The 71,491-nt window shown below is 38.5% G+C and overlaps 4 protein-coding genes across 6 annotated transcripts in view; 2 read left to right on the top strand and 2 right to left on the bottom strand.

Annotated features, from left to right (window-relative positions):
- Window positions 1–15,811: 15,811 nt before the first annotated feature.
- Window positions 15,812–33,222, bottom strand: gpr176 (G protein-coupled receptor 176). Of its 2 annotated transcripts, XM_041976618.1 has the most exons (4): window positions 31,745–33,222; window positions 26,285–26,302; window positions 21,590–21,842; window positions 15,812–17,846 (listed from the first exon to the last, which is right to left on the bottom strand). In XM_041976618.1, exons 1-4 carry the CDS (start codon window positions 31,971–31,973, stop codon window positions 16,637–16,639), a joined length of 1,710 nt encoding a protein of 569 aa, XP_041832552.1. In that variant the 5' UTR covers window positions 31,974–33,222; the 3' UTR covers window positions 15,812–16,636. The 2 variants fall into 2 exon arrangements, with proteins under 2 accessions (XP_041832552.1, XP_041832553.1); XM_041976619.1 differs by lacking the exon at window positions 26,285–26,302.
- Window positions 33,223–33,233: 11 nt separating this feature from the next.
- On the bottom strand, window positions 33,234–38,459 carry LOC121634128 (acyl-coenzyme A thioesterase 1-like). 2 transcript variants are annotated; one of them, XM_041976621.1, is made up of 5 exons: window positions 38,373–38,459; window positions 37,104–37,665; window positions 36,820–37,022; window positions 34,438–35,203; window positions 33,234–34,405 (listed from the first exon to the last, which is right to left on the bottom strand). In XM_041976621.1, the coding sequence occupies exons 2-4, from the start codon at window positions 37,558–37,560 to the stop codon at window positions 34,613–34,615; spliced, it is 1,251 nt and encodes a 416-aa protein (XP_041832555.1). In that variant the 5' UTR covers window positions 37,561–37,665; window positions 38,373–38,459; the 3' UTR covers window positions 33,234–34,405; window positions 34,438–34,612. The 2 variants fall into 2 exon arrangements, with proteins under 2 accessions (XP_041832555.1, XP_041832554.1); XM_041976620.1 differs by lacking the exon at window positions 38,373–38,459 and adding an exon at window positions 38,305–38,366.
- Window positions 38,460–40,324: 1,865 nt separating this feature from the next.
- On the top strand, window positions 40,325–67,825 carry susd6 (sushi domain containing 6). Its single transcript, XM_041975989.1, has 7 exons — window positions 40,325–40,545; window positions 45,794–45,973; window positions 62,923–63,117; window positions 63,536–63,730; window positions 63,841–63,979; window positions 64,468–64,943; window positions 65,480–67,825. The coding sequence occupies exons 2-7, from the start codon at window positions 45,835–45,837 to the stop codon at window positions 65,503–65,505; spliced, it is 1,170 nt and encodes a 389-aa protein (XP_041831923.1). The 5' UTR covers window positions 40,325–40,545; window positions 45,794–45,834; the 3' UTR covers window positions 65,506–67,825.
- Window positions 67,826–68,632: 807 nt separating this feature from the next.
- The window catches only part of srsf5b (serine and arginine rich splicing factor 5b), a 6,603-nt gene continuing 3,744 nt past the window's right edge, over window positions 68,633–71,491 (top strand). The window contains exons 1-5 of the mRNA XM_041976098.1: window positions 68,633–68,748; window positions 68,962–69,109; window positions 69,925–69,995; window positions 71,082–71,195; window positions 71,429–71,491. The exon at window positions 71,429–71,491 is cut by the window's right edge and continues 10 nt beyond it. Coding sequence (XP_041832032.1) covers window positions 68,984–69,109; window positions 69,925–69,995; window positions 71,082–71,195; window positions 71,429–71,491 — 374 coding nt within the window. The 5' untranslated portion in view covers window positions 68,633–68,748; window positions 68,962–68,983. The remainder of the gene's footprint in view (window positions 68,749–68,961; window positions 69,110–69,924; window positions 69,996–71,081; window positions 71,196–71,428) is intronic.

The raw sequence follows: 71,491 nt of genomic DNA, 5'->3' as shown, positions 1-71,491 counted from the left end.
TTATATCAGTCTATTCCCCAAAGCAAAACACGGTATTCTTTTTTATTATTATTATTATTATTTTTAACATGAACATTCAACAATAACATAAATCAGCATCTTGCAAGAGTCAGAGTCCAAAATTAATATTTCTATTGTCTGCGTTGACTTTTTTTTAAACCACAACACACACAGTTTTTCTATTGTTTAGTTTTATTCTCAGTGCAATGGCTCAACTAATTTAATAAATGCAAATGTTTCATTAAATTCCTGACATTCCTGCTGTCCTGGGTGCCTGAAATGGAGGAAATCAGAGTACTTACTCGTGAGAGGAGAGACTGTACCGAGGGCATGCTGATGAGGAAAGGCCTACTTGTGTGTAATTGTGGGCATTTTATTAATAAATATTGCTAAAAATCAAGCTGGACGTGTCCCTGACAGTTGGTTACAAGAGTGCACCATCAGATAAGCTGAATTTGGTCTCTTTGAAGGTGAATGTGATTAAAGATACATTACTGCTGACCTAGCTACTAACAAGCAGCTGTCAGTAAACTGAATATAAATCTAGTGTTGCGCACTCTTTCACCCAGCAGATGGGGTTAAAACTCAAAACAAGCAGGGGTTTATTATCATTAACAATTGTGTGGGATTTGGATTTTTTAATGGATTTATATGTTAGCCTGTAGATTAGAGTTAGAAAGATCGCAACTCTCAGAAAAGGCCTGAAAACTGACAAGAATTTCAAACAGTCTTGCCACACCCAGACAAAGGCCACACATCTTAATTAAACTCAGAAATTATTTTCAGCAACACAATGTCCTCACCAGGTTTCTGAACCCTGAAAGATGTACTGAAGACAAACCAAAGACTGTCATGTCTTTTTAGGATTCATCTGACATGGATTGAATAAAAATGTGTGTGAGGCTGTCTCAGGAGAGGGACATTGTCAAGCAGTTGATGGAGAAAGAAAACTCTGTTATCTGCTTACAGTGTGCGAGCTCTGAAATCCACTTTTTTAATGTGTATATCCAACACTTTATGGTCATTCTAATTTTATTTATCATCTGTGCTCTGCAGATTATTTTGTATGTCTTACTGCCTTAAACTGTGTTTCATAGACCATAGTTCAATGAATGTAAAACTAATTGGTGGAGCTGTGTTGTTCTACTCTGGAGTTTGTCTATTCTTTCCAAATCTGAGTAAAGGGTTTAGTAAAATGCATTATAAGTTGCCATTTCGCAGACATATGCCATTATGTACTCGGCCAACAATCATAAAGTACATAAAAAATCTCGAATTGAGCTGTATTCTCTGACTTTACCCGCTGACTGACAGATCTTAGATCAGTTCAATGAAACGCTTTGTCTGAATGGAGCATTATTCATTTTTACCGAGGAAAACAGCTGTGAAATTCCAAACTCAGCTGTGGACTAGGTTCTAACTTTGTTCAACAAGGAAACTTAAATTCAGCCAACACTCACTGATGCAACATCATGTTGTCCACATTGACAACATTCTGTACACTCACACAATTCATATTCTAGTAGGCATAGATGGTCACACCCACAACTTTCAGGTGAGCATCTAGCCAGGTAAAGTATTGTTATATTCCACATTCTGCATTTTAACTTGTGAAACTTGTACACAAATGTTATTAACGTGTTACTAATCCAGACTTTAGCACACTTATGAAACACCTTTAATGCTAACTTTTACATTTTCCTAATTCTTTTACTTAGAAAATAGAAACACAAGCACATGAGTATGTTACTAAACACTTGCACATTTTTTAGGACCCCTAAGCTGTCTAAAGTACCTGTATACGTTTTCTCATACTCTTAAATGTCCTACTAGAAAACTACTTTTTATGTAAATGAACATACTGAAAGTCAGATATAAATAAACAAATAATCCACTGTTCATTATCCACAGTCCACTTATCTTTATATGTCTAGCATTACTGTGGGTCCCCTACATATATGTTGTAACATAGGGCCAGTGGCAGCTTGACACTTGTTTAATGAGTGTGAAGTGCAGCCATTTTTATGGCTCAGATAGATGTTAGAGGTCTGGCTCTAACCCTTGGACAGCTTCACCTTTAACCTTTCATATCCTCACCTTTTCTTCCCGTTTTTCTTCCCTCTAAGTCAGAGTCTGAGTAATTACAAATGTCTTTGGGTTTCACTATTTAGTTGTAAAAAGTTGTTAAAGAACATTTTCATGAGCTGAAAGTGAATCCAGAGTGGCACACATAGCTAATGAGCCTGTCTAACTAGAATTCATTAGAAGCTTTATCTATTCATTAGCAGGCAGCCCTGAAAAAGGCTGCCTGTAAACAGAGGCGTTTATATTTTGTAATTTATTTAAATGATGCAAGTTAAACTGAATAAATCCAGGAGTATTTGCATAGATGTTGCTCCAGGTGTTAGAAAATATGTAAGCAAGAATCATGGACAACCAGAGTATGAGGGCACCCCTGACCACCTCGGTGGTGCATTTGCATTATTTGTTGTTGGCTTACATCATACATCATGTGTTTTTTATTCTTAATGGGGTAGCAAATTCAGAAAAATGGTTTAGTATTAACTTCTACTTTTTAATATCCAAGGTGAGGTTTGGATGTGGCTTATTGATTTTGTATTCAAAAGTAACAGAAAACATCAGCAGGGAAGACCAAACACATTTAGAGAATACAAGTTTACCAATTAAATTACTTTTCTTAATAAAATTTGGAACTGAGGCATGAATGTATTCAAAATAATGAAAGAGTGATTTTGCATACCTAACCAAACTTGCCCATGCACATCTTCTGCAAGACATTTTGATCCCTTTAAAAGCTTTATTTGGAATTTAAAGTTTTAACTTGGTCATTACATAACTGTCCTTTTGGGCTTCATGAGTCATTCCTCAGCTGAGGATCGTTGTCCCACTGAAAGGTATACTTAGTAGTTTAAATGCATCTTTCAGATATATGGCCTCCCATTATTTTAAGCACTATTTGATATTATGCAGAAGTCATCATTAAAACAGTGATTGCAAGCTGCCCAGTCTCTGAGGCTGCAAAGAAACCTTATCGCTACCACTATACTTGACAGGTTCCTCTCCTATGGTCTGCACCAGATTTTCCTACTTTTCTCTTTCAAAGCAAATTCATCTAAATGGAAAACAAAGTCTTTCTCCTGCCACACCTTTAATGCAATTCACACATGAAGTTTCTTCCTGATTACTGACTTACTTATCAGTCTACTCCGTAGCTGAATTTGCCAGCTGATGTTCTCTTCAATGACTTCCTTTACAGAATGATTTATCACAAATTGTTCAGAGATTTTTTAAATCTCTTGTCATATTCCACACCTTTTTCTTCCATAGCCTTCAAAGAGCTCTTAAGATCCTAATGTGACAGCAAAGAGAACACCAAATGTCAGAGAATTAGATAAGATATGTCCAAGCTGTCACTCCATAAATAAAGCTCGTATAATGGGAAACCCTGATTCTAACTTTATGGATGTGAAGGAGGCAAAATTGTAGAGGTGTACTTTATTCTTGAAGTTATGATGTGTGTCACTTTTGCAATAATCCTATTAATGCTTCAGTATTTGTATGTTTGAATATGTAGGGTTGTCATCTGTATGAACTTACCTTTCAATCTCTGTCACAATCAGCTTTGAACCTGAGTTACCGTCTCATGTCGTGAGTATTTCATGCATGTTTAACTTGATTTAAACCCACATGCCATGTTAACACAGCTTACATCAGCCACCGCCGGCCTGCACACATACATCTGTCAAACTCCTGCTAGCTTGTGTTTGCCTGTGATCGATGGGCATCTGTCAGCTCATCGGTCCGCCTCTGTGTCACGCTGCTCCCGCTCACATTCCAGATAAAAATCTGCTTTAAATCCTTCGGTACGCTAATGCTTTGATGGCAGCTGTCACAAGAACATGAGAAACATGAAAATGTGCCAGCCTCATGTGTGACAGCTGTTCTGCAGTGTGTGTTTAATTGTCAGGAATGAACATAGTGCCTGGAGGAGGGTTAGAGTCTATTATCAAAGCAAGTCATCATCTGGGAGACATCTCTCACATCGTGACCTGGGAATATCACTGGTTCACACTGACCCAACATGAACTCTGACATGTTGTGATTTACAACTCTTTTGTGAAGTAAATCAGCTCTTTTGGCTGTTGTTTCGGTTGTTGAGTCGTTAACTAAATATTTGTAGGTGATGCATGACATCTTTTTCCTGCACAGAGCCTGGATTGATAGTAGTGTGAAAGTAAATGGCCCAACAGTGTTTCCTGTGGGCCATTATTGCCCCCTATTGGTGCTTCAGCAACTCTCGATTTATTTTGGCCTGTAATTGACTTTTTAGTGAGATATTATGAACATTTTCCTCTAAATATTTAACTGTGCCTTACTTTTTCTTTCTTTTTTTTCTTTTTTAGAGAACATATGCATCAAATTTTACAATGTGGGTCACACATGATTGGGTACGCAATCTTATAATAAAGTCTAATCTGTACCAGTTTGAATAAAGGTCAGGTAAATTAAATAATGATGAAATGAAAAATGAAACATCTATGAATTGCACTCTCTGTTCTTGAAGATAAATTTAGAAAATGAAATGTCACAGTCTATCATCCGTGTGGGTTAAATGTCTGAGTTGTGGACTCTCGACATAATTAAGAATTTCAGTCATGTTCACCATTAAATGTCACTTGTGAGCCTGCAAATAAAAAAGAAAAAAAAATGTTAAGCCCTTTGAATTGCTGACTGAAATATAGGTAAAAAGCACTTTTTTTTAAAAATTTTATTAATGTTTGCATGCATTAACAGTGCATCTTTGAATGAAACATGAATGAGATGCATAATCAGCTCTATTGATTATGCAGCACTCAAGGTTAATAGTAGGAAATTGTGGAAACAAATGAAGTGCTTTTAGATCCAACACTGTTTAAAAACACACTTCTTTTATTAAGGAAATACTCCTTTCCATTTATATTAATTCATTTATTTATTATTACCAACAGTACCAATAATGAGAATGTCATTTCTCATTTCTCCTTTACCCAACTTCAGGATTACTAACTCGCCCAGTTCACCTTCAGAAATCACTGCGTTTTACATGGATTAAGGTGACTTTGACTTCTGAGTGTTGTCTGTTAAAAAGCAGATGAACTCTTTTTTCTGTTGACATCATATCCTGTTAAATTATATGCTATTTTGGTTTAAACTGCTTGATAATATCACTGGTGTATTTTCAAATTATGTGACTATAAAAATTGTCCTTTACTTCTCCACTAATGTAGAAACTCTCATGAGAAGTATGTCTCTCTTGTAGCTTGTACAGAAGGTACTTTACAGGATGTAATATGGGTTATATGTAAGGATGTCAACAAACAATCTAAATGCCTGCTCAACAGTAGGAGTGATTGTAACAATATAAAATATGTTACAATATAGGTAAAATATTTGCTCTGATCATTCCCTAAATAAGTTTAACTCTACTAACTTCCCTAAACAGCTCCCTGCTGTACGTTATCTAGTTAGCAAAAGACGTTTGGCCTAAATACATCTTTGACCTTGACTTACGGGGCTGACTTCGTGTGTAGCTGCCAAAACTCAGCCACATGACCACCACATATGGCCCAAAAGAAACTTGCTGTAATTGACCAGTTCAGTCCCTCATATTTGGACCACTTCTGGCTGATACCACACTTATTGTAATCCATGTCCAAGCCAACAATACACACACTTTTTCCTTTTTTTTAATTTGAAATCCTGAAGGTAGTTGTTTTTATGTCTGTCTACTTATAAGAAGGAATACGGATATGTCCCATGACACACATCAACACAATATGTTACATGGAAGTTTTACAGCCTTGCAAGAAAATGTTATTTCAATCATGAGGTTGCAGAGATTTGGATCACAATCATCTATTTTTTATTCCGTTCTTTGAAGGTAAATGTTGGTAAATATATATATATTTTAAAATCAATTGTTAATGTCTTATTTTTTTAATGGATTATTAATTTAGATATGACGTATGATTTAGTGATAGATGTAAAAGTGTGTGAGAGTGGGGATGCACACAGGACACCACAGAAGCCTGAAATGCCACTTCTCTGACAAGACACAATTTGAATGTCAAATTTAACCAGTCATCTCATGGAAAACCAAGATTATGGACAAACGGTAACAAAAGCAGAGTCCTAATTCAAAACCAGCTGTTTTATTTATCATTAAGTACAAATGTTATGAAGGTTTTGTGTTTATATTTTACTATCCAGCATACAGTAAAGCATGAACACAGTCATCCTAAACCCATTTCTTTTTTAGAGCCTGGCATTAAACTACTTCCACTATTGGTTATTGATTGTTTTCACCCTTTAATTTCTGAGCTCATTACCAGAATCAGGTCAGTTGTCTTGCATTGAAACCTCTGCTCCTTCCATAGATCTCTGCACGTTTTCTCTGGTTACGCCTCGACTCTGACACAAACCTGGCATGAGTCCCCGAGAGCAGCAGACACCCCGGGCGATCGCTAACCTCCCACGGAGATGATGCTCTGTCACCTAAATGTCTCTGACAGGCTGAGAAAAGCTTGGGTCAAGTCCTGCGTTGCACTCTCTGCATGTCTGCTTCTAACATTTAATTCCTGGAGGTGAACATTAGGTGTTGTAAAATTTAAAAATATCATGTTTTGTAAGGCTGCGCAGATCCTTAACATTTGATGGGAAGACTTATCAGAATGTAACATGCATGTTTTCTGTACAGTCCTACAGTACAGAATTTTCAAATTACATAAGAGATCGACCCACTTTTTCTTTCTCCATCATCATAATGATTCAGAGAATTGGGGGAGAAGTTGCCATGGGAATATTTGCAGGTTTACCAATACAGGTAATTGTTACTCTCCACAGTCTTTCCTCTTATGTCCACTTTCATTCACCACTTTACTGACTGTCAATTGTGTTTCTGAAAAAAGGAAATTAAAAAAGTGCCAATTATTTACTTAGAATAGAATTAACCAATCAAATGAAGATTTTGTTTATTATTCTGATTTGTTTTTTTCAAGTGTCAGGAAATTAAACCTGGAGAAAAGGAAAAAAACAAGGAAAACAACAAATGAATTAAAAGTATAAAGCCTGGTATGTATTTATACATTCTCCTGATAAGATTTTATTAGTGTCATATCTGCATTTCTGATATAATATCTCCAAATATATAGTTACAAATACTGTACATTAGCATAAATTATACACACGTTTCAATCTAGCCCACAGCTGTATGATCATCTGTCTCCGAGGAGGCTGAGCTGGTGTGGCAGTAGTGTAGAAAGTCAATCACACAATTAAACTTTCAGTACACACAGGGAATGTCAATAAATCATTTGGTTTAATTGAAGATGCAGAATCTCCTTCCAGCATGACATCATGACCCTTTTTTTGAAACAGCACAAACAACACGTTGCTTATGAAAATGTTGCAGTGCCTGGTTAGGACTAAAATACAATAGCACCATAACCTTTATGGATGCTGTTTTTCATGATTATATGTTAACACAACATTTTACATGTTTGGACAATAACATCACTTAGCTGGGATTAGGAAACATCATAGTAAGAACTACAGTACCACCGACAGCTTAATGGACATCATTTTTACACTTAATATGCAGCTGCTCTAACAAAGAGGTGGCATTTATTTATTGCTTTTTTATTTTGTTTTTTATTTTTGTTTGTTTGTTTGTTTGTTTGTTTTTGTTGTTTTGTTTTTTTTTACTTAATTATAGAATAGATCTGCCTGCCTGAACTAACAACCCACTAAGGGTTCATTTTTGGAAGAGGACAGAAAATAAATGAATGAATGAAAAAATAATGAGATTAAGAATAAATATATGAACATAAATGTAACATGAACAAATGCAAATACACAAGTGCAAAATATGTAATATATATATAAAGTCTCCTCCCTGAGCCGCCACCTTATCGTGGTGGAGGAGTTTGTGCGTCCTGACGAGCCTAGCAGCTATGTTGTTGGGGGCTCATGCCCCTGGTAGGGTCACCCATGACAAACAGGTGTCTAGGGGAGGGACCAGACGAAGTGCGGCTCAAATCACCCCTATGATGATGAGAAAGCAAGGACCAAGGTTTCCCTTGCCCGGACGTGGGTCACCGGGGCCCCCCTCTGGAGCCAGGCCTGGAGGTGGGGCACGGAGGCGAGCGCTTGGTGGCCGGGCCTTTGCCCATGGGGCCCAGTCAGGCTCAGCCAGAAAGAGTGACATGGGCCTCCCCTCCCGTGGGCTCACCACCTGCAGGAGGGGCCATAGGGGTCGGGTGCAATGTGAACTGGGCTGCTGACAGAGGCGGGGACCCTGGCGGTCTGATCCTCGGCTGCAAAAGCTAGCTCTAGGGACGTGGAATGTCACCTCTCTGGCGGGGAAGGAGCCTGAGCTGGTGCGCGAGGTTGAGCGGTTCCTGCTAGATATAGTTGGACTCACCTCGACACACAGCTTGGGCTCTGGAACCACTGTCCTTGAGAGGGGCTGGACCCTCCTCCATTCTGGAGTTGCTCCCAGTGAGAGGCGCCGAGCAGGTGTGGGCATGCTCATTGCCCCCCGGCTTGGCGCCTGTACGTTGGGGTTTACCCCGGTGGACGAAAGAGTGGCCTCCCTTCGCCTTCGGGTGGGGGGACGGGTCCTGACTGTTGTTTGTGCTTATGCATCAAATAGCAGTTTAGACTACCCACCCTTTTTGGAGGCACCGGAAAGAGGCCCTGAGTAAGACCTAGGACACGCTGGACAGACTACATCTCTCAGCTTGCCTGGGAATGCCTCGGGATCCCTCCGGATGAACTGGTGAATGTGGCCGGGGAGAGGGAAGTCTGGGTTTCCCTGCTTAGGCAGCTGCCCCCGCAACCCGACTCCAGATAAGCGGCAGAAAATGGATGGATGGATATATATAAAGTTCATTATTTATATTACATTTTGGACCTCCTTGTGTTTGTTGATCAGTGAGGTGAAAGTTGTTGGACTTGCCTTTGTCCTTTTTTAGCTCAACAAATTTTCATCAGCCTTTGGCTCCATACTCACCACATTAGCCACACAGACATGTCCTGTTTTGCTGCACAAAACAAGACATCAGTCATTTACTTGTAACTTGCAACAACCTACAGATAAGCAACCATAACCAAAATAGTGATATTTAATTCTTACATGCTTAAGTTTTTTATGTTTGTTTGGTTTTTTTGTTTTTGTTGTTGTTTTTTGTTTTGTTTTTAAAGCCCTGTGCAGCAGAAGATGCTTTTCCTTATGAGCACAGCTGTGGTTTAGACAGAGGTGGATCAGGGTGTTTCTGAGAAGGAGACAGGAGTCTGGATTATTCTGCATCACCTCTGCAAGAGCCTGGTAGGATTCATCATGACAGGCTTTCATGTCTCCATGAAAACACATTACTGATGAAAGAGAAGAGGGAGAGGTGAGGGAGTATGACTGCTGCAAGCAATGGCGCCAGCTGAGCTCAGGCAATGTCCATGGTATGTAAATTTTGAGTATGTTTAATCCATTTCCTAATAACTAGGGTCATGTTCTAAAAATGTTCTGCAAATGGAGAAAATTGAGCTTGTTGAAAACACTCCCAAATGAATGTCAAGCTTTCTCAGATGAGGTTGAGCACCAGAGTCAAGATGACCTGATGCTAACAGTGATCACACCTGTCACACTCACACCTACACAGCTAGCACTCACACACTGCACCAACTCTTGAATCTGTTATGTTGAATAAGGTTGTTTTTAGCTAATTCAATTTTTTTAAGCTACTTGTTTGGCTTAATGTGTACTGTTTTACCATTTTTACACACTTTATTAGGGAGCCAGGTAAATCCATCCCGTTGATGGGATTCGAACTGAGAATATTGTACAATAAATCCTCCAATCGAAACAAGCACATTTATTCATGCCCTTAAACACAAACCATTACAGCGTCCCACTTCTACGAACAACAAGTGGGAAAAATACTGCAAAAAGGGAAAAGGTTATTATTCTAACATGGTAAGGCTACGTTGCTAATGGCTTTTCTTTGTGCACAGTATGTTTGGGAATTTTTGTTGCTTGTGTGAGTAACAGTGTTTCTAAAAGGCTATAAAAGTAATATATTGATATTATCCACTCCACAAATGAATAAGCACAAAGAACTGTTAGTGTCTTTTCCTTTTCACTCAGTGTACCCTTGATTTTTGTATATATTACCAGGCATAACGCCTGTCACATCCCCAGGCCTGTGGTAGTTTACATTCTGCTGCTCGGTTGCTTCTCTGCAATTGGCTGTGGATGCGGCAGTGACCTCCCTCCTCTTCCGCCTCCCTGGTTGGTCGCCTCCAGTCCAGCTTACTCTTCAGTGGGACCAACCTCCAGAACCCCTGCTCTTCTGTTATTGGACGACTACAGTCCTGCACTTCCAGCCAACCAGAAGGACTCCAGGCCTTTAAGAAGGAGGAAGCGCCAGCACTCAGGGCAGCTGTGTACCATTAGGCCCACAGCTCGCCAAATGGAATTGTGTATAGAAGTGGCTGGTCTGTGTAACCCTTGGGGTTTTTGTAAGAGCATTTAGAATTCCTTTAGTTTAGTACAAGGTTGTGTTTTTGGTTGAGAAAAATGAGGATATACACTCTCATCGTGTGTGAGTAGCTTTTGAGTTAAGTTTTATAGCAGATTTTGGTCTGTAGTTTGAATAGTTTTTGGTTTGTATTGAAGGCTACCGTTTGGTATTGTATTTTGGTTTGGTTTGTATAAAAAAGCTCCATTTTGGTTAAGAGTAAGATTTTGGATTTGTATTAGTAGTAGAACAAGTATTTTGGTTTCGTATCGTATTTGGATATTCGCATAAGTAAAGAGACTTTATCATTTTGTTTAATTGTTAGTTAGTATTATTACCTCAATTGAGGACACCTTTTGTTAATTGGTTTTTCTTTTTACTTTTACCAGACTTGATATACTGACTATTGGACACCTTTTTTTGTTTTTTCTTTTTTGGACCTGGTTTTGTAATAAATTTAATGTGTATATATCTTTAAGTTTTGTCCAGCTCGTTTTTGTTATTGATTTCAATTCCCCTGGATTTGAGACAGGATCGTAACGGTGCCAACACAATGCAAACATGTTTGCATGTTCTCTCCGTGTATGCGTGGGTTCTCCAGCTTCCTCCCACCATCCAAAGACATACACGTCAGGTTAATTGGTCACTCTTCTCCCTGTGCATGTGTGGGCGTGATGACCTGTCCAGGATGTACCCTGCCCCTCACCTGTTAAATGCAGGGATAGGTTCCAGCTTACCCACGAATGGACTAAGCGGTACAGAGAGAATGAATGAGTTCCTTCTACATAAAAATATAAAATGCATAATCAAAGTACTATTTTCCCTTCTTAGTTAATGACATCTTTTGTTTGAAGTTAAAAAATTATCATGGTTAATGCCAAGAGGCCTTCATTTTAAGACTGTCACCCTCACAGATGCCATTTTGCATGCTGCCTTGTTTACATGTAAATACAACATATGACAAAACTTTTGTATTTTCTGTTTGGATTTAGGGAAAACTTTTACAGTATTGAGGTAGAAATCTAAACTACTTGGTTTAAAATTTTTTTTTTTTTTTTTTTTTTTTTTTTTTTTTTTTTTTTTTTTTTTTTATGGGTTTTACTTTCATACAACCATCGGCTTTATGGATGCCGTATTTATAATTCATAGCTGCTCTCGCAACCGTCAGAGGACCATTAGAGGTTTCTGGGGGTGTCTGCTGGAAGAGGAGACTTAGCTTCATGCACTGAGTCACTCTGTGGTAAAACCATGACTCCATATCATGTCCCTGACATGTTCGCACACTCCACAGTGAGGGAAACACTTGAGCTGCCTTCAAAAGGAGCTATTCTACAGCATCTGGGTTACTTGTTGCCTAGCGACCATTCTAATTAAACCAGGCCTTGTTTGCAGTTAAGAAAAATGGCTTCTTAAAAAAAATAAAGGAAACAAGATGTTAAAACTCATAAATTTCATTTAAAAAAAACTTCTGCATAAAAGGGATCATATTAAAGTGTCATTGCCTTTATGCATATGAATGAGCCAATCATGTATAATCCAACAGCAGTGATTGGAGGGATAATAGGAAATCATTTGAATAATTACAGATAATATGATATATTACGGTAATGCATAATGCACAATAGATTTGTTGGTTAATGCATGCTCTTAAACTTCTGTGAAAAGAAGGCAATTACAGTTGAAGTGTTCACATTAAACTGATCAAGATCCCAATTATTGTGTAACTAAAGTCTCTGGGTTATGTTCCTGGACTTTTTTCGGTCATCCGAGTCTAGAACAGCTCATCTGCAATCTTTTACTACTCTTGTTTTGGCTGCCTAAACTTAAACTCCTAACCAGGGAGATGGTAAATCAGATCAGCATTTTTCAAATCAATTAATAAATTAATAAAAGAATAAATTGTTATTTATAATTTTGATTTGCAGAATAGATGTCTTTCTTTCTTTTTTTTACTTCTCTTTGATTCTTACTAACATAGTGTTGCAAGTGTAAAGTCTTTTATGGCTTCTTGATGTGAATTAGAATGGTCTTTAATGGTCCTGCAGGTAATCACTGAGTAAAAATGAAGAGGAGGCTGTTGCAAAAAGGGATCCTAAACTGCTAAAAGCAACAGCACGGATGAGGAGCATCGCCATTGTCAGTGAATTCATTCCAGTTCAAATTTACATCATGCTTCAGGGTAAAAAAAAACCTTCCACTGTAAAAACAGCTCTGGTCTGATGCAGTTCTAGAAATTAAACCAGACAGGGGGAAAAAAAAGAATCTGAATGAAATTTGAATAAAATGCTGAAAAACTGAAGTAGTTCTAGTTAAAATACTTACACAAATGAAATTCACAGTACTATTTGTGCATATTTCTTTGAACTTCCATCTACATCTTTTGTTTGATTGCTTAATAACACCAAATTGGTCGTGCCTTTTGACTGAGACAGCAGCAGAAATAAAATCCTATTTTCCAAAATGGACTTTTCATAGGAGATGGAGATTGAGAGGGAAAATAACACAGTGACAATATCAATGACGACATGAATAATGCCACCTATAGCAATCCCTGCTTAGATTGTAATAATCCAAATCTGATAATAAACACAGACTTTGTTCTTGTGCATCTATTAGTTGAAAGTCCTTCATGTGCTTCTTCTTATGCCGAGTCTAAAGAAGATTAAACTAATTACACAGTCTGGTTTGCAGCTGCTACATTTTCCTGTAATCTACAGTGTTGCAGCCATCCTTTCATCTGATTTCCTCAGCTATTTCTGCAAGATGTGAAGAGATGCTTTCAGGCAAAAAAAAAGAGACAGTGAGAGAGAGAGAGAGAGAGAGAGAGAGAGAGAGAGAGAGAGAGAGAGAGAGAGAGAAAGAGAGTGAGAGATGGGGATTATTAACATGAGAATGCTGTTGGAAGCCTAAATTCAGCAGTAAATTTGTTGCCAGGGATATATTGAAGCTTTTGCCCAGGCAGTAGGCTAATGATCTCCAGACTTTCATAACCTGATCCATCATAACTACAACAATCCTTAAAAAGAGCAGAAAAGCTGCTGCTTTCTCTCTAAAATAAAATAGCTAACACTGAAAAATAAAGCCAAAAACTTAAATATTCATGCCTGTAAAGTTCTTTGCACTTAGTCTTTGTAGATGTCATCTGCCAAAAGACCAGTAAAGGAAATCTAATAAATAATAACCACTCAGTTCCACTCAGGGGTGGATCTAGAACATTTTTTATGGGTGGCAGACAGGGAAAAGAGTGGCACATGAAATGAGACATTTTAAACGAAGGGTCTAGATTTTAGGGGAAAAAATTATTACAGCTAAAGTGGTCATGTAATGTAAAAAGTAAAGCAAAATTAGTAAAAGCCATAGATATATTTTCAATCAACAGTTGTTTACACAGGGTGATCCTACACAGTATGCCTTCAATCACTGCTGCACTGCTGGTCTAACTTTGCTCAGTCATCACATCTAGTAGTTTCATGACTTTTACATCCTCTTCATAAAATGAAAGGGCTTGAAAGGACAAGTATTACCACCCACATAGGGAGTTGATGAGATGATGCTGTATAAATGCTGCATTATAATCAAGAACATTGTAGTATTAATGTAGAACATCATATAGAACAACAAATAGAATTACATCACATGCTGCATTCACTTGCACTTAAACATCAGAGATTTACATAAAGGTCAGTTTACACTAAATATTTGTTAGAATTTAATTATCTACTCTTGGGGTGGCACCTGATGGACCAGTCTGATTTTAGGGGTGGCTCTGAGGCAAATGTAACCCACTTGTGTGAATCCTGCACAAGGACATTCACGTTAAGCTTTTGTAACCCTGAGCATGCTGCTTGGTTAGGTTCAGGAAAAACTACTTTAGTATGAAGAAAATATGTTTCAGCATGAAACAATACAACAATACAACTTGATTTCCGTTCATCTCTCAATGAAATTATCTTCCCAAAAGCCAGTTTCCTCACCACAGCTTAGATTAAAAACATGTTTTAATGTGATTTACATTATCTGCCTCTACAACAAACATGATTGAAAGTTATGCTCAGTTCATGAGCTTCTTTTAAACCTGCCTGCCATTGCAACAAATGCTCCCCCAGACAAAACATGGCGCAGTACATAATAAACTTCTAAACGAAATGACTTTAAAAGTCATGATGGGTTTCACACGCGTGGAAACGTCTATTTTAAAATGTGACTTGTAATGAGGCTACTTACGAAACAGCAATCAAGGATTCAACTTTTTTTTTTTTAATTCCCTTGGAGGTCCTGGATCACGTGTGTTGTATGAAACCATCGCTGCTCGGTTAGGTTTAGGCAACAAACTGCACAGTTAGTACTGGGTCATGATTTGGCTTAAAATGATCACTTAAAACAAGTCACATCAGACTCTGATTTGAATAAAACTGTAATTGGTGTACATTATTAAAATAGTAAGTATTCCAGTTGAGTCTCATTATCTACACAAGTCAGAAAGGAAAGTAAAAAAATGAAAAGCTTTGCGTGAAAAGCTGATTGGGAAAGGCCTTTAATTCCCATAAATGTCACACCACACTACATCTCATTCCTGCTTTGTGATTCCAGCCTGAGATTTACTTAATCGTCAGCTATCTCTGTTTCACCGGCCTGTCTTTTATTCACCACTGTGAAGATGCTTTTTTAAACTCACTAACTTTATTGCAACCACTTTCTTTAACATCAATAGCTCCATCTGTGTTCTCAAGCCCTTTATAGCTGCAGGGATAAAAGGCTGTGTTATTTGAATAAGCTGAGTCAAACCAGATGGGAAATATGAGTCCGAGACTGGAGCGTTACGGTGAAAAATCAATGATTCCCAGGTTTTATATGACACTTTGAAATCACCTACAGCCTCCTAGATCTCTTATATCTACCACAGCATCAACTGTATAGAGTAATAACTGTCCTAGCACAGCAATTACTGCAATAAGCATATCAGAACTTCACATCTCTTTTGTGGTTTTCAATAGTAGCTGTAGAAATTGTGTAAAGACGGGTGTGGCTGCACAATTTAGCCTGATAATGTCAAGCTAGGATGTAGCATTGATTCAGGTTTATTGTGGAAATATCAGGAGATTGTAGATAACGTTGGGGGGGGGGTTACAGACTGTCAAATATTTGAAGTGCAGCCCAGCTCTGTTTACCTCAGTCAAAGGTTCTGGTTGAAGCTGTAACTATTGAATTATGCATCACAAAGACAACAGAGCCAGAGGTGTCAGTCAGAGGGATTTAAACAAAAGCTTCTACTGCTTTTGCATCGCCACTCTTTCTCGTTTTATTTTCAAGTTATCTGAATGAGCAAATGATGGTCAGGAAATGATGCATTTTTAGTTCCAGAAAACAAAGCAAAACCAGTTAAACTCATTTTAAGCATGTATTTGCATGATGTACATTTGCATTCAAAATTTACACTTACAGTACAAACAACATCTATACACTAGAAAGGATGTGAATATTTAAAAAAAAGGAATGTAAGTGGGAGACAAGGCATCAAATCTCAAATATTTAAGTAAAACTTGGTTATTAAAAATAGTCCCATGTAGGGATAAGTGAAAGAACTGAGATGCGGTCATATACAGAGTCCAGTCACAGCATATTCATCTCACATGATGTTTTGTTCAGAGGTCCAGTAATCTCACTTGATTATTTGCAGTGGGAATATATTTAATTAGTGCATCCCTTTGAAAGAGTCTGATTTTGTTATGTTTTTTTTTAACAAGGGATCCTTAAAGATACTTACTTGTTCAGTCATGAAGCCACTGCAGAATTCCTCTTTTATAAAACTGGGTCAGTCAAATCAGCGATGAAGTTAAACAAATGTGCTTCTCACATTATAAATATTTGAAAGCAAATTGATTTTTCTCTTGTATAAAAATGGAATACCTTAGGTAACCGATGTTAGCTTAGGTCCATGGAAAATCTAAACTTCTATAGTTGTAACAAACCCTAGATCTTAATCTTACCAGGCCTGCTGATCCAAGAGGGATACAATGCACTGATTTGTTTACAGTGAGCAGTTCAGAGGCCAGTAGAGTAGATCACGGGTCTACGGTGGGGATTGTGCTAACCTTGTTGTTCCTGCTAATCCGGCGTTCGGGCCGCGGCCTCGGTAGTTTGGTTTGGATCAGCTCCTCAGGTGTGTTACCCAGTGGAGGCAGCAGCCTCTTCTTGCTGTTCCTGGTCTCAGGTAACCACTGAGGAGGCAGTTCAAATGGTCCAAAACCAAACTGTGGGGAGTCTTCTGCGTCAGTCGGTGTCGCAGGTGCCACCTGTGATGAGGAGGCATAAGCACATGTGTGAACCGGAGATGCACGGGGTGCTATGATTGCAGGAGGGACTTCCTTGGTGATGACAAGCCCTCTTTCAGGCTCTTTTTTTGTATTCACATCACCTCTAAGGCTCCCAAGTCTTGATCTACCCTTCTGGTCCTCTTTGGGCCCTTGAGAGGGGATCTCATTCTCATTCTCCACATCCTCCTCTTCTTCCTCCTCAGAGGGTCTGAAGATCTGCTGCTGGCCAATGTTAAACATCTCTAGGAGCTGGCTCCCAGATCGACCAGCTGTTTCCAGCCCCACTGGCTCCCCAATTGCACCCTCTGCCCCTAAAGAAACCAGACCCCCAGTACTAACCACGTTACGGCGACTGTAACGTCTGTGGATCCTGGCTAGCAGGTCCAGCCAGCTGTGACGTGCTGAACGGTTAATGGTGAGAAACAGTAGAGGGTTGGTGAACAGGGACACCTTTGGGAGCCAGAGGGCAGTGAGATACAGTGAGACAGGCAGATCTTGAGTGTCTGCCAAAATGGTACGATAGACCACCAAAGCCCCATAGGGGGTGCTGCAGGCTGAAAAAGCCAACACAGCAGCTAGCAGGGTGGCGTGCAGCTCAGCTTCTCTTTGGGACACGTACGGGATGGAGATGCTATTCTGTGGCGTCCGCAGTGCAGCAATGATCACCTTCTTTTTCTGGCTGGCACTGAGCGCTCGGCGGATCAGAAGCATGAAGAGGAAGACCAGGGCCAAGGGAAGGATCACAGTGGTGACGTTGTAAATCAACACATACACCATGTGACCCAGGGAGAGGGCATGGTCATCGGAGCAGGATGAGGTAACGTAGACATCCGTCACATTGGTCACAGCAAACACAGGGAGGCTGGCAACAGCTGCGTGGACCCAGATGTAGATGACCAGATCTCGAGATCTTGCATCAGAGATTTTCCTCTCTAATGGGAACAGCACCGAGTAATATCTGCAGACAAAAACACAAGTGGGTCAGCTCACATTAAGGCTTGAGAAACTGTGACATGTCACAGTAGGAAAGGAGCGAAGGTGTGAACCTGTGACCTGAAACAAGTTTTAGGATTCTGCTGTTGCTCAGAACTGGTCCTGCTGCATAAAGGGGCCTTTTGTTTGAGTTAAGTGTTGCCTGAATGCAGTCATGCTGCAGCTTATCAAAATCTCTCCTAAGATGCTTTACATAGAAATACAGATAAACAAAGTGGAATTTTTAAATTGAGCGTGTCTAAAATACACACACCAATAACAAGCTGAAGCACCTGGTTCTGATAAAACATTTCCACTATTCATGTGGGCGAATGAAGTTAAGACAGACAAATCTGAAATTTAAATATACTCTTACAAACGTCTGAGCTTCAAGCGATTTTACCGAAAAGGCGGAAGAGGTAAATTATTACATTAAATGCACATTTATCCTGCAGCCTCTTGACACATTCATTACTGCATGAAAAAGGCTTATTGATATTATTCGTCACAGCTAGTTTCTGAGGTATTTTAATATTTTACAAAAAGAAAAACGTTGAAAATTATGGAGGACATAAAGATAAATCTGAATCTGCATATGCTTAGAACTTTAATCATATCACTCTTTTTGGAAAAGGGCTGAAAAATGTTTGTGCAGAGGTTGAAATCACATGGATGCTTTCTTCATGTACAACAGCACCACCACATTTCTTTAATTTTTACACAAAAGAAATACATAAATAAGTTATAACCGTTACGTCAGTACTCAACTATACTACAGTAAGAATGTGTGTACATGAGCTTGAAGCTGTGCTGCAGTCGCTGCTTTAATTACCCTCTTAAAGAATTAATAATTAATTGGTTTGATATCAGTCTCACTGTAGTTGCTATGGAGTCGACAAATGAAACCCGCATTTATTAGCTGTATTTTCAGTGTTTTGCTGGTTTTGTGAGGTCGTATGTGTTCTTTAAATGTTGATAAATGAGATTTTATAATTTACCTTTCCATGTTCTATACTGTAGTCCTCCAGTGTTGATTTTATGCACATAATAAACTAGTGTCTAGAAAAATATCAGGTAATGGCAAGATTATATGCTGACAGCAATATTATCAGTGATATCTAAAAATAATTTAGCTTCTGTGCTTTTTTTCGTAGGCATACAGAAAGAATTCCAGATGCCAATGTAGCTTTTCTGTGCAGGACAGAGCTAAAGTTTTGTAGTCTAGCACACAAACAGTGGTCATACCGCTGTTTCATCCAGTAAAAACTATTTCTTTTAAACAGCAAATGTTGAGGAAAAAATTTCAGAATCACTAAAACTGGCTTGGATTCACTGAATCATGGATTTCACTGATGACCAACCTTCTCCTCTTGTTCCAACTTTTCTGTATAGATTTTGAAAGAGCAGCTTTGCTAAAATTAGATAAAAAAAAAAAAGAAAAAAAAAGCTTAGCTTTAAAAAACTAAAAAGCATACCTAGAGTTTGCACAAAAAAAATAAATAAAAAAAGCACTGGAGATTCTAGAAACATGTAGAATAAGGTACTCTGGTCAGATGAGACTAAAAGTGAGTTTTTTAAAATGTGGTTTAGCTTAACTTGTTGAGCAGCTGTCCAATAGACAGAGGCTACACTCGTTTGATGGATCCCAACCCTGGTTTGAATCCCAACCTTGGGGCGGCGTGGCTCAGCAAGGTAGAGCTGTCGTCTTGTAACCCAAGGGTTGCCGGTTCGGTCCTTAGCCAAGTCGAGTTCATGTCGAGGTGTCCTTGGGCAAGACACCGAACCCCTAATTGCTCCTGATGGGTCGTGGTTGAGCGCCTTGCATGGCAGCTTCTGCCATCAGTGTGTGTGAATGGGTGAATGTAATGTATGATGTAAAGTGCTTTGGGTATCATCCCAGGTACAGTAAAGCGCTATATAAATACAGACCATTTACCATTTCCCTCTACTTTCTATACTATTGTATGTTTTTTCTCATTTTAGTAAACTTTTTGTTTAATTCTTGTTTATGTCAGGAAATAATTGTTTGGCCTCTGCTACTTTAGGTGACTTTTGCTCTCTGCACTTGTTTCACAGCTGTTTTGTGTTTGCTGATGATCCCACTCTTCCACACCTGGTTATAATTAGTCGTTACTTTTTCCCTCATTTTTGTACATGTCAAGGTTTCTTTGATTTTTTATTCCTGTCTATTTTTAGGTTGTTTTTTTTTTTGTTTGTTACCTGTTCTTTGTTTACCATGTTTACCTTGTTTTTCTTTTTTCTTTTATGTTGGACCTCTTTGGTTAGTTTGCTGGATTCTTCTGACTCCTCCCTTTCTTGATTGCTTGCTTTGCACATTGATTTCTGTGTGTAGCCCTACCCTTGTGTTATTAATTTTTGGACTTTGCCTGATGAATCTTTTGTTTTGGTCCTCTATTCCATTAAAAATTGCAGACATGATCTGTAAATCAAACTATGCAAAAACCCTTAAATTTAATATTAATTCCAGGTGATGAGTCTACAAAACAGAAAAAAAACAGAAAAAAAAATTTACATTAACAAAAAAATTTCCAATTGAAAAATGTTGGGTAAAGCCCAGATAGCTGGGAAAAAAAGTAAAAACCCCGGCAGTGGTTGTTTCAAATACTAGCAGGATGAGGATAGGAGGGGGAGATATGACAGTTGAGATAATACATATAAATATATCTGGAAGATACGTTTATATGTATCATTTATATAAATATATCTTCCAGATTAAATAGGGTTCAGTCACCAATACTTTTAAGATTTGGGTGTTTGTCTATGTGACTTTATGTGGGCACCAGCTGCTACCTCCGGCAGCTTTTGGCTGCAGCACTTAGCACTGCAGGGAGGCCTGGGACACATGCTCTATCGATCAAATCTTCCACCCCCTCTTATCCTCACCACAGGGTGTTGATGGCTGTAAAAGACTTTTTCAACAAGATAAACAACAATTTTCTAGAGTTCTGTCCTCATTTGAAGCTGCTCCATAAGTGTTAAGAGAATTGCTTGAGCTGTCTCAGCGGACCAGTGCATTGATGAGGTGATCGCGCAATTGATTTAAGGGATCCATTTTTCTGAAGCACTCATTCTATATTTAGTGAAGTGAGTGGGAGAGGCCCTCTGGCCTTTTCATAACATTAAAAAACAGGAGGCTCTTTTTCTTTATCTGCTTTTTAAAAGGTGAATTTTAGCCATTATGAGTCGCCTTAATTTCTCAATCAACTTTACTTCTAAAAAACTACCAAGAATATAATTAATTTAATTATTTTGACCCTTTAAATGCCAAATTTATTACATTACTGAGTTTTCTAAAAAAAAAAAAAAAAAAAAAAAAAAAAATTGTTATTCCTCATGAAATACAATTTGTACACCTTTTTTGTGTGTTTGTGTGTGTTTTTTATTATGACTGAACTTGATTAAATGATTTAGAAAAAAGCGGAAAAAATAATATTTTTATAGCAGACTTTTTTGCCCTGTAATGGCCAAAAAAAGGTATCAAATTTCTACCAGTTGTCCTATTGAACTTTAAATTAAATTTAAATTTTGAATTTTGAAAGGCCTTCAAATGTCTTTTTTACAAAAAAAGAAAAAAAAAATCCTATTTGCGATAACACAACTGAAATGGTGGCCAAAATTTAAAACTAAAACAGACCAAAAAGTCCCCAATAACCTATAAAGGTTCATTTCAAACTTTTCCAATCATGAAGAATTTTGTTTGGGATTTACCTGTCAAGTGCAATGGCGCTGAAGCTGAGCACGGTGACGGAGCAGAAGAGCTTATGGAGGAATTTAAGGGCCTTGCAGAACAGAAGCGTGTGAAGCCACAGGCAGCAGCGTGGGCTGGCTCCGAGGGCCACGTCGAAGGGTACGCACACCAGACTGGCACAGATACCAGAGCAGGCCAGGTTCTTGATGAATCGATTGGTCACAGACTTAAAGACGCTCGTGCAGCATGTACACCACAACACAGTGGCATTACCTGTGAGGAGGAGGAGGTGGGCAAAAGAGGAAATCAAATTTAAACCTAATGCATAATTTAGTTTAATACGTTTTGTGCAAAATGAGAAAAATTTCAGAAATCAAGTGGCACATGACCCTGGAATGCAACTAAGCGGACCTGATGCTGACATTTTCCAGGGAAGAGCTTAAATACAGTGCATTACTAAACAAAGTTATCCAACCACTAAACAATATTTCAAACAGCTATGGATTTATGCAGCCATGTTTCATTCATAAGTACTAATAATGATCTCAGTCAGGGCTGTGTAGGAGCCATCTGCTGCAGAAAAGAAAACAATTCTTCAAGACTGTGTTTTTAAGCCACTGCAGAAGGACTTTGGTGCCTCCCTGATGGCTTTACATTACAAATATGAATTTAAACAGCTAAAGAGCTTATAAGTTTAGCGCAGTACTGCGTGGCGTTTGAAACCTTTAATGTCCTCACTGAGAAAAAAGCAACGAAAAAATGTGTTCATTTCTTTTGTATTGGATGGATGGATGGATGGATGGATGGATGGATGGATGGATGGATGGATGGATGGATGGATTCCAGAAAAAGAAACCTTTGGCGAGATGTGTGACTATGCCAGGTTGGTGGTGCTTTGGAAGTTTGTTTCAGTTTACTGTTCATTTCAAAATTTTTTAATCCTTCTGTTTTATTTTTATGTTTTATGTTGTTGCCATGGAGACATGTTCTGTACATGATCTACACTGGTAGTATTGGGAATGTTGCACAATATTCCAGTATTAACTGGATTAAGACCTAAATTTAAGAAAAATACTGTCATATACTCTGTCAGAAACGTACATTATTAGTATGTTTCTTTGACTTAGAGCACAGTCTAGACTTTTGTACCCACTGGGGCTCACAACTGAACCTCAAGGTAAGGTAAGGCAAGACAAAAGGTACACTCATGTTCCCAAGTAGTAAATAGTACATATAGGTACTGTTTCTTCTCAATGTTAAGATATTTGGCAGTTGGGAAAAACAAAAAAATAGTTAAACAAGCTTTAATAATAGATAAAGGCTTTAACGTTTCCATATACATTCTAGTCAGATTTTAATAAATGATATTGTGCAGTCTTGAAGAAAAAAAGGTTAATATGTAAATCTACATTTTTGTAGTTTTTGTGTTTTCTTACAACGTACTCTTGATTTAACAAACACCTAAAGTTTTAACTAGTTCACATTATCCTCATTAGTATCATCACCCTAGCTGTAGCTGAGGAGGAAGGGTGGTTTTGGGGTAGCCAGAAGGTTGGAGGTTCCCAGGTTTTCTCTGCCCGCATGTCAAAGTGTCTCTGTGGAAGACACTGAACCCCACTTGCCTCTGATGTGTTCCTTGGCTTATTAAATTATATATGAAAAAGAAAAAGTATTATCTTTTTTCTGGCCTGTGGTGGGAGACAGATGACAATGGTACAAAGGAGTATTCAATGCTGAGGGTACCACCCAAGTGACAACTCTTTGTAGCCCTAAAAGTATGATACTTTATTTTCTACGAGTGTAGGCAGCACTTTCAGTTCACCTTAACCAGAAAAAGTTATTAAGAGTGTACAATAACTTTAATCACATTATGTAGACATGTATGCAAACTGAATGTATTATAATGATCTAGCAGAGTTTTTATCATACATGCACCATGCTCCCTCATTCAGCCCAGACTAAGGAGAAAACAAAGCAACGCTCATGTTTCGACAGAACTGTATATAATGAAGGATGGGTGTAAACTGCAGTGGTATATGTGCCATGTATAGAGTTATGCTCTGTAACATCTTTTTAGGAATATGAATGGAATATTCTATCTGCAACTCATGTAAACATAATCAGAATATTATCTCACTTAGAAATAGGTCAGCATTGGGAATATGTTGTGCATGTAAACAAAGTCATTGTATTTCACTAATTCCCACTTGAACTTACTTTCAGGACACAATGAATCTTTCTGTGTAAGCCTCTAGTTTAAATGAGGGTTTGTGAGAGTTAATTATAATCATGGCTGTAAGATGTTTTGATCAGGTGTTGCATAGAGTTTCTCTCTGCAGGGTGAAGAAATCAATTAAATCTAAATTTAATAAGACCACTTGTTCAGGTGCAAACTGTGCCTTTTTGATGTTAAGGTTTTTATGTAAATATGAGGTTAATTATGATTAATTAGATTTTAGAAGGTGAATTTTAAGCATCCTATCATGTGATGATAGGTCATTATGAGGCTGAGTGGGATCAAATCAAATCAAACTTTATTTATAACGCACTTGTCATGCAGAAGCAGCGCTTTTGAATATGTATATAAAAAATAAAAAATTTAATAAATAAATTAAAAAACAGCTCCTAAGGATGAAAGCTCCTTTACCCATAGAGTGTTATCTGTGTTCTCCAATGTCAGAAACTGGAAAGAAGTTTGTGTTTTTTCTCTGTAAATGTTTAAAAACATGTTTCAGTCAGTGATTGGAAGTTGTTATCAGCTGATCTATTTACAAAGCTAACCAACAATCCATTATACAGCTTTAGAAATCTGGCCCAAGAGGTTTCAGATGGAGCTGGAACAAGTCATTTTTAGGAGAACATGGCATGCTTTATTAAAAATGCAGGATTTCAAGAACACGGATTGTTACCGAACAGCATACAGAAGTACTCTGGGGAAGCCCTAATGTAGTAGTAATTAATGAAACACACTCAGCCTCTGCATTCTGGGTAGTTGACTCACATGAGATATTAAGATGAGCACAAATACTCATTGTTTTGAAAGCAAAATTAAACAAAAAGTGAATGCTGGTGGCAAATAGGTTTTAGATTCTACTGTTATACTGTATCCAGTATTCACTGTTGCTATTTATGAGGCAGTGTAAAGAAGAACAAAAAGATGTGACGGGAAAGGGAGTCCTACAAAACCCATTAATGCTCTCACAACCAAGCTGAACTGACATTTTAATCAACACTCAGCACATGTTGAAGAAATGATTCAATAGATTACCATAATTTAATATAAAAACAACAGCTTTGATCAGAAACAACTGCTAGAATTGAAACACGTTACATGCAAACATGCAAATAAAAATTCCTGCTTGCTTTGTGAACCCAGTGCTCTACTTTAATGCATCGACCCTGACCTTTTTAGCAGTTTGTGAAGTGACAAATAAAAATAACCTTTATGAGCACAAGAAACCCTTGTTAAGAACATGTCAATGTTTAATTTAAGCTCTAAAGACTAAATCATCAATATTGCACCATTCAACCCAGGATTATGTTAGCTAACAAGGTTTTGATGTCTGTAATGTTATGACTGGAACTATTTGAGCTGACTCTGACCTTTTTCTATAACTGCTTAGCATGTACTGGTATAAAAACTGGAGGAAATTAAGAGAAATTTTGTTGCCGTCCATTTGTGTTGCTTTTGTGATCGAGTGCTTCACTAGTATTGTTGGACCAGCTGCAGTTCGATGAACACCTATTGACTTTAACATCATTCATTTAGCTCTAAAATCAAACAGCAAAGTCCCACCATGATCACATATTAGTTGTAAGCTAAATGAGAAAGACGCATAACTTATCAGAGGCAGTTTGTCAGATTGACAGATAACAGTAATATACTGTAAATCCATTTAAGACTATTACAACTTTTGCTATACCTAAATGTCATCATCTTAACAGCTTCACTGGGTAGTTAAAATAAACAACAATCCAACCACTGATTGCTGGGATGTTGTGTTTTGGACTATTGCCATTAATGATCTCTGCAGACTGAACCATGACCTGTTTTTGGCATTTAAAAAATAATAATGCCAAGGCGGCTGTGTTTCCTTTAATACAAAAGTAAAGTACTGTAAATGTCAATGACAGAACACAAACAGACTAATAGAAATGCAATAGAAGGAAATCACACAGGGAAAAGTCTAGTTAAAATGTCATAAATCCCAGGAAATCAGCAGTTTAATAATGACGTGTCAACCATAAATTTGCAACACTGTGGTGGCTGTAGTTCAATTTGCAGGTTCAATCAATAATTGCACGTGTGGCGGTTTGATCATTTTAATCTAGCTAGCAAGCTAGCAAACACAGAAATTGATGGAGTTCAGGTAAACAGTTTGGGTGAGTAGTAATTTACCAGTAACGTACTAGTTGCAATTCGACATTGTTTTCAGTCAAAGACGAAAAAGATCCCTGATTCAATCTAGCATCAACAAGCTAACGTTTGTCATGTCAATCCCTCTCAGCGTTCTACATGTGGTATCACAGCTACAATACAAGTTATTCTGAATCCTTATCAAGTCTGCATTAAACAGGTGTAGCCAGATACAACTGTGACTAGCTAACAGTCTTTTGTACGTGTTCATTCAAACAATGTAACCTCCATTGTTTTAAAGTCAAAGCTTGTTTTATCTCTAAAACCACTTTGTCCTTTTGACTCTTAAAATATTCACCTGGCACTTCAGGAACACCTTGGCAACCATAATCACAGCAGCCAATGGAGAGAAAGAGAGCAAACACAAAACATGAATGTTTTTTCCACTCTATAAAAGGCAGTCCAACAACAGGTAGCAACAATGAAAGGAAAAAATCCATGGTAGGTCAGTTGTGTCATCTCTGCATGGGCGTTAATAGGCTGCTGCTATCAGTGAAGCAAGATGAGTTCAGGTGTCTAAAGATAGTAGCATGCACTGTTAAGATTGAAAGTGTGAAACATCATTAACACATTTAGTAGTTGCAGAGGTTTTCATTGCTTTATTTTCCATGACAGACTTATTTTATGAATGAGCTAAAAAGAACTAGAGAGAAAGCAAGCACACTCAATTTTTACAGAGCTGATTGTTGCCGGTGTCATCCAGTGCCATTCACGCTGTAAAACATTAGCTGCATATCAAACTTTAATCCAAGCATTAGCAAAACTAGATAGCTGTATATAATATTCACTAAGTAATTATTAAAGGTTAAATAAAAAGACAAAAAAAACAAGTCAAGATTTTGGGGAAAGTATGCTTTCTGTCTTTTTTAGATGAGATGTATGGAGTTATATGTTTTGTAACTTGTATCACCATATTTGTGTGAACACAATTACAAAAGGTGTCAGCAAGCAAAGTCTGGAACTGAACTCTTATCCTCCAGGATGACAACTTTCGTCTCCCACAAGGCAGGGTTCATCTGAGAAATCTCCAGAATTTAGGAGTGAAAAGGACGGGATGGCCTGTCCATAGTCCTGACCTCAATCCCACTGAACACTTGTGGAATCAGCTTGGGCATGCTGAGAGAGACCAACACAACTGCAATGGCTGACTTGTGACCAGTACCTGACTGTGTAAAATGCTGTGTGTCTTCAATTACCCAATCCAATAAATGACACCAAACAAGAGCCAATACCAGAATAAGCTGTTTGGCATTGGGAGTGAAGAGTTGGTAAATTTTTTTTAAGACACAACCAACATTTTTTTCAACCTTTCAGCTGTTCCCTGGAGGATAGTATGTTAACACCACCCCAAAGTGTACAGCAACACTGTGAATCATCCATATTACTGACAGAATTTAATGAGCACTCACTAGAGCCACAATAAAACTTTTCATATGAATATGCAGTTTGAAAAACATCAGGTCAAAATGTTTCATCACCTCAAGGGATGCAAGGGAAGAGATGTAAAAGACAGTCCCAATAAGCCTCATACTTAGTCAGGAACTTAAGCTGTTGTAAATTTAATCTAAACCATGATCTTAAACATGACCAAGTTGTTATAATGCCTAATCATAACCAGTTTAGTTGCCTTAACCTAACCAATCATCAACATAACATTAAAACAGTAACCTTACACTGAAATCACACAGCCAGGTGTGTGAAAAAAACCAGTGGTCTCACATTGGCGTCTAAATCTGGTCTCCAGAACTAAAGTTCGAAAAACTTTTTATGCCACAAGCTTCTATGGCAGACTCTTTCTTGCTTGCTTAATCTCAAATTATTCAGAACATAAAATGGTAATTTATACAGCAAAGCGACTGATGCCACACTAACTCATTCATGCTTATGAATCATAGGGCGGTATAAAGATACCCAGACTGAATTATTATTATTATTCATAGACCTTTTCCTGACATTTTTAAGTCAATTATTGCAGTCTTAAGGGGATGAAAATCCATTTAAACCACAATCAGAGCAACAACAAAAATGCCTACGTCATGGAACCAGCATGTCTCATTCCTCCCTGATAATAGCTCTGTGGATATAAAAGAAGATGAAGCTTGAGATTTCACAGAGCACAAAACTCTTTTTTGGTCTAATTTTTGTACTGAATGGTGCCTGTAGATAGAGAAGCCTCAGTCAGACTTGTAATGAGTATTCAAATAGAAAGTGATGGTAAAATGAATGCTGTTCTTGGTGCAATACTTTCCATAATCAATGGTCGTTCAGCCTATTATATTTGCAAAGACAATTTATTATCAATAATTTTAATTTAATTTGCACATCCATTCATTTGCATTTTAAGTCTAATTGTCGTTAACAGATTAATTACATGCATTACAGCGGCATCTCCTGACCCAGGAAGACTAAGGCTCACATTCACACTACAGGCAAAAACCATAAGTGATCTTTTTGTAATAGTTTGAACAGCCCAAATCTTCTTTTTTTTTTTTCCAGATCCAACTCAGGCCACTTTCATATGATATCAGATACAGATCTAATGTTTTTAAAAACGACTCACTCTAAAAAAGTCACATCGCATTTCATCTGACTTTTACATCACTGAAGTGAGACTGACGTCACAGTTCTGTGCCAGAGGAGGCGGGACTCTGCAAGATTGAATCCAAACAATGAACAGAATAATATTATATCATTATTTTGTCAACGCCAACTGCACAACTTTGAGACTAATACAAACCTGGTGACGTGTAGCATCCATATTCACCTCCATGAACACAGCGTGCTGCACGTTACATTGCATGTAATATTGTCTCTTCCTCTGTGTAAGCGGATCATTTTAGAGCCATAAACTGTTCACACAGGAGTCTGATGGTGGTTGTATCAAATTATAATGTAAACAACTATGTGAAAAAATTTGGATCTCAGCAAATAAAGGAAACAAAAAAAGAACTAAATTGAGAATTAAGACCTGCAGTGTGAATGTAGTCTAAATGGCTAAAAGTAGATGCATAATAATGCCTGTGGAGTACTTTAGATGTTGAACCCATTAAACATGTTGTCATTTAGTCTCACTGGTCCTCAGAGGTCCCAACTGACCAAGTCCATGACTTCCCAATTGTTTATATTTTAACTTCTGCATTTTAAGCACAAAAAGCAAGCTTTCTCATTAAAGAAAACCTTGAGTTCGCCTATAAAAGGTTACAGGATACCATAAGTTAAGGCTCAAATAAAAAATTAAAAAATTTGATATATTGCTGTCCTTGTGTTACTAAGTTATAGCTATGCAAAATTTTCCTAACTGATTTTAACATCCATCAAGTGCCAACACATAATTTTACTGTCTGAAAATCTTACAGGGCTATGGTGACACTTGTGTTAATTAATTTGAGGTCACAATGTTATAGTTAAATGTTCAATAGCAATATATATGATAAAGGGGAAAAAAGGCATTATAGGCCATGCTGCCAAACGACTTTCATGCTTTTCTGACACTACCACATTGCACTGCATAGCAAGAAGTGGCTTTGAGTCAAAGCAATAGCCATTTGGTCCTCTTTCCCCCCCGTTTTATTGTCAATTGCACCATGTTTCATCATAATGAATGATGTGTTTGGGCACTCTGCAAAATGTCCAGCATCTCTGAGTTCATACCTTTCTAAACAACTCTAGCAATCGAGACAGAGTGTTTTTTTCAGCATTGAAGTCACAGGATGTCACAGCGACACTGGTAACAAATGACACATATATTTGCTGTGCTCATTTTCAGTAGGATGATTGTGTTTCTGGCTGCCAATATGATGGAAAGGATGTAAAAGCCAGAACCATGTGAGGCTGGTGTGCTGCTGCTGTCCATCAATTCACAAAGCTCCCTCCTCACTTTGTCAACATCTTAAGCAACAGCAGCAATATCAACAGGTTCTGCTTAAAAATTACACAAAAGATAATCACTTTGTTAATATATAAATAAAAATGGCTGAAAATTCTTATTTAGGTTGCCAACTAAAAAAAGAAATTCTATCTTTAATAAACGATCAAATCAAATCTGGCCAAACACTGCATGCTTATTTTGTGTTTTTGGCATTTAAATTATACCAGTGTAGCTCTGTCTTACATCCAATAGTTTGCTGTAAACCAATATTTATTGTTTTTAGTTATTTTATGTTCAGCACTGTGTTCAGTGGCTGCTGTTGTGAAGTGCTTTTATAAATAAAGTTGGCTTGGCTTGGCAATATGTCAACACACACTGCAATTCTGGATAGCAGCCAGCAGGGACTGGGCTTGCAGTTAGGTGTGTGAGAAATGGGCATAGCCACTGTCACCAGCAGGTTTGTAGATTTTGGGGGCCTCACTTTTAATATTTTGATCTTTTGGAACCAGGAGTTACAAAGCAGTGGTGGATCTGACTGTAAAATACAAAAACTCCCAAACCAATACAACTTATCCATCATAAGAAAGGTACACCCTTAAAGGTACCACATTTAAGAATGACTTACTGGTAGTAAAGATGCACATAGACCAAGGTTGTCCATTGTCTGTCCTAGAGGGCTACTGTCCTGCAAGTTTGGCATGTGTCCTGCTGCAGCACACTTCAATCAGATTTATGGCTCAACATGTTTGGGCAGCATTTGACAACAAGCTGTTGAAGAGAGCCCTTTATTTTGAATCAAGTGTGTTGAAGTAGGGAACCATCTAAAACCTGCAGGATTGCAGCCCTTGAGGACTGGAGCTGGATACCCCTGGCATAGACATTACCTTAAAGCACAGTTGTGATTGGACGGTGGCCGTCATAGCCAAAACTCTTCCAGACAGAAACATGCCTCAGATGCAGCAATAACTGCAATACATGTAACTAATATTTGTGCCTTTTAAAGTGTTATTTATCCTAAATGGTGTCTTAGCATCAAACAAAGCCAGTACTGCTGGTCAGAGGTTTTTTGTCCATTCAGAGACACCATAATAGATATGGCAGGACAAATATAACAGCTTTCATGTATGTGGCATGGCAAGTTAATAAATGGGTCATTCTATGAGAATAAAAACACAAGTTAATTTAGTAAAGTGATTAGTTACCAATAGAAACCCAGTTTTGTAATGATATATTTTTTCTGTCAATGACCTTTGATTTTGTTACACTCTGCACAGGCAAACAAACTGATCTGTGCACAAATTAAATCTGATTCCTCTGCATTTAAGGATTTGTAAACACAGGAACCTTTTTAAAAAAGGAAATGATGCCATCTGTGAGATTGAGGGTAAACTCCTTTGTCAACAACATCCATTTTTGTGCAGTTTGTAATGTGTACATGTGTAAAAGTATTGTATGTATTCAAATTGCTTGATATTTGTGTGTGGATTTGAAAATTCAGTTTCCAAATGCCCTGAATTATTCACTAGTGGATTTATAGGCTACACGTTTATATTTCCATACACATGCCTAAAACTCATGTTTTGCAACATTTCTGAGGATGTAAGTGATTTTTATTTTTGGCTTTTCTGTATTATAAGAAACCAAACAGCATTGAGCTATCAATATGGTAAAAGTATCTTGTTGCTGGCTATTAGGATGGATTGACTAGATCATTGCTGCATTTGCATCACATATTTCAATTAAGCTATGACCCAGATTTTGGAAAATTGTTGATGGTTTTAGAGGGGAGGAAAGGTGATGCTACTTCGAATGCTTAAATCAGTAAATTAAACATACACAATGCACCTGCAGGATTTTATCTTAAACACTGCTCTGTATATTTGGACTTACCGAGCAGGGAACCTATGAGGATGAAAACCTGAACGGTTGTGGTGAAGTCCCGGTAGGCTTGCTCTCGGCTGAGGCGCTGCTGCTCGTCCGGTCTGCTACCCTCTGCAGGGGGGCTGCTGTCCCACCGGGTGGACGGGCTCGAAGCGTTCAGGAGATCCAGCAAGAGGTGGGCTGCTGTGAAATTTACTGCACCATCCCCAACGGTTGCTGTCCGGCTCCAGTTCTCCATCTCGATTCACCGAGATCCCGACGATTTTTATGAAAACTGGAAGGATGTGAGCTACCAACACTGAAGGGGCATTTCTGACCTGGTCTATACTGATGGTGGAAATTCTGGTAAATGCAAACGGAAAAATGGAATCGAGCCTACATGTGACAGATTATAAAGCCTAGATACCTAGATGGATGGATGGGTAGGCGATGCGTGCTGCTGCCAACAATTAAATGATCTTCTGTCAGTAAATATGGTAAAAAGGGGGGGGTGATAAATAGTCATTTATCAAAGCACAAGAACACGGAAACCCACAGCTGCACACACAATCATTGTCCAGCAGGGATGTGTGGTAGAAATTGGAGTCAGTGAAACCCATGCGCACCGTGGCTGGATGGATGGTGCTCACTACCACCGAGCGTACCTACAAGTACAAACACGCCGGGCTCTGAAGTGTCCATTCCGGGATCGAAGCGCAGATCCATCACCTCTCCCCAGCCAGAAAAAAAGAAAACATTGTGGCTGACAGACTGCTACTCCTGATGCCGCTGCCAATCGCACAGTCAGGGGCTGCTTCCTGGTAGACTGGACGGTGTGGGGTGACACTGCAACTGAATCTCTCTCAGCACGAGGTGCAAGACTGAGGAGGAGAGCCCCTCCTAGTCTTGTACCAACAAACTACTGAATCTTATGAATGACGAGTGTCACGACCAACTCACATTCTGCTTAATAATTTTCAAACTTCCCAAATATTCAGCAGTAAATAAAACTGTTTTACTTCCATCGCATTGGAAATCTTCATGTAACAGAAAAAGGTGATTAAAACTCAAATGAGGTTTCCTTTTTTCACACTGCTGCTGTTGTCTTGTTCAGTCTGTGCTCCCAACAGCTGCTTGTTACATTCCTCTTTGGTTTGATGGAAATACCAAAAGCAGCAGACATGTCTCTGTAATGCAAAACGCTTTATACTTAACCTGAGATTTGCACAAACATAAACATACGCATGTTATTTAGCACTTTTCATAACAATGTTAAGGGGAAAAAATTCCGTATGCATGAATAAAAAATACTTTATTAATCCAAAGTAATAAAATCTAAAAAATCTGAACTCATGTTTTAATGCCAAAATGTTTTCCAACTTTGACAATAGTTGAACTGTTTAATAAATGAGTAAAAAGAAAGAAAAAATAGACATGGCATCAAAAAATCTGAGCATTCCTTGTCCATCATTTTATCTCATGTAAGTCCATGTCAGATGATGTCTGAATCAAATTCCATTCTTTCAAGCAGATCTCAAGTAAAGCAGCTTAACTCATCACAGTAAAGTCTTTGAATCATACAAGAGCTCATCATGTAAAATCCTAATGTTTTTAGCTTTAGTGAGGGAATTAAAGCCTTCAAGCTACTTGTAACAGTCAAATCTATTTCATAAGCTTCCATATTATCAGAACATGTATAAACAGATGACAAGGTAAAGGAAAATGCAGCATAAGGTGTTTTAAAAAGATGGTGGGCCACCATGTGTGGGCAGAAAAGCTTCAATAAATCTTAGAACTGTAATGGAGGAATGCACTGGAGGCACCGTCATCCTGGAATTGACCATTTCCATCAGGATGGAAATCTATAAAAGCGATCATTCAGAACAGCTTTTATTTGATTTGCAGTGATCCAACGTCTGAGCAGATGACTGGACTCAAACAATGCTAGCTGCCCATTCTTTAATGGTCCATCATTGAGGTTTTTGCTCCAAATGGTTATTTGTTTGTATCTTTTCTATTATTAGTAGTAAGATTAGTAAGATATTAAAGTAGGGAGGCTGTGCAAAGTCTGCATGATAAATACTTCACATACTATTTATTCGGGGAGGTTACTGAAACTCAATACTGTGCAGTACTGTTGTAAAACTGTGTTACAATAAACTAAATAATTTATTAAGCTAACTTCAGTTTTCCTGAAATGACTTTTTCATATACTTTTAAATCACAACATATAGCTTAAAATAATTTAAAATATATTACAGAATTTTGACAGAACCCATACACAAAATGATTGCAAGTACCTATAATAATAAAAATGTCATTAATAAGAGCAATTTAAAAGAAGGCTCATGCAAACTTCAACCAATCATGTTTATACAGTAGAAGCACCCAGAACCAGTCATTTAGTAAGAGCTGCCATTGTTAAAAATGCTTACATCTACCTGTCAAGAATGTTAATGTGTGCAAACTTGTGTCACAGCCACAAACAGGTGGCTAGAAGCCTGGCAAGATGGATTCTCTTGTGATCTCAGGAGAATACAGGTGCTTCACAAGGTAGAAAAGAGTATTTAATAACAGAGATTTTGTGATGTCATGAAATGACATCTGGAGTGAAAATGCTATATCACCAGTAAATTCAACATCAATACTGATGGATAATCTCATGCTAAACTGGAGCATTAGATTCACCTGCTGCAAGTCCAAATATCAGTTTTTCTTTTCACCAACACAACATGTCTAGGCTACATCATGTGACCTCCACTGTACTTAATATAAATATTCCTGCAGTGTCATTCAATATTACTGACATTTCTATGTATGTGCAACTATAGGAAATTATGAGGATTGCTAGGAAAAAACACTCAGGAATACTCAATAAGCTTTATACAGCGCTGACAGCTAACAAGTGCTCTTGTTACCCAAGTGGCTCCTGAAGAACAGCTGGACTCTTTCCCACAGGTCCAGCTGTGCCTCAGAGTGGGCTTTCGGCTCTCCACCAAACACCACTTCCCTCCCTACAGCTGCATGAAACCCAGACTGACAATAAGGCATGTAAGGGACTTCCAGAAAGTGTCCGGCTTTCGGATAGGTCACCAGCTGAAATGATTCTTTGCCATTATTTCGAAGTATCTCAGCAGCTTGCTTGGCAAAAAAAGCACTGTTCCAGTTGCGGTCATCCTCAGAGGCAGCAAAAAGGAACTGGCAGCTGGAACGTTCAATTGGAATCAAAGATGCCCTGTTCTTTTCCATGGTGGGGTCTTGTAAGGCGTCGCGTATATCCATGAGCCCAGAGTTTGTGATTTTAACATTCTTTATGACAGGTGTAAGAGGAGGTATTACCATGTCTTTGTAGTGCAAAGGAATCACAGCATTTGCATTGCAGCCATTTATGAAGACAGTTGCTGAGATCCCAGAGAAAAAAGAGGACATCGCCAGGGCCAGAGCACCACTATGAGAGATGGATATGATCCCGATCCCAGGACCTTCCACCTGTGTGGAGAGGTAATCTGTTAATGATCTCATATAGTTTTCCTGATCTGTAACAGTTCAGCATAGCATAAACATACAAACATCAAATCAGATGATCTCAGTCCAGCTGAGCTGAATCCCTCCTACTTAAGACCATGTTAAAGGAAGAAAGACCCTACAAGAAGTCAGAGATTTAGTTGTCAGTTATGAATACCTACAGAAACAACTTAAGTGAGAGAGCAGCTAAAATGTTCCTCCACTCGACAAGTTGGTCTCTTTCCCACATCTTTCAAACCCACAGGACTTTATATTAAAAAAGGCACTCAAAGTCTCAGATAAAGATAAATACATAATTAAATAAATAAAACACCACTGCCATATTCTGGCAAAGCATAATTTTCTGAGTCTTCCAAACATGCTCAAGTTAAAAAACAAATGAATATATAACAGGACTGTATAGTCTCGCTCCTTCGCCTTTGAGGAAATTTAATGTAATATTAATTTTGATCATTCGGAAAAGGTTCAGAGAGCCTCTGTCAGATGTGATGTCACAGTAGCACATAGATGAACCACATTTAGTCAGGCTGTTTCATCCATCCAAGGTGGTAACCTGTGGAATAGCTTGCAACAGTCAGTAAGAGAAAACTCCACTTACGATACATTTCAAGTCCAACTGAAAAACTTTTAATACCGTAGGAAAAATAACATATTGGTTGCATGTGTGCCATGGCTCTGATATATGTGTTTATGTGTGAGTATATGTATACATATAGGGGTGTGTGTGTGTGCATATTTATGTTTTTATAGATAACTTGTTGATAAGCAAAGGTTCTTGGTGAAAAGTAAAGGTGTGTTTGTGTATTTGCTCACTGTATATGTGAGGTGGTTCGCAATGTGGGTGTGACTGAATACATGTGTGTGTATTAGGGATAATACTGCTTTTATATTGTATTGTTTATTTTATTAATTGTTGGTATTATTTTCCTGTTCCCCGTTTTGTGGACAGCAGATGGAAATTAGTCTTGGGTTATAATCCAGCATGTTTACATTAAAAGTTAAGTAATGTTCATTAACAGGCTTTAGTAAATGAAGGCCTTTGAGCATGTCTCCACACAAAACTGCTGATTTCAACCTGTCTGAGATTACAGTTGTTTGCCTTCGTGTGTTACCTTTATTGTTATCTTCATTAATTAGGTTTGATCACAAAACAGCTCTGTATATATTCATGTAAAATCCACTGAAATTAAAAATTTAAACTTTCAACATATGCCCCAAACTAGGTTCCGTGTTTAAATAAATCAAATGTGGTGAGATTTCAGGCGATCGACGAAAAAAGCAAGCTATTTCCATTATCATTTTTTTTATCGCCCTAACCTAAAAAGGTTTGTTTTGTCTTACAAGCTTTGTTTTTAATTAATAGAGGCTAGTTTTCTAATTAGTTAAATTATATTTAATACGCAACACTTTGAGTGGACTTGACTGTTGTGTTTCTATCATTAATCCCTGGGTGTGACATCTCAAAGTAGCCAGCAGATGGCAGTGTTAGCACACTAAATACAATCATACCTCAATGATTTGGCTGCACACTGTTTTACAATAAGTAAAACATCACTGGTTCTTTAATTGTCAACACTTACCTCTGGTCGACTCTTTAGATATGTTAAAGCTTCCTCAAAGTACTCCAGATCCAGGTTTTCAGGGTTTTTAGGTAAACCTTGGTAACGATAATATGCCAGTGACAGAACCACAAAACCTTTACTTGCCAAGAGGCTGGCTCTGGGTTCAGTAAGGCCTCCACCTAAAGTGTACAAATCAATAATTCCTGGGAATGGACCATTTCCTGAAGACAGACAGACACCAAGTTAAATATTTAGTATTTTACACAGATCTTTTTCTACTCTAGTTCCATGAAAAAGCTAACCTGGAGGTATGAAGAGGACTCCTCGTATTTTGCCCTCTTGTAGAGGTATTCTTTTCATCCCTTCAGTCATGTATCCTCTCTCATTGGTTTCTGATGCTAAGACCTTACCAGTCTCCTCACTCAGGGCTTCAAACTGCACCAGTGTTGGGGTGAGCACATTCTTCTTCAGCAGTTTAGTGTGTGGGATGTCTGGTGCCATGGCCCACAATAATCCCATAGGCTCCACACCGGTGTAACTGCCTCCCAGAGAGGGTGCACTACAGACATCTACTTGGCCTTTTTCATCAGCTTTATAAAGGGCAGAAGCTTTGAAAATCATCCCTCTATCATCAACCAGTTTGGACCTCAGCTTTACTGGTTTATGAGGAACAAGCCCTTCAACTTTTATCTGCACCAGTTTATCAAAGAGACAACGAACACTGGGGAGAATTTTCAAGCGCACTTGTGCGTACGCCATTTTGGTTGTTTCAGATGGAATCTGTAATTTATTTAAGTTGTCCTTTACTTCTACTACACTGACCTTTGTTTTAGTCCTGCTGGAGCAGCCTTGGCATCACTGCATCTGTCAATACAATCAAAAAGTTGATAAAGTTAGGCCTAGTAAAATTCTTTAACAAAGATATGCACATCCAAAGAAAACCTGTGTTCCTCCATACTATATACACAAAACAATAACAAAATAATATTCCAGAGAATCTTTGCTTATGGGCTCTCACAAAGTTAATAATCGTTTTAATGAACATTGTGTGTTTTGAGGTAAATGTAAGCTTCACTTGAAATATGAGTAAAATTAGCTTAATATCTGAACAATGTAGAAAAGATAAATGCAGATAATGGACATATTAAGGCAATAATGTAAATAAGTCATCTGTGTACACAAGATGTTTAGATTTCATACAGGAGACAGGAGAGGGTCACGTGGGCAGCCGTGAGGCGTTTAATCAATTATAGCACTTTACAAAGACGGGATTACTTACTATATTTAGCACCCCATGACCTTCCACTGATATCTGGGTGAAGGATCAAGCAATACAGATCGCTGTTTTTCAGATTTAAAAAAATGTGCAACAAAGACATAAACTTAAACGCAAACCTCACACGTTGCACTGTTTCATTATGTCATTATTAGCTAAGGTTGTAGGTTTGAGGCTATTGAGGAATGCTTGTTTACTGCCATTGTTATATAAGACTAACCGCTTACGTTTATATTAATTTAGGTCCCACTGTATGAACTAATAACATGACATAGTGTGTCATTCTCAATCTTACCTGCACAATCTTGCAGGAGTTTGAAACCGCAGATATTCACGGCTTGAAGACTGACAGGAAGCAAGTAGCTGGGTTCAACCATTTTCCAAGAGGAGGTGAGGGGGGAGGTTTTTGTTTAGCACTTATCTTTCTTGCTTGTGAGCATTATAAGACCACCATTGTTCATAATATTAGTTTTAAGAACATTACCTTGGAATTTTTTTCTGGAGATTCTCGTAAAAGAAAAAAAAGAAAATTATTACAGTCAAACTAGAACAACCGATTATCTACCACCCCTTCATAATGTTACTGCCTGTTTGCTCAGTTTGGTGCAAACTGGAGTCTTATCTGATCTTACTAAAATAAGCACATCATTTTTATATATTATCATATTTAGTAATAATAATAATATTATTATTATCCTATTTTAAGACCATTATGATTAAAGTAGAAACAGCTTCATGCAGACAGGGAGGCAAAATAGCCACTAGATGTCAGCATTAGCACAGTTGAAACACCAGATATACTAACGTATGTTTTCCTGCACATTAACATTAAAAATGCATTTCAAATAATGTATTTTATTTTGAGGATGTCCCGTTTAAATTATTGTGAACTCAGGAAGACAAGAACAATGCATAAATATAAAAGCTCTTGTTGCTTTGTACAGCATATGGGACCTGAATATTGGACTTTTGCACATTGAGTATGCTGGATGTCTGCAAATTGTGCCAGTATATTCTTTTAAGTGTTTTACTGTGCCAGTTATGCACAGCAAAACACATGACATTTGGGTTGACACGCTTGCATTTTTTTTCCTTGAATGCCAGTATTAGGGTGTTCAAAGAACTTGTTATTTTAACTGTGCTATTATGACAATGACAATAAAGTATTGAACTGAACTGAAAGGAAAGCTAATTTATTCCAGGTTTATTTCCCTATGGAGCAGGTGGCGTGATTACAGTAGCTGTTGGACCATCCTTTTGCATACTGCATATATTTTCATTTAACTGGCAAATTGGAAAGACACAGAACTGCCTTTTTATTCACGAATAGACTTGTCTGTCATCTAGGCTCTTTACTGGGCATGACATGTCAAGGTGTTAAGCTGGATCTTAATCCTATTACTCATTGGCTGTCTGTTGCTGGAATCTTAAATCTCTGCAATGATGATGAAGAGAAAGGAGAAAAGAAATTAATTATTCATTGGGAAAGGATGGAAACTAAGACAGAGCAAGAGTGTAAATGGATGCTTAGAAACTATTTTGAATGTAAAAGAGGATAGTAAGCAGTGGAAATTGCAGAGGCAACAAACTTATATACATCTGCAAAATCACAAATGTGTGTGATTAAAAAAAAATTGTGGTTTTCACAAATTTTCATCTCTTTCAGGACATTAAGTATTCATGGTACAAGTCGAGTTTTACACGTTTTACATCTAAAAAGAAATTAGTGAATCTAAGAGGATGACAGAGAGATTACCTGCATGATATGCAATAAATTATCCTCACATTAAAGCTTTAGCCCTTCAGTATTTTCCAAACTAAGGTTATTTATATGCAATAGGTTCATTTTTTGACATAACTTCATATGTTTCATACACTGAAAATAGAGCTTCTCTTTCTTTTTTACTGTACAACTTTTCAATTCTGTGGATGATATTATTTAATAATTTTTTTAATGACATAATTTTTAATGTATTTAGATCATTGACCAAAACCTTTAGTATTTAATAGTAACTCCACGCCAAACAAGTTAAACATGCAAAGCATAACAAGACATTTACAATATTTTTTCAGCATTTACTTCTGTAGTAAAAAAGAAAAAAAAGAAGTTTAAATGTACAACAGATTTTGAACATAATATTTTTTTTAATCCATGTTTACTGTTCTAAATTTTGAGTCTCCTTTAAATTCTTTTGGGTCCGCCCATTTTCATAGGTAGCCATGGAGACCGCGCGAGAGCGAGTCAGCCCTGTAGAGTTCTCATAGCGAGTGTTTCCGCTCACCTAAAATAAAGGCGAGTCGAGAGGGCGAAGAGAGACGGAAGCAGGCCAGCGGAGCTAAACGACGAAAATATAACATTTTAATCCATTTTCCACATTTTTAGTTTGGGTGTCGCCACTTATACAACGGTTAATGTGTCGAAAGTGAACTGGACAGAGGAGGGCTCGCTGCTGGTAACCTTTACGTTGGTGAGTCTTATCTATTTGTTTCGCTAGCTAGGCACACATAGGCCACCAGGAGAACTCTCACTGTCTCGTTTCCTCTTTTCCTCCGTTAGTATTTGTTGATTACACAATAACAAAGAAGGAAGGCGCATGTTATGGCAGTAAAAGAGAATAGATTAATCTTAGTTTTGTGTTTTTCAACTTATGCGCTGTTGGTGTTTAAAGTAACCAAGCTGCGTTTTGCGTTAAATGTCAACGTTTAAGGAAATACTTAAATGTGTTTATTTTATGCACTCAGTTGGTATTAAGTAAAAAAAAAAACTGATAATATATAATTTTGACAATATAGCTGAAAACATAAAACAAAATATTTTTCGAGTAACTAGTTACTTCCCTTTGTAACAGCTGTAACGTTACTGTATTGTTACACTTAGTCACATGAACAATAAAAGATAGGTACAAGGAAGTAAGAGGTGTGCTGATTTTATGTATGATGAATCTGTCAAGCGAGACTAAAACTACGACGTGTCGTGATTTTTCTTTCTTTTATCTGGAGTAGTTATCTGTTTTTGACCGGCTGTATTTGTGTATGTGTGTATATGTACGTGTGTATGTGTGTGTGCTGTTGGCAGCCCACCGCACTCTTTGTTTAAATAGCTCGCAGTACAGTTGCACGTGTCGAAGCGTGTGACTCTGCTTTAGGATGGCCAGAAAGCTCGATGATCACGTTTGATAGAGTTGCAGGGATTTGCGATCGAGTTATGAGGGTGTCTCTTCTAAGACAAAAACGACAGTGGTATTTCCCACCCTTTGGCTTTTGTTCCAGTAAAAGTCTGTAGGTCCTCTTAGCAGTGCAGGGTGAGATGTCACAGTTGAGATTACAAAGGGTAGGGGAGTCCAGATGTGAACTGTTTACACTGGAGAACAAAGTAAGGGAAGTGTCCAAGTCCAGTGTTCCTCCTACAGTATACCATGTGTAATACAAGGCTGACCAGTGTTTTAATCCAACCTTTCAGCAACGCCACGTTGTTGCTTTGAGGCTGTTTTATAGTTGTCAGTGAACATTTTCCTGTGTATTGGCTAGTTAGATGTGCAGGAAAGTGCTCTTAAATAAAACTGCATGTTGATAGATCATTGTTCAGTTTTAAATCCAACCTATGAGATGTTTAGCTAGTAACCTGTATATTTTGTTGAGGTATGAGTTTTCCTAACACTTGGTTTGAGCCATAAGACTGTTATTTTTCCAGTACAACTAAAGAAAACATGTTGTTAATTAAAGTAATAGCAACATTGCATTTGGCTTTAAACCCATTCTCAAATTTCCCTTTCGTCACTGTGAACATGGCATGGCATTGTATCTCTGGTTCCTCTGTCAGGGTGAGAGGTGACTGGGTGATCACTGCCATTATTTATCTATCTGTAAGATAACACAAAAACCTGATATTCAAATTCCTTGATGGAAGATGTGCTTTCCTCTAATTTATTCTCCTGTTTATCTCGGTTTTCACTTGTTTTCTCTATTAATGTTCTATTCTCCATCTTTCTGCTTTTGTCTGTCTTATTGCTTGCAGCAGTACAGAGGGATGCTGAGGAGCTGTAGGGCTTAACAGTACATAATACTTGATAACAAAGGGACCTTTCTCTGCTGCCATGCAGAGTCCTGTCTCTTGGCTCCCTCCACAGGTCCACACAGGCTCTACCAGCAGCAGTAGCTCTGGGGGCTATTGGGTTGAAATCTCCTCTCGGCTGTTTCTTTGGCACACTGAGTGCTCTGTTCCTGGACACATGTCTGCACTGCTGCTCTCCTTGGCTCCCTTTGCATTCCAGGAGCCTCGGGCAGCTGAAAACTGCAGTAGCAAGCCTGCTGGCGGACTGCTTGTCTCACGAGTGTCTGAAGTGGGAAGCTGCATAATTTTTTAGGCAAAATCGGCAATACCAGTTTCACTAGATGGCAAGCTGTGGCAAGTGTTATTGTATTGTGTAGGAGCATACTGAAATAATCAAACTGGATCTTTAGGGGTTTTTTTTATTATTTAAAGTTGGTCCTTACCACACAGTTATATTTAGCATCAAAATCATCTTGGTGTATCTCTTTGCATCATGTTAATCAGGTTTTCTAATACAAATAAATTTCTGCTCTTAATTTCAAACTTTGTATTGAAACATTCAGTGTAATGATGGTGCTACTAATGATAAAAAATATCACTACAGTTATAATTGCTTATATTTTGGCTATTTGCAGTATGACTGTATGACAAAGATATTTAAACTTTTGTTTCTATCAACCTAAAGTTATGATCTGGTTTATCAAAAAGCCAGATGTTAGCTGGCAACATTAAGCTGTTGCCTGGAAGTGTTTATTTATGTGGGTTGACACAAAATACTGTTCCCAGAAGCTAAGAAACTAAATCTCTTGAGGTTTAAAGAAGAACCACATACTTTTGTGACATGCCAGGCTCAACGTCATTGTCATTGACTAACAGGAAACCACACTTTTGCAAGTGAGGTTTATATCTAACATTGAACTATACAATTACTTTCACTTTCCCATCAACTGTTGAATTATTAATTATGTGCAAAAAATATCTGTCCATTTAAAGAGCTAAAAGAAATAGTTTAAGCTCTAAGGTGTCTTGTCATAGCTAACTGGATGTTGTAGTTTGCACTTTTTCCTCTCAGACTCTCTTGCAAGAAAGCAATTAAGTTAACTCTGCTTAAGTTTACGTTTTCAAAAGAAACTGGCTGCTCAATACGCTGCCCTCAGCTCTTCCAGGAGGTCAGTCCAGCATATTATGCCAGCCAAAGTAGTTATTTACACCTCAGCAAGAACCTTTTTTCCTGCATTTTTTTGATTATCCATGATGTTTCTAAGATATTTTCTTAAGAACACCTTCTGAGATGACAAAATGCCTCGGCATACTCCACCAGCCTCTGTGCTCTCAACCCATCATAAAGATAGCATAGCATGAGATAGAATCTGTGGATCAAATGACTGGCACAGGTCCACTGCATGTGCTTTTGTCTAGCTCCTTTTTGGCTTAATGCAGTTATCAGACTGTTCTGCCAAAGCTAACTTGCGTCATTCTCACACTGGTCTGCACCACATGCAGGTACAGTATGCCACTCCATCCTGTTCTTAGGGACATTAGAAAGGTGGCAGGTGTATCGTAAAAAATGGGCCACTGTCAATGTTATTGATTTTTGGTTGTTTTAAATGTAGGCTATGTACCCTTCAGTGCTTTGAGATGTACAACACACTTAGAGAACTATAGTCCTGGAAGTACCATTATCTACCAGGGGACAGCATGACTAGGGCTGCCATGATTACAAACTGTTAAAAGACAATTGTTTGTCATACCAATAATTGAAATGGATTATTTATGTATAGTCATTATGATAGTCTAAACTTAATCATTATATAATAATGCAAATACAACTAACAAATAATAACATACTTTTATAGGAAAATACAAATCAAAAAGAATTATCCCTCTGTTTTCTGTTTTAGTCCTACAAAGTAAATGTTTATGCATAAATGTCAATTTCTTTCAAATCCGTAAAATATAATTGGTTTGCAGTTTTTTACATGAATCCTTTTCCTGGTAATTCAAGAAATTTAAGGTGCCTTTTTAAATGTATTGAATGGCTGCATTTCTTTGGGTTTTATACTGTATTACAGTGTCAAAGTGTGCTATCTGATATCGTCACCTTTTAATAAGTCATTCGTTTGAAAGCTTTGGCTATAGCCACTTGCTGAGAAAGATCTGCAGCTGCGACTTTTAATCCTTGTTTGGTGGAATGGGGTGCTGGATGCAAAGATGAATTTTCAGATTAGTGGTGTAACACTTATGACGCCATCTTTCTGCTGAAAATCCATCAAATCGGCTCTTTTAAGTTAATGGGATCTCCTTTATCATTTGGCTTAAAACCAAAATGTGCCCACCCCAGCGCTGTGGCATCTGATTTAAAAAATTAAAGCCATAATATTAATGTCAATAAATGCTTACTGGAATGTAGTTGCTTTAATGCAAACTAGGCACTGTGAAATACATATTGGGTGGCAGAAAAAAAGTATTTGCTGCAGAAGATGAGTGCACAGAAATTGCTCTAGTCTGCTGCTCTAAAACAACAAAAGTGAGACAAAATGCTGGTGTATTTTTCAGACCCTCTATCTGGCTTTACAATTTCATTATGTTTGGATTTCAGATTTTTATAATTTTAGCTCTAATTCTGCTTATATGGTGCTGACTGAAGAAAGAAGAATAACCTTTAAAAAACAAAAACTTCAGATTTCTATAATAACAGGAGTTTAAAAAGTAAAGATAAAGCTTTTTGGAGTGATTTCAATGGTTGGTATTGGCTGTGCTTGAAAGTGTTGTCATATCAGCAATTCAGAACACAGGAAATGCTACAGAAAGCAGCATCTCATGCAGCTGTTTTTTTGCATAATTTATCTGTCAGACTCAACTGCAGACACCACTTGCAGTAGACAGGAATCACAGCTGAGCAAACTGCTTGTCACAAAGCATGGTACCTGCTGTTACCTTTAAAATTTCATTTGAGAAAACCCTGCAACAAAAAAAATGTTTTTATTTATAAATGATAACAATAATAATACAATAACATGTAATGCTTTGCTGCTGCTGAGTAATGAAATAGCACAGAACCTTTTGAGTCATGACTTTCTGAAAATTAGCCCTGTCTTTTGATGAAGCTACAATAAAATACTGCTTATTGAAGAAACACATTCCACGTTGTAAGGTTATTTCTTCAAATTTTGCATTTGTTAGTGCTACAAATATTTAGCTGAATCCTGGATTTTGGATCTCTGCTACTAAAGGTGCGACCTCATCAGTGGCAATGATCTGTTTCCATGTTACATAATCTGAAACAGAGTGTAATGACGGGCTTATGTACATAGAACCTGTGCCAGAGAAATGATTAGGGATGGAAGAGCGATGGGGAGAACCCTCTGATCTGTAGTGTTACTGGTGGATGCTGTTCATGGAACACATGAAAAGTGAAAATGCAACTACAGTTATTCATACAGTTATTTGTACAATATTACAGAACCAAGTGCTAACTAATTAAGTGTGCAGACGGTCTTCTCTGTTGCACTTTGAGTTTGTCAACCAGTCTGTATAGCTGGATCTCCTTATTCCCTCCTGTCTCTCTGTGTTGTTTCTGGTTACGTAATCCTCGCTGAATGTTGATAGTAATCTGCCCCCCACCCCTCCTTCTGTGTCCTTTCCTCTTCATGTGGCCTCGACAGGTTTGGCCGTAGTTGACTCTCCCTGGCTGTCGGAGGAAAAGATGTGCGATGGAATGGTAGCGTTTCTGACGAGAGCCCTGTCCTCCTCCTCTTCCTCTGCCTCCTTGTCAGTAGCCCATAGACTGGCTGCCTCCGTGCTACTCCTTCTCTTCATCCTGCTCCCCCATGGTCACGCATCAGGTAAGACACAGACACACAAATACATAGACTGTTTTTTTTCTGTCTGTGTTCCCACACGCTGAATGAACCGCCATCTTTACCAGTCTCTTGTGAATTGATTGAGGTCATTTTCCCCTCGCAGGTCAGTTAGAATAAACTGGCTTCTTTTACCCTTGATTAGGTCAGGTTGCTCTGCTACATAGCTGCAGCTGTGAGCTCAATCTCATGCACTCTGTGAATCCATTCACTATCCTAATGAGTCACAACAGTTTTCCCTCGCTATTGAGACGAACATAAGAGAAAATGTTGTCTGCGGTCACGTTGCTGTCATAAGGTTCTAATCCAGCTTGACATTTAGTGTTTTGATAGGTTTCAGCATAATTAACCAACTTAGATTTTTGATCTGCTTCACACATTGGAACTTTGGAACAGTGGCGATATTTATTGATCACTACAGGACTTGTAGAGCGTCTTATTTTGCTGTTGTGCAGTGTTGATAGTGTGAACTTGCTGAACCTCTTCACTCATGATTTTCTTTCGCTTCAATCCTTTTGTGTTTCAGTCCCATCCCCCCATAAGTATCCAAACACACACACTAACTCCTAACATGCAGTATCCACACACTCGTGTACTCTCCACACATAGCCAGCTTGTGAAATGTGCCAGATGTCCTTGCCACAGAGAGCGAGCGGACTGTGTACGTGTGAATAATTAAATCTGTGTGAGAATTGGTTTAAGGCTTTGGGATGATGATGATAATTGATTCTTTCTTTATGGCCCAAAATTATTAGATTATTATGTGGATGAGAAACGGCAACAGATAGAATAAAGCAAGAGATGAGATGATGATCCCAAGTCTATGGTCTCTCCACTTATGTAACACACATGATTCATGTTGAGGCCAGAGGGCCTGGTATCATGCTCACGTTCTGCGCTCAGTACACTCACGCATACACAGCCCTTTGCTATCAAAAAATGTGTCCTCAAATCCCTAGCCCACATGTTCTGTGTACTCTACATGGAAGTGTGTGTGTGTGTGTGTGTGCTCAGTCCTGTCTTACTGTTAGTTTTCAACACTCTACTTGTCAATGTTACGCCTCCCATAAGGCTGTATGCAAATTATCAGACGGATCCTACATTGGGCTCCATGATGCAGTGACAAATGCACCCGCACAGGGAAGGATAGTTCTCTCAAGGAGATGCCTTCAGTGAAAACAATAACAATTCAAAGTTATTTTTAGGTGTCGTATTTCTAGATCAAGTACGTCCTTATAGTACATAATGCTGACTCATATTTAAAGAGGTCACGCTCTTCAAACTAGTATGCAACACTAGATATGAAATATGCTATATTTAATGAATATAATCCACCACATTAAATAACTTACGTGCAGATTTCTTAGTAATTTGAAATTTGTTCCCTTACTTTGGAATAATGAGTGTGCATCATACTTTCTCTCCAAACACTATAGTAGTAGTTTTCAAAGATCATAGTAAATTTAGCAAAGGATGAAACATTACTGACTCTTTGGTTGCAATCCTGATCATACCAGATAATAAGTTAATTTCACGATGATATAAAATTGACAAAAAAGGAATACAGTAAAGGAGAGAAATGATAATGTCACTTGGTGTGAGTATAACAGCAGCATAACAGCAACTACTGTCTTAAAGATGCAAAATATGTATTGGAGCATTTACACACTGAATGTCTGAAATCGAATCTATAATCAGGCATATTACCATAAATGCGAAGCTTTAAAATGATCATTAGCTGTTCCAATCACTGGCCTCTCTCTTCCCTTTGCTCAGCATACATAATTTACATAGGTAATCCCTTGACATGTTCCAGGGAGGGAGATTGCTTTGGAAATTTCATGAATATGAAATTTAATCACCACTGACAGACCTATTCCAGAGTCATATAAAATGTAGCAATGAGCTCTATGAATAGAAATTGATACTAAGGAATATACTGTATTCCATTTGCATACTAGAGCAAAATCAAACACCAGAGACAAGAATCCAAAACAAAACATCAAGCCTGTACTTTTGGTCTGCAGAGCATTCTGTCACTTTTACTATTTTGGGATAATACTGTCTTATTGAATACTATCTTTAATTGATAGAGAAATAGATGGAGACGCGGGATGTCAGTTAAAGGTATAAACAAGTCTTGGCTTTTTAAAAAAAAAAATAAACATTTCTTCCTTTAACAAAGAAAGGAAATGCTTGAGCCTCTATTTTTTTGAGTTCATGCTCTTTCTGGAAAGGTCAAGATAACATTTTCTTGTAACTGCTTATATGGTCTGATAGGACGTAGTTACAAAGCCTTGAAGCCAAGATATTTTTAGAACCTGTCCAAGTCGCATCTTTTTATCTGTCCTTCAGCTGTTCATTGTAGAGATTACCAGCAGGATATCTGTTGAGTTAGTGTAAATGGCTCTCTTGGATTTGTGTTTGTGATCACTGCACATGATTGAATTGGTGTTTATAGACTGAGGTTCTGGATGCAGCTATTTTTATAATCAAACATCCTGTTCATTGAAGTATAGTGACAGTAAACAAACAACTGCAAAGCAGCATCTTGGGGGTTTGTGTCTCAAAAGGACAAATAACATCAGTCTGCAGATATTTAAGGACACTTGCAAATGTTGCTCACTTTATAGTTTTTTCTGAGCATTTCTGACATCCTACTTATGTTGGCCGCATAGAGTTCAGTTCCTAATAGGGTGTCAGTTCCAAGCAGTAAGCCTTTGTGGTTTGTTTCAAAGGAAGTGGACCCAGACAGTGAGTCAGAACTGAAAGAGTAAAGATGACTACTCAAAACACCAAAGAGTCTATTCACATGATCACATAGCATATTTTCTGCTGTAAAAGTAGTTAAAAGGTTAAAATGATCTTTCTGTGTCCATGTCAACAGATAAATGTTGCCCTGTAGAACTCATTGTTCTCTGAAGTTGAGTTACAGCTGTACATGAAAGAGACAGCGAGCAACAGAAGTCTCCCACAAACAAGCCTGCTGTGTTCTCTGTGTGGTGGTGCTGTTAATGTATGTTCATGCGTGAGAACGGGAAATGGGCTGAAAAGAGTGGAGTCATAAGATAAAGAAAATAGCTGAGGGAAAGGGGAAGGGAGCAGAGGGCTGCCTTTCTAATTCCCAGTAGTTGCTGTCCATTCATGGCTAAAGTTGACACATTTTCTTTGCTTCATCAAGGGTACAGACATCTTCTTTTAATTTGGTAGGTTATGAATCAGTGTAGAACCATCCCAAGGATATAACGTTTTCAAAAGGCAAAAAAAAAAAAGCTGATCTTAAATAAACAAGACTTGACAGCTCTTCTTCTCTATAATACCCAAGTAGATTTTAGTGGCTAGTGTAGCGTCACTATTCTGACCACAGAGGAAAATATCTGAATGAGCCATGCTCTACTTCTGGCATCTTGAAACAGCTGTATTCGTGTTGCCTTCTTTGCCAACAAATGATGTATGCTTAAAAAAAAAAATCCAGTGTGCAAAGTCTGTCTAAGAAGTTTATTTGATAGGCTAAGTTTACAAACAGTGCAACCTGAAGGAAGGTGGAACACTGATTCCTGTGCAATTAACTGATCGGAATAGGTCCCTGAAGTCTTATTAGCAAGGCGGTTTTGCTGGCAGGAGTAAAGCAACACACTGACTTCTGGCTACTTTCTGAAACGTGAGAACAAAGAGTGCATTTAGAGGGTGTTGGAGACCACAGCAAGCTACAGCTCTACTAGATCACCAGTCCCAATTAGGTCTGCTAACTCATTGTATGTGTCTGTGAGTGTATTCAATATGGAGTAGCCCCTTTTCTATAATGTCTGTCCCTTTTTTTCCCTTTCTTTCTCCTTTTAAAGGCCTGAGCCATTAGCCAGGTGAGACTGGATCCCTTTAGGAGCAGCATGGTCAAATCCATCAGCCTTTCTCTTTCATTAGTTGTGTGTTTATCACTTCAGCCATCAATCTCTGCTCCCACCCAGTGTCATTTAATGGCTCTCCCAACCAATCAAGCCCTAAAGGGAAACTTTAAACTGCTCCCCAGACAAAGAAAACAGATGCCACTGTAAGGACAGGTGATACAAGAGCATTTCAGTTCAAGTGTTGACCAGACTGTTCCAGTATCAGAGAAGACCACATATGGTCAGATTATTTTGGGCTTAAGGCCTGTTTGATAAGTTTATCATATGACACTTAAAGACCATATTAAGTGATTGTTATTAGCATTTGTGCTTACCAGTTCCTTGTTATTTGACTACTTCCAAATGTAAGCCCTTTCCCAGTGACTGTGTAACACAGGTTAATGAATGTCAGATCAGGAAGTGGCAGCACAACTGTAAAATCTGAAAGCATAAAAAAATTAATTGATCCAAGAAACTGCCATTGCATCTTAGTTATGAGAGGTTACTCCTAAAGCTGGAGTTATATTTGTGGTGGGACCGGAGTAGCTGGTGAAATGTCCTCTTACATTCGAGCGTAGTTACGACATTGTGTTTTAATTTCTCTTCCGTACAAATTCAGCAGGAAGCTCCAGAAATCTGGAACACACGTAATCACAAGCTGAGCAATCACATAAGAGTACTTCTGCTTAACTGTACTGCAAGCAGGGCTGGACGTTGAGGTCTGGAAGATATGTGCGTCAAGCCTCCGCAGACGCAGAGCATATGATGGTGACGTTGTAACCAACCTTACGCAGGCGCCTGTATAAATCAAGCTTTAGTCTTATGTAGCAGATGTAGTGACATGCAGTTGTTTATATTTAAAAACATGTCACTTTGTGTTGTTTTAAGCTTTGGTTCATGGCCTGTCCTCCAAAATAGAGGATCGTTTTGATGCAACATTAAGGCCGAGGAGAGGAGAGGTGGTGCGTAAATTGTTTTCCAGTGAAATACATGTGGTTCTCTGAAGCAGCAGGCAGTCATAATGATTTCCAAAGGGCCTCATCTGAGGGACCAGCCTGCTGAGTAGAGGACATCTCTGACTAATGAGCTGCTAAATATATCCCCCAGCCCTCCCTGTCTTCTGTTGCTTTTCCTTTAGTTTCTTTCTTTCACTCATTTACTCTTTTTGTAGAACCTTATTTATTAATTTTTTTAAATTATTTTAGCTTGTGTTGTGTAAACAAATTGATCATTTTCTTTGTTTTTTTTTTTTTTTTTGTCCCCCTGTTTTTGTCTTGTACTCTTCTCTCCCATTTTACGTCCTCATTGACGTGTGGTCTTCAGGCCCACTGAAACAATGTGGGCTGTTTTTTCGTCACACCGTTAGTCAACAGCAGAATCCTGTTCAAACAAGCTTGTGCCTTACACATAAGGAACAGAGCATCCTACACACATTGCAGTTTTGCCAATGGTTGAGACATCCAAGCAGTGTCAGACCACAAGCAACCATGATCAGAGCTCATGACGCTGGTACAGCTAAATATCCTAATGACAAGCTGAGATCGTTCTCAGCCATTGTCCCACAGTATAATCTGGAAAACATCTGTATGGTTTTTTTTTTGGGTTTTTTTTCTGGCTTATGGGGGTTCCCGCAGGGTCTTAAAAAAGGTCTTAAAAAGTCTTAAATTTAACTTGTAAAATCCTGTAGGAACCCTGATCTTAGTTGTTCAGACATTGTTGTCCTTATTCACAATATAAGCTTGCAATGTTTTGCCGTTTAATGTTTTGTGATAAGAAGCAGCAACAGTAAATGTTCATTTTGTGTTAGCAGCTACAGAGTCATTGGTTGCACAGAAGCAATGCAGTATATTCAGTGTAGCACTACAGCAGAGTGGCAACTATCACCATTACACCAAAATATCAAGTCAGTTTTGTTATCGCGTACTGCAGTGCAGAGTGGATAGGCCTCAACATGCCCAGCTGTGGAGGCAGTGGAAATTGGGCAACAGTCTGCTGTCATCCATAGAAGTCCTTCCTATTGATTAATTTTTTAGCTTTGCTACAACTTGTCAAGAGCTTGTATAAAAAACTGTGCCACTTTTCTCCCAAAGTGCACATTACTCATCTTAAGTAGCAAAACAAACAGCAATATAAAGTTGGTGAGACAGGCTTCCTGATACTCAGCTGAGGGGTAGGGCTGGGCTGTACATGTGCTGTCCTGCTTGTTGTGGAGGGTGGAGGTGGAGTACAGCTGTTTCACTTTGCCTGACTACATTTCAGCTGAAGTGGTTCCTTCACTGTTGTCTCATTTCTCATCCATTTCTTCTTTAGTGGCTGTTAAAAAGAGATGGTAAAGAAGGGGATGAACTTCCTATATGATCTCCCTCCAGATCATAGGTCCAAGCTTGCTTTCTCACCTACAATGTTGCCTCTACAATACTCACTGGATGGGTCTAGAATTCAGACAGATAGACCTACAGACAGGCAGACAAAGCTGACAGCTTTTTTTAAGTCAAGCTAAAGAAGGGGAGAAACAGGGACATGCAGCATGTTTGCTGGTCTGACACAGCGCATGTGTGAATCAGAGTGGTGGTTTTCTAGTTACAGCAGAGTCCTGTGTCTGCTTTATCACAGCTGGCTAAGATAAATGGAGCTAAGCTGAAGCTAGCTGCAGCCTTAACTCAGGAGGACTCACCACGCCTCTGCCTGCCAACCTCGGTTTGGAGGCGGAAGCAGGAAAGTTTAACAGCTGTTTCTGCTGGAGTTTTCACTGATAGTGGAGGCAACAGACCAGAGCAGCACGGTTACTACAACGTCAAAGAAATGTTGAGCTTCAGGAGTACAAAGACCAGACGGAAACAAGGAAAAATAATTGGTTTTGTTGTTGCTTAACACTGCTGTGGGCGCGGTGTTAAGTTCATCTCGCATAGCAGCCGCCCTGTAAACACTGCCAGCCCAGGTTCAAACGATACCATAATGCACACCTCTACCATGGTCTCATGTTTATTCACATAATTTCCTAATAGGAATTTTGAATTTCCTGTCTTTTTGTCATTGTTTCCTGTTTTTTGTTTTTTTCTGTCCCATTCTATCCCTCAAACTGTAAACAGTCCATTAGGTGGAGTGTTGATATATTTAGTGGCCACTTGGCTTTGCTTCATTCTGATGCCCTCTGTCCTTATTACATTATCTGTAAACAGCTTTCTGTACAACAGCCAAATGATAACAGTTTCTGTACAGTCTGACTGGAAATCTATTTTGATTACTCTTTTAGGATTTTATGGAAAACTAGTAAACGAAACTATGAATTTTTATTGGATTTAAAAATAGTAAAAGGTGGTCTTTAGCTGCCTTTGTCAGATATAGGACTAAACTAATCAGTTTTCAAAAATGGATGGAGAAATGTGAGTAATCTCCAGCACTTTTCATGCTACAACCAACAGTTTTAAATTTGAAGTTTGCATGTGTACGCTGAGGCCTTTAGTACTCATTAAAGATGTAGGCTTGGCTGGAATGTCATGTTTAATTATTTATAACTTGGCACATTTGACAATGACTTGAAACTTGTGACTTTTGTGACATATTTACTGCCTTGAAGCTTTATTAAATGAGAACATTTGCACATGGATTATGTTTTTCATTTGTCATTGTGCTGTGTTTTTGTTATTTCCTAGTGTTAATAAACAGTATGTCCCATTTAAGTTTGAAAAACAGACAGGCCAATCCTTGCATTGTACAGGGTCTGACATTTGGCGCAGTTTGAGGGTAATTACGCACAATTTCACAGAACCCAATAAATGTAAAATTTGTATTGTGTTAAAAAATCCTAGAAATCTACAGCAACATAATTTAATAAGGTTCACCATATGTTGGCTGAAAGGGACAGTGATGCAGAGTGCAGGAGAGTGACAGTGCAAGATAGATCAGCTATGGTCATGGAGAACATGTTCACGTTTATCAGCTACTGCTGCTGTTGCAATATCTCTAAAGAACATATGTACAGATTGGGGTTTGATAGAAGTTAATCTAACACATGGTAAAGTCTAAGTTTTGTCCAAGAATGTTACATACAAACAACATACTTTTTACTACTTAGTATCACAGTCTAACTATGCCCGGCATTAGCTTATTTTCATGCAACTTGACCAAGTGCACCTGGCTGGTTATTGTTAGGGAGGTAACTTGACTGGTGTGGATACAAAAGCAGCCAAGTGAGGCAACATAAAATGGAAGATAACCCATTTCCTGTTGTAGCAGCAGATAAGACACAAATAAACTCCTGGTTCATTTCTAAGTTAAGGTGGATGAAAATAGTCATTTAGGTAGTTAGAGTAGTTTAGCTCAACTAAATGTTAGTAGATTTTAATAAAAAAGAAAATAGCAGTTCAGGAAATTTATATGTTCTAGCAAATCAATAGAAATTAAGACCAACATAAAGGGCATTACAGTAGTCCAGTCTTGAACTTATGAATGCATGGGTTACCTTCTCAAGATCCTGCCGACTGAGAAAGGGCTTCACTTTGGCCAAAAGACGGAGGTGAAAAAAGCTTGTTCTAACAACAGAACTAATCTGTTTATCAAATTTGAGCCCACTGTCAAATGTTACACCAAATTTTTTAACATGTAATTTCAAAAAGGGGACCAGAGTACTACAGTTCATAAAATCATTCAACATCAGTGACGTGCCAAACAAGCCACATTTAGTTTTGCTGTAATTCAAGTGCAAACCATAGCTTTACATCGTTTATCATTTATCACAGTTTGCAAGTATATAAAATGAGCAGAGGTCATAAACAAGACTTGTTAAAAGCTGCACCTGTAGGTGGGATCAAATCAATAAAGTCTGTGTACATATGAAATATATTGGTAAGGTATGACTATATGATTAATCTATGACTGAATGGCAGAACAGAAATGAATTTATTAAGATTTTATTCTGCATGTGATTGCAACCTTTTTTTTTTATCCCAGAGAGAGGAAAGGAGACCATGAGAAAAGAGCAGAGGATGAGGAAGGTAACAGACATGTGACTGAAAACAGTTTTAGAGGTGAAGAAGAGGAAGGTACTAGACAGATATGAGACAAAGTTAGTCATTGTTAGTTTGTCATTGGCATGTGCTGGAAACATAAAGTGTAGGATTTGGCTTCATTAGTGCCTTGTTACACCAGTAAAGGCAGACTTACAATACTCACACATGTAGGTTTGGCTCAGATTGCCTTTGGTTGGCGTTCTCTTGTTATTATGCTATTAGTAGCAGCAAGAGTCTAAAATATTTATCTTGTAGAAATGACACAGAAAGGCCCACTGTTATTTGAAAGTGGGGAAAAGGCAGCAAACGGCATGCCTCTTCTCTCAGTAGAGCCAGCTGCATGTGTTAAGAGGTTATACACAGAGCTGTTTGATGCCATTTGTTCAGCCTCCTGAACAAATGGCGATTTACTTGAGCAGTTGTTCTATCAGAGTCCAGTTGGACTTTATTACAGTGATGACTGACACAGGGCCAAAACACTGGCTGCATTGTTAAATAGGAGTAACAGTCCATAATGGGAAACTATTTGACAGGGACATGTGACCATAATAATGTATCCTATATTTTAAATATGACAGAAGTATGCATGGATTGTTGGTTTTTGTGTTTTCTTTAATCATAAATATATTTACTTCTAGCACATTTGATCTATAGTGCAGCATGTGCTTTACTTTTGCAGTAAAAATTGAAGCAGAAGAGTAAAAATAAGTTCACCAGATAGAAAGAGGCAGCTGTTGAGTTGAGTTTTTAAGCAGGTCTCAACATTTCTGTACTATCGCAACCCTTACATTGCCCTCACCAGTGGCTTTGGTACAAACTACTAACAGTTTAGCGTGCCAGCTCTGGTAAGCAGGGTTAGGATTATCTCCCTGACTTTCACCTTCAACAAATGCCCCAAGCTCAGCACTCATACCTCTGCTGGCAAGCAAGCTCAAGCTGCTGAAATATGATCAGCCCCACAGTTGTAATGACAGTTTTTTTGCTGAGGGGGTTGTGTGAATGTCTGAACACATGCACGTGTGTGTAGGAGGGGTCTCACACACTCTTTTGTTTTCCTCTGAAAGCTGAGAAAAAGGAATGTCTGCCTCCCAGCTGTCCTCAGCAGAGACGGTAATACAAGAGCAAAGGGGGAGCTCACTGTGTGCCTCCAGGAACATCCTCCCATCTGTTACACACGGGTAGAGGGTGTGTGTATGTTTGCATGTTGAGGTCACACAATGGTGCTACTCCCGCCTGCCCTCACTCACTTTGGCCTCTCATGCATATTTAACCCTTCAAATGCAAAGTTGTCTGTTGTTCTTTTCAGAGGCACGCTGCTTAAATCTGTCATTGTGTCCCATCCCACAATGAACATGAACAATGGGGTGCAGAGGCAGCACACGTGGCTTGCTAAATGCATTGCAACAGCAGGGGAGGAATGGATGGGGTGAAGGGATGTGCCTACCTGTTTCAAGACTTCTCTCTCTCTCTGGGTGAATGCACCCAGTGCAGCTGCAGGAAATAATGTGGGGAGGAAATGGTTCATTTTTCTGGAAATTAATTTGACTCGTGTTTTCTAGCAAATTCTCTGTTAACTGTAACAGTGACTCTTTTAGTTGTTTTTTTTTTTTTTTTTAGATCTCCCTCATTATCTTATTTTAAAGTGTCCACAGCTCTGTTTAACTACTTAGTTCACATCCCATAATCAATTATACACACTCACAGCATAGCTCAACGAAAAGCTGCTGTTTACTTAAGAACATGTGGAATAACACACTTTCATAGTAAGCAAGCTGTTCGCCTGTATCTTTCTGAACTCATGCTTTGTGTAAATATGGCAGCAGCACCTTCCTCACACTGTCTTCTTTTTCTATACCATCATCTTCCTCCTCTCCTTCCTTTGTCAGGTCCCTCCACCACCTCAGGAGGTCAAGAAGTTTCAGCTTTGTTCTGCATTCATTCCACCTTGTACCACCAGAATTCTGCTTTTTTATCATTTTTTTTTTACTATTATTTATTTATTTGTCATTGTTATTACGTTTTTTTCTCCCACATTTCTTCCTTGCTTAATGCACTGTATTTTCACTCGTCATTCACAGTTCCCAGCTCTGATAAGTGGGCAACATATGGAAGAAACAATGAGTGGGAATTTGTGTGTCCGTGTAACACCATGATGACAAGTTCTCACCTTTCAGTGGAACATGACACTGCTAACATCAGTCACTCACAATAAACGTCTTATTTTCTTAAATTATTGGGATTTTAGAAAGACACAAAACATCAGGTACAGGATGGTGAAGTCATTGTGTTTATTTTTTTTATTGGTTATCTATCACATATTTCATAGTGATTTATATCCAAGTATGTTTATTATTGTTTCATATAGTTCTGTAAATATTTCAGTGGAGTTGTAACTACCTGTTATCCTCGTTACTCTTTAACTATTGATTATGTTCTAAATTTTGGTTAATAATTTATCCCATAAAATGTCAGGAAAAATTATGTGTGTCCAATGGAAGCCGTCTCTTTGGCTTGTGTATTTTTTCTTTCCAGTCACAATTATGTGCAACACATAAAATTTTACCACTTTACTTGAATATTTCTACCATTTTAGACAGCAGATGAATATGGAAAAACGCTTTCTAGTTTTTAATTCCTTATGAAAATTCAATGAAGACCATATTTATTTGAAATGAGTGGGAACACTCATTTTTTTTAAAACACTAACCCAATGTGGGCTCTGCTGTATTGTACTGTTCTGTAATAACAACAGCTTGGCTTAAAAAAAAACAAAATCCCATAGATTAGCACTCGAGGCAAGGGAAGGTGGCAAAAAACAAAAACACCCATGTCCCCAAAAAAAGCAATATTGTCAGAAACGATATCAACAGGGGACTTGAAAGGAGACCAACAAAGGGACAAAAAAACATATTTACCAGGCTAAAGAGAGCATCATCATCCCCTCGGTTTTGAGCCTAATCCAATGCACTGCCCCCATAGTATTCATTCACGCACACAAATTCCCCTGCTCCTGACATATAAACACGTAGGGGAAAACACACCCTCTTTTATGGCCTATTGTTATATAAAGCAACTAAACAGCTGGCTGTTGAAGTCATCAGTGTCGGATTTGCTTTAGTGTGCTCCCAGTTTGTAATGGAGGATAATTAGAAATTTAATTTGCTCGGGCTAAAACCCCTGTCTTTACCCCACCCATATTTTCCTCAATTAACCCCCCTCTAGCTTTTAGCGGGGGACTTCCACTGGTAACAGATGGGAAAGGGGAGATATTCACAGGCAGTCCAGCACCTAAAAGCAAAGCAGAGGATTTTAACACCCCCCATAGTCTGAGTCTCCTCAGGCTCAGCCTTAAAGCTCTGTAGGTGGAATTAGCAATCAGCCACATGTTCTGTCCCGACCCAGTCTCACCACTACCTGAAGTGCTCCTCCAATCTTTTTCCATTTAAACTTGATAGTCTGTTCTTAATTTTACACCCCCAAAAATCCCTATGAGTTCACTCTAATAAACCGTAAGCAAATTTGGGATATCTTATCTACATCTTTAAATATCTTTAAACAGACATGTACAATGACTTGCTGTGGTTTTTGAATGAATGAAAGTGTGCTTTTTCCCCATTCTTTCCGCTAGCTATCGCAAGGCACTCGTGACTCAGTTTTAGTCGTCATTGTCTTTCGACATTTGTCAAAAAGCCTGTTTTCTCAAGAAAGCTCGTAACATCAGACTAGTTGGTAGAACAGCTTGTATTCAGCTGTGTCTCATTCCTTTCCTCATAAGCGCAAAACATGCTGTACCAAAAAAATCAGTCAGGCATTCCACAGTGCTATTTTTTTTTTCCTCATGTTTTTATAAAGCCAGCATTCAGTCTAGGCTGAGAAGGGAGATGGAAAAGTGAAGAGAGCAAGGTTGTATACTAACCACTGCACCCTCTCTGGACACCGGGCTAGTATTCATTCTTTCCTTTCACAGCGTCTTTCCATTTGCCCGGCTCACAGTGTGTTTTGTACTGTAACAGGCTGCTGCCGCATCTTCCCATTGCTGCAGTACAGCCCTCAAATAGAAATCTGTTGGTTGAGGCTAACCTGCCACAGCATGTCTGCTGCGCCCAGGGCCACTGTGCTCCATGATGCTGCTTTCTAGACTCCCTTCATTTCTCTCTTTCCCCCTCCTCCTCTTTGATGATGATATTTTCCTCAAAGTATATGTCTGTCTTTACTCCTCAGTTACTCAGCTCACCCCTACCTAAGATAACTTCTCTGTTCTTTAGTAATTTGCAAAAGCGCTTTTCATTTAAACGTTTTTAAAACCTTTTTTCTCAGTTGCAGCATTATGAATTATGTCCGTCTTTGATGTAGACTCTGGCTATTTTGACAGGTAAAATCCCGTGGGAGAGTGTGTTTAAGTCAAATTTCCTCACTTCCAAGTTTCACAACTACTTTTTTTTTATATTACTTTATTTTCCATATCGTTTCCTTCATTGTATCTTTTTAAGATGACATGGATTTTAGATCTTCTAATCCCAAGAGAGGAGTAAAGACAGGAAAGTGCGTTGATGCGCACACCCTCCTCGCAATCTAATCTATATTTGGAAACTTTGTTAGTTTTTTATTATTATTATTCAAAGCACAATATTCTGTGACATGGGGCTGCAACAACTGGTTCATCATAACTAAATCTGCCCATTAATTTCTTAGTGTAATTCAATTATGTTGTTAACAAAGTATTTATATTTAACTTCCTGACATTTTTATGTGTCCAACCAATGGTTCGAAATCCTAAGGAATTTAACAAAAAAGAAATATTTACTGGAAATTTTCATATCTTACAACCAAAGAAGGGTTTTATTCTTAGAAAATACCTGAAACGGATGCTTGATTTTAAAAAAGCTCACCTTTAACCTTTTATCACTTATCGTTTGAGCTTTAACACCAGTGCCGAATCTTTCTAAAAAAATTAATAGTCTAACATAATGGACATAAACTCCCTTCAGCTTCTCAGTATGATTTTTGTTATTATCAGTGTGCCACATTGGGCTCCCCTAAGATTTGTTAAAATAAACCCTGACTGCATGTGTCGTGTCAGGCGTAGGATTGTTGATTACTTTTTAGATTTTACTCACTCACCACTAGACCATGCCAGCTGTTATTGAGTGTTGATGTTTTTTGTCCAGTGTAAGGGGCTTTAGTGGAACAGATGGGAATAATGTTTGATAAACTCAGATAATGGAACTGGTTGGGAGCACATACGCAGTACAAGAATTTTCTGGCACAAAAATGGGTTACTTGTCCTTGTGGGTGGACTTTAGGCTCAGAAAAGTGACTTGTTTTTACTGACTTCAGGTTCTGTTCAGGATAACCGAATTTCAGTGATCTGTGTGTCCTGGACTTTGTGAGGTAATAAACTCCTGACTGTATTATGCCTGATACTGGAGCTGTTTCTGTTAAACTGCTGACCGCTGTGATGATGCAAAGAGATGGATTGTTGATTTTTTTGTCACATAAATGGATTTTTGTCAGTAAAAAGCTAGTATTTTCCTTTAAAACGTTTATATCATAATATTATCAATTTTGAATAACAAATACATTTATTTTATAGTTACCATGCATTCATATTCTTATGCATTTATATCTCTGATTCTGTCCTGCGGACAATAAAGCCGTTCAAAAGAAAAATGATGAGTATCATTAACACTCATCTGTCTTCCACAGCTCTATTGACTGCTCTGCAGTTCACCACAAAAGATCAAAACAATGGCTAAAGGCTGCTGCTCTAAACTGCCCCCTAAGGCCTTTTTATCCCCTGCTGCCTCCCAGCCAGAGGTCATCAATTCATAACCTTTGCCACCTCCATTACCACTGTCCTTTCCTCAGAGACCCTTTAGTCGCACCAAAGCCTTTCAATGAACAACTGCTCAAGTCTTGGTGTCAAATGGCATCCAGAGATATGTGCAGACAGTGTTGCTTCAAATACCACTTTAAGACCTTAGTATTGTTTTATTCTATCAAAATAAACTTTTAGCTCATCTCGTCTTGTTGTTGACGATAACTGATCAATCCAGCTCTGTGATGCAAATGCTGCTCTCCACTACAGTCTGAAATAGTTGCTGTAGTTTTGTTTTTGAGATGTGTACCCTAAGAAAATATGTCCTGATTTTAAGAGTGTTCAATTTGCTCAGTATCTGCAGCAGTAAGACATCTACCATTTTGTAATATACCTCTAATAACACTGTGAACTGAATGTTTTGTTCCACTTACAGCTTCTTGAGCACACACCCAGTCTTCTCCAGTACAATTCAGTATCACACCCATTGGTGTCACATGTCTTATTCCTGGGCGTGTCTGTTTTTTATGGGTGTTTACTCTGTTACTGTGTGTACATGTATGTTTGTGTGTGAGTGAGTAGTTGCTCGCACATTTGAGTGTTTGCATTTAATCTTGTGCTGCCAGCTTAGAGCGACATTTCTCCTCAGAGATTAGAGGATGTTAGAGCCATGGCTGTGGAAATAGTCTCTTTTCAATCTCTAAACACACAGAGGCAAGACAAAGTGACTGTTTGCTATGTTGCTGTGTTTGTTTGTCAGGCGAGTGATAAAGCACTGCAACAGGCCACAGCTAATATGATTTCATACATTCTCATATCAAGAGGTAAATAATGAGCCATGTGGTGATTAGTGTGTTATTAATGTTTTTTATGGAGTGTTTTCATTTTAGTTGTTACTTAAAATAAAGAGATTGCTTAACATTGTGTAATTCTGTTTAATTAACCAAACAGAAGAGATCCAAAGATTTTTTAAAGTCTTTCAGGCATGATTTCAGCCAGAAATAAACACCTTAAAGAGTTCAGTGTCTTAAGAAATTCTGTTTTCATTAAAGTCACAGATGAACCATCAGAGTTTATCTGTATCCGATTTCCATTTAGCTTTAATGGTACTGAGAGGACAGTTGTTCTCCAGCTGACATGTTTCAGTTTACGCAGATGCTGCAATGTTAGGTTAAATTTACTGGATTTAGATGCTCTGCTGTATCTAGACTGCAGCTCCAGATGTCTGTGTATATTAACAGGAGCATGTGCGGGAACATTGGAGCACAGAATAAGATGATTCACTCTCATATAGGGGAGAAAATTTCACACAGGCACTAGTAGCTGGCAGGACCCAGCAGGATCATAGATGGAGCATAGGAAGGTGGATCAAAGCACAATTAACGTTACGTCTTCTGTCACATCCTGAGTTTATTGGATGGCTTAAGAGTTTTGAAGTCTGTCATTACTGCTAAGCAAATGAGCCTTGGACCCTGTCTCCCTACTGGATGAATAAGACCAATACTAGCATGGGGTAAAGATGGTTTAATGAACACGAGATAATCGAGAGAAATTAGATCTATATGAAGCACTTGGGGTATCCTCTGTGCTGCAACTGAATGGCTTCCCTCACCTAACTTGTCATGTTGATGCAGTGTTTCTGTCTAGATGGTGTAAGAAGTAGCCTCGTCTCAGGTAACAATTTCCACTGAGCTTTAATTATCAGCTCTACTTTTCAATTTGACAGTTTGCCTGTGAAAGGTTGTTTGACCCAGCAGCAAGCAACTGCCTGCAGAGGACACCAGAAAAGGTTTATGTCAGTATAATGAAACAGCAAGATAATCCAGTAGCGCCACATTAATCTGAGTCACTGGAAAACAATTACTCAGGCTCTCATGCTATTTGGTGGAACAAAACACACATTTTTAATGTTTGCAAATACATACACCGTACCAATATCATGTCATATTTATATTAATACACAAAAAGCAAATAGGCTGATACATCAAAATCCCTGCACACACATCCGACTGGAGGCTGCCTTAACTCTGCTTATTTTACTTACATAGCTCATGATTACGTTATCATTTTGCATTATTAAAATATGAATCAGGATCTGCTGCTGATCTGCAGCTGCGAGTTGGTTACTTAAGGGAAAGGAAAAGGCCCAAGATCATATCTGTTGTTAAGACCATTAAGCAGCTAGCCAATAATGATGCCCTTCACTTGTCTCCGTTTCTTTAGGTTGTGCGCAGCCACCCGGCGTGCAGCACGGAGACCTGCTGAACCAGACCGAATCCAACCGGGGCTCCTTTCCCCCTGGATCTCTACTAACATATGCCTGTAAGCCAGGATACACAGCAGATGGGACAACCACCATCATCTGTACCAGTTCTGGAGAATGGTCCCATAAACCTCCTAACTGTATCAAAAGCAATGGTGAGCAGCATTATTTATTTTTTTGTAAACATTTTGGTTGGTTTTGTTTTTAGTTAAGTTTAGAGGGTTTATTTTGTGGTCAAATGGGCAAATTTTGACTGATTATGCTTGCATGCTTTCTTTAATTATATTTATTTATTCCAGCTAACAATAATATCAGTTTCTTGATGAGCATAAAACTTATTTTTCCAGCTGACTTTATGGCATTTTGAGGTTAAACGTAAGCATATATTACATATGAGCACACCAAAAACTGAAATCTCAAACTATAATACGAACAGAGGTTTGTTCTTGAGAGATAGCAGGAAGTGCAGTGGAATTTTAGGTAAACATAATCTTTCCGCAGGTAGAAATGATTTCAAACACATTATCTGTGCCCAGCAACAAGCAGATAATTTCTTCTATCTTCTCTCTCCAGTCTGTCCGCCACCTACCGAACCAGAGAATGGAGGATATCGCTGTCGTCCGCCTTCCTGCATTACTCTCACCCAGAATACTGTCATTGAGTACTTCTGTGATGAGGGTTATGTTCTGAAGGGGGACTACAAGTACCTCACCTGTCTGAACGGAGAGTGGGACCGTCCCTTGCAGATTAGTTGCAGACTTGCACAAGGTTCATCATCTCTACTAAGTGTTCTTTATCTCTGTGAGCACAAACAACTTCATGAAAAGGAATCTATAACTCTCACGTTGACTTTCTCTCTGTCTTCATGTGTCCCTCAGATAAGGAGCCAAGCTCCCCGCCGGGTATTCCAGCTATCTATATTGTTGGGACCACAGCTAGCTCTGTGATTCTCATCCTGCTTTTAGTGGTACTGTTTGTTCTTGTACAGCCAAAGCTCAAGTCCTTCCATCACAATAGGTAAGCTACTTGCAAATGACTGAACTTTCCTTATGCAAATCCACCAGGTTTACTTCATTTGCTTAACTATGTTATGATTATCTCCAAGTTTCAGCTTTATTTATAGCTCTTTGTGTGGACACACCTGTTACTCAGAAATTTTGGTTATGTAATACAACTAGTTCTGCAAGCTGTCATTTCTTGATTACCTGAGAAATGAAAGCAAAGGTGTGAAAACAGTTAATCTAATCAAAGTCGATGAATGGCTCTGCTGTGGCTCTGTGATAAAAGCCCGGATGATTTGATCTAATGGTCATTGGCACTCTTGTTGATTGTGTAATGGTCCAGAGGGCTGAGGGCAGCCTGCTATAAAGAGATTGTACAGTCAACAGTAATCACCTCCTTTCAGAGGTTTTCCTGCATCACACAACATACATTTATGATCCACTTTGTCCACACTTCTTTTCATCTCAGGCTTTGTTTCACTCTCTTTGTCTCTTGTTCATCAGGAGAGAGCAGGGAGTCTCCGGCCAGTCGTGCTCCATCATGGTGGAGGGCGTCCAGGTGACACTGCCCTCCTATGAAGAAGCTGTGTATGGAAATGGTGGACCCTGCAGTGCATCCGGTCCTCCTCCACCACCATCACCACCCCCACCTGCAGCTCCTCCAGAGTCTCGAGTTCCAATCGTGCTCTCTGAGGAGCTTCCTCAGGGAGCCACAGGAGGCCAAGGCTCCAGCAGAACCCGCCACCATAGAGACTTAGACTTCTGTCTCCCATCCACCTCCTCCACATCATCATCCTTTTCCTCCCGCCGTCATGCAGAGACGGTGCTGGTTCATCAGGCACCATCTTCCGCTTCATCATCATGGGCTAGAGAGCACCCTGGGGGTGCATGTGCAGGTCCCCTACCACTCCGTAGAGACTCTGAGAGCAGCGACCAGCACAGTCTGCTTTCTGTCACCTCCACAGATGAATTTTCTGATGGTAAGAGGAAGCACCCTCTCCACAGATTTGCTTTGTAATGAGAAGATACATGCACCGCTGTTAGAATTGCAAAAAAAAAAAAATCCTATAAATGACTGATGTTTTTTATGATTTATGATGATCTAAAAGCAAAACTTGCAAAGTCATTCATGCACACTTTTTTCTAGGCTCCAAGAACAAGATATGACATAAATTCAGGAGCTATTTCAGTCACGTTTTATTACAAATGTCACTCCAGTTTAAATGTTATAGTTTAAGTTACACCTGGAGAAATTCAGTAAAGGCATAAGAACAGTTTTAATTAAATACTCTCTGCAAGTGTCTAATTAACCTCATTCAAATAAGTCTACAACTCAGGACAAAACACAGTGAATAGCAGGGACAGAATATGAAACACAAAACCAAAACCTCCAAATTAACATATAAAATGCTTAAAATCAGTATACATAGTGATTGTAATTGATTGTGACATGAACTGCACCAAAAATGACCCTCTCGCCACTGTTCTCTCAAATAACTCTTCTGTTCCTCTGCAGATATCCCCTTGCTGAAGGAAGCATGAAGCCTGCTGGCCCGCTATCAGTAGCAGCACCTCTCTCTCCATCTCTGGCTGCTGGCCTGAACTGATTGAAGCTGTTAGCCCGCTTCCCCTGACTCTCCCTCACCCCCCAAGCAGCCAGCAGAGAAAAGACTAGAACAATGCCTATTCCCCATTGCAACCTTTCTGCCATTGCCCATGCAGATCAAAGCCAACAACCAATACCAATACTGCAACATAAGCAATGATGGAGCACCACAGGACCCAGCGACTGGATGAAACCGAAAACAAGCCAGACAAACAAAGTGGTGCCAGCTCAACGTAAATCCTGTAAATCCTGTGAATATTACATACTTATTAAATCAAGGTTGTGCACTATAGGCTGCGTATTACCATGCACTTGCCTCAGTGCCAATGTAGTTATCTATATTAACACTTCATATAGGCTTCCTCTGTGAAGACTATAAAACACAACAGCTTTGTATGGGGTCACTGCGGATACAAAAAAAAAAAAAAGAAGAAAAGTTACTTGTGATTTTTGACTCTGATCCTGTGGCACTCAGAATCAGAATAGTCTTCCCGCTGTACTTGAAAAGTTGTGAGTCATGCCTGAGTTTTTGCAGCCCTCTTTGCAAATGCTGCATGTTTTCGGTTATAGCTGTCACAGCACGGTGGGCCGTTCTGAACGAAGCATGAAGCCCCCTCTTGTCTCTCTAGCTCTGTGTATTCTGTCAGTGTCTAGAATATGGATTAGAAATCGACAGCCCCTTCACAAAAGCTAGAATCAGGGTGCAGGGTTTTCCCTAGCACTAAATTGCTTCTTCCTTTTCTGTAACCAAATGCACATGATATCAACAGAGAAGATGCTCCATCTGTCACATGAGATGGGATTAATTTGCGTTTTGGCTCTATGACTGCTACACATCTTCAGCTTTATTGGAAGAGCGAAACATCATGTGACGTTTTCTCAGAGCTGAAGAGATCTGTTTTTGGATATAGTAATTGGGCACATGACTATACTGAAAGGCTTTTTTTCTATTTTTTATTTTCCCAATGTATTTGTTGTTTGTGTGTGGCTGTTAGCTTTGAGTTGCTGAACCTGAGTGCATGTGTGTGTGTGTTTTTATGGCAGGAGAGGACTTGTCCTCTTACGGTAAGCCTTGATATAACCATTTCCTGGTTTGCCCGCCTTTGGTTTAGAGGCGGGCCTTACAGCGTCCCTATCTTTTACCATATTAAACTATTCCTCCCAGCATTAAATAAGTCACAAGAACAAACCAGCATCACTTAAATCATTGACTTTGACACACAATATATATATTATTCATCTGCTCTCAAGCTAGAATACTTATCATTTCTTGCTGAATGGCTGTGAAACACTAGTCTCCTTAAAGGAACTGGTCCATACCCATTTTCACACTAAACCGAAAACTCCACTGTTGTGCATCGTGGACACAAACTGCAACTGGTTGCAGTAAAATGAGAAAAGCTTTGTTATATAGTACCCAATCCCCTTCACATATACACACCCCCCTCCTTTAATGCCAAGTGCAAATTTAAGAGAGAATTGTGTGATTCTGTTAAAAGTCATCTTCTGTTTTCATTGCCTCTTCAAAAGCTTTGGTAGTTGAGCTGGTCACCGTGGAAACAGCATGACTCAGATGGATCTGTGGAATTACATTTTAAGCTTAACTGCTTTAAGGAGAGAAAACAACACGTCTGATTTTTTTTTTCTCGGTTTTATTCGGCTACAATATTATTAATGCAAACAAAATGTTGCCTTAGACCTGTACATTTTTTTCTTTTTTTTTTTTTTTTAATGTGTAATCATAAGTCTCCAAATTGGTTGCTTTACAGTATTGCAACATGTTGTTTTCCTGATGGCCTTACTCTATTCTTTTCTATTCTATGCATAAAATTGTCTTTGTGTATTTATCAATGAGTTTACTTTTGTTGTGGGCACGACTAAACGAATGTCCATCATTCTCTGTTCTCCCCTAGCTTTTTCAGCTACTGTGATAATAATGATGGTGAAGATGTTGAACGTGTAAGCACCTATATTTCAGTTTTCCTCAGCTCTCTTTTGCTACAAGGCATTACATCACAACAGGATGAAAAAGAAAAAGAAAATGACTTTAATAAGCACTGTTGTACGGTGTTGATTTCCTGAATATAACAGGTTAAAAAGTACACATTTTGATTCTTACTTTCAACGCTTTAAGCTTTGGTTTTTCCTCTGTACATGGCAGTGGGTGTGAAGATAGTAATTTAATATTTGTATAAAGTTTAATTTAATTTTACAGTGTGTATATAACTTTCTAATTAAAGCTTTCTTTTAAATGTTGAAGATTATGTGTCATTTGTTCAGGTCTGTCTCACTAATCTTTTTTCCGGTGGGACAAAAAAAAAAAAGAGGAAAGCATTGGTCTGGCTGTTTTTAAATAGCCAACACATTTTCGTGTCAAGTTGTTTCCAGTATTTGGCAATTAAAACAATGTGTATCCGCTTGTTAGTGTCAGAAAAACATGATTAGTTTTCCTTTGAATAGGACCCTGGAAGACTGAACCTTGTTTTGTACAGGGATGTATCCTGCTTCAGTTTAGTTTGAATGAATTCACCAGCACAATTCCTGGAATTTACCCACCACTTCACTAAAACATTTTGTGGATAGTTTTTCATTTGTTAGATGTGAAATGTGAAAGCACTGATGAAAAGCTCTTCGTTTTAACTGATTAAAACTACTTCCTAAATTTTGCTTTTGTGTTCTCGTTAACAGCAGAGTTACCTCTGAAGAGTATACCCTTCTTAAAGTTGTGGTATTATGTATCTCTTCAGGCTTTTGTGTGCTTGCGTTGTTTAAGTTCCTTTTTAGCTCGTCATGCGGTTCAGTATTATTTCCTTTTCCTGTTATTACAGCATTTTGCCGCTGATCCTCATGAAAATCTAATGTGCTGAAATACCAACAAGGATTTTTCTATTTCTTATGGCATCTTTATGTCTGAGCGACACCTAGTGGTTAGAATTAGAAACTACATTAATCAAATGCCTTGGTGGGCTGATGACGTCATATTCGGAAACCCCCTTCGCCGTACTTCGGCTTTGTTCGTGTTCTGCAGTCTCTGCCAAGTCGCGCCGTTCTCGTAGGTCACGTGGGTTCTCAAATGAGACCCCGCCCTGAACAAGTGGAGGCACCATTTTGTTTTATTTTGGTGTTGAAGAGTGCTCTCGACAGTCGAAGCAGAAAATTACTTCTACGATCGTGGAAAGGTATGCGTTTACTGATTAATATTCACTATACCATCACTGTGCAAAATATGCAGGTTTAGAAGTAAAATAAGCCATTAGCCACCTTTTAATCCAACAGATAAGTTAGCTTGTGGCGCGGTTTGGGTAAATCGCTTGCTAGGCCTCAGTTTTCTCACACAAATGGGGATCTCTGACATTTAAATTTGTGTTATAACATTAATGTTCTGTTTATAGTTAACCAGACGTAACAGTCAACATGAGTGGATGTCGCATCTTTATCGGCCGGTTGAGCCCATCGGCCAGAGAGAAGGATGTGGAGAGGTTTTTCAAAGGATATGGCCGCATACGAGATATAGACCTGAAGAGAGGCTTCGGCTTCGTGGTGAGTCACTGCAGCGGGAAGTGGGTCAGGATCATTTAACCATACTGTAAGCCTGTAGGGGATGTGGCGCCTTCTGCATCTTATTATACCAATATAATTAATCCAGTTTGGATATATATTTAATTTATTGATTCTGTGAAGTGAAGCTTGTCTTAATTTACTGCGGCCCTCGTGTTTTCTGCCACACCCACGCATACAAAGAAGTTTGATCTCAACGATAGAATGCAAAATAAAAAGGACTAAATAAAAATCTACTTCAGCGGTTTAATGGAGCATTTTCGTCTAAATGCATGAACGTAATAAAGCATAGTTTTTTGTACATTTATAGACAGAATTAAGGAATATTTAGTCTTGCATACAAAATGCAAAAGGAGCTCCGTGTGTATGCTCGTGTGGGCCAAAGCGAATCTATAGGGATAATGTGGAATTGGTGCACAGAACTCTATGCTCCTGTCGTTCATGCTAATAAAGAAATTATGTCCCTCAAGACATTGTTGTTTGCTATTGCCACATGCTTTAAGATTGCATGTTTTATTTGGTTTTGCCTATTTACACCAAAAAGTGATATCCCCTTGAGTTGCTCCACTGGCCTGAGCATGATCCAATCACCTTTTTTTATTTTTGTTGTAAAGGGGACATAAATCCCAGTTGGCTTCGCACATAATTACAAACTAAAATAACAAGAAGAATGTGTACAAAATGAAGATTAGATGACACATTGTGAAAGACCTATCATAAAAATGGTTACACCTTTTTTTTTTTTTTTAAATGTTGAAACTCTGTGTGGAAATGTTTATATGTTTGGTTTGTTGCAGGAGTTTGACGACCCCAGAGATGCTGAAGATGCTGTGTATGAGCTTGATGGCAAAGAGCTCTGCAATGAAAGGTAGGGATTTTCTCTTGTTGTAAATTTGATTTACTGTGTGGTGTTAATAAATTCATTCATCTACTGGCTCTTTTCGCCAAGTGTTTTTGTGCTTGAAGAGTTCATTACTTTTGGACTTTACTTTGTTTCCCCACTTTGAACGCTGTAGCTTTCCTATTAATGGTGCAAATACAGGCAAAAAGTAAAAGGTTTGGAAGGTCTTTGAAGGTTTCTGGTTACTAGAAAGTTACAAATCTGTCAAAAAACTTGTCTAAAATGCACCATAAAGATTTTTTTTCCTGGCTACATTTGCACTACTTTGAAGTTACAGTGACTTGGTGGGTAGTAGAGACATGGATATCTCTGAAATGCCCACATCACCTACAGTAAAGTCATTTTTGACTATTCACAGTATATAGGCCCATTATGTTTGACACAGAAGGCAGACACATAGACAGTCGGACAGTCTTCTGAGTCGGCCACACGTATAATTTGGTCCGTTTTCAAGGGATAGCTTAACTATCCGTCAGGTTTGATGTCGAAGACGGAGCAATACCACCAGAAATCACGGGGCCGTGCTGAGTAGAATGGCTGATATGCACTAAGTGAAAGAAAAAACACAGAAGAAGAAGATAGTACCAGGAAGGGAACAACAAAGCAGAAAAAGATTTAAGACGAGCACAACTGTAGAAATTGTGCAAGCTTTTGAATAAAGAGTATGCGTTTAGGACGTTTTATATCGATGCATTACTGCTGCCAAACGGTGTCTGAACACACAAGGGAGCATAAATAGGCCTTTAGGTTGCATCACAGTTGCTTCTGCAGTTTCTGCTGTGCAGACGCTGATCAATTTCCTGTACCCTGAAAGCTCCTGTAGTTGGTGTCCTTAATTACTAATTTCTTTTAGTTGCATTTTGTTTTTGTTTTGTTTTTCTTGTCTTTTTCTCTCTTTCTATAAGTATATTTGTGTATCTTGTCTGGGCTTTAATCTTTTCATAAGACCTAATTTTAATATGCTTATTTTTGTTGTATTTGCTGTTCATGCAGTTTAAATAAAAAAAAAAAAAGTTGGTGTCCTTGCTAAAGATTTCCTTCCTGTAACATCAGGGTGACCATCGAGCACGCTCGTGTACGCCTGCGGGGTGGTCGGGGCCGAGGCGGTGGCGGCGGAGGTGGACGTTTCTCCGATCGCTATGGCAGAGGCTCTCAGAACAGTCGGAGGTAAACACCTCACCATTTTCATTACTGTTAATGGATTTCTTAATAATTTTTACTTTGCATTGTTTCTGAGCTGGAAAATGTATCCATAATGATTTATAATTTGTGTTGATCTCATTCTTACTGGTAACTCCAGTTAGTAGACAGATAACAAGCACTTTAAGCTCATGTACTCAAAATGTTCTCCTTGATTTGAATGAATGTTGTTCACGTTTTACTCCTTGCTCCCTCCCCAGTCGAAACCCTCCACCAATGCGCACTGAGAACCGTCTGATAGTGGAGAACTTGTCGTCTCGTGT

Source organism: Melanotaenia boesemani, chromosome 22, assembly GCF_017639745.1.
Source record: "Melanotaenia boesemani isolate fMelBoe1 chromosome 22, fMelBoe1.pri, whole genome shotgun sequence".
Lineage (NCBI taxonomy): Eukaryota > Metazoa > Chordata > Actinopteri > Atheriniformes > Melanotaeniidae > Melanotaenia > Melanotaenia boesemani.
Note: the sequence above shows the minus strand (reverse complement) of the source record. Positions and strands in the feature narration are given on the sequence as shown.

What these genes read in the sequence shown, in the direction of transcription:
- gpr176 (XM_041976618.1), bottom strand. Translation starts at nt 31,973, where the DNA reads ATGGAGAACTGGAGCCGGACAGCAACCGTTGGGGATGGTGCAGTAAAT. An exon ending in AGCGCCATTGCACTTGACAG is followed by an intron (nt 17,847 to 21,589) that starts GTAAATCCCAAA and finishes TTTTGTCTGCAG; the next exon opens with ATATTACTCGGTGCTGTTCC.
- LOC121634128 (XM_041976621.1), bottom strand. Translation starts at nt 37,560, where the DNA reads ATGGCGTACGCACAAGTGCGCTTGAAAATTCTCCCCAGTGTTCGTTGT. An exon ending in AGTCCTCTTCATACCTCCAG is followed by an intron (nt 37,023 to 37,103) that starts GTTAGCTTTTTC and finishes GTCTGTCTTCAG; the next exon opens with GAAATGGTCCATTCCCAGGA. An exon ending in ATCTAAAGAGTCGACCAGAG is followed by an intron (nt 35,204 to 36,819) that starts GTAAGTGTTGAC and finishes CTCTCCACACAG; the next exon opens with GTGGAAGGTCCTGGGATCGG.
- susd6 (XM_041975989.1), top strand. Translation starts at nt 45,835, where the DNA reads ATGTGCGATGGAATGGTAGCGTTTCTGACGAGAGCCCTGTCCTCCTCC. An exon ending in AAGTCCTTCCATCACAATAG is followed by an intron (nt 63,980 to 64,467) that starts GTAAGCTACTTG and finishes CTTGTTCATCAG; the next exon opens with GAGAGAGCAGGGAGTCTCCG. An exon ending in CACAGATGAATTTTCTGATG is followed by an intron (nt 64,944 to 65,479) that starts GTAAGAGGAAGC and finishes GTTCCTCTGCAG; the next exon opens with ATATCCCCTTGCTGAAGGAA.